Source organism: Periplaneta americana, chromosome 13, assembly GCF_040183065.1.
Source record: "Periplaneta americana isolate PAMFEO1 chromosome 13, P.americana_PAMFEO1_priV1, whole genome shotgun sequence".
Taxonomy (NCBI): domain Eukaryota; kingdom Metazoa; phylum Arthropoda; class Insecta; order Blattodea; family Blattidae; genus Periplaneta; species Periplaneta americana.
The window spans coordinates 126,913,465-126,967,061 of NC_091129.1; the positions used below are offsets into that span (position 1 = coordinate 126,913,465).

A 53,597-nucleotide genomic window follows, 5' to 3' on the forward strand; every position below is an offset into this window, starting at 1 on the left:
TGTTTGCATTGGAAGTCGAACTTCCTCATGGCGTATCGTTGATTCTGGAATCCCACAGGGATCTGTTCTATTACCACTACTATTCACTATTTACGTAAATGACATCCCCTCGACTCTACAGCACTGTAAGCATCACCTCTATGCAGACGATTTACAAATCTATATCCATACAACTCCTGACTCACTCAATGACGCAATATAAAATCTTAACTAGGACCTTGAATCTATATCTGCATGGGCCAGAAAGTTTGGTTTGACTCTCAATGCAAGAAAATCACAAGCAATCCTAGTGGGACATCAACGTCTATTATGCAATATTACTCTTGCTCTTCCAATCAAGTTAAACGACACAATAATCCTTTTTTCTTCCTGTGTTAAAAACCTTGGAGTTTACTTTGATGCGCATTTAAACTGGAATAACCAAGTAACCCATATTACCAAAAAAGTGTTTTCCATACTACATTCCTTAAACAGCATTCGAAAATTCCTTCCGCTATCACTCAAGAAAATACTAGTGGGAACACTAGTAATGCCCCACTTCGATTATTGTGATTTTCTACTGACTGACCTCAATGTCAACCAGTCGCAAAAATTACGTGTTCATAATTCTTGTGTTCACTTCGTCTGCGATGTCCGTCGCGCTGACCACATTACCCCATCCTTCCAAATTCTAAACTGGCTACGGCCTAACGAACGTAGAAATTTTCATTCTCTTGTTCTCCTTTTCCAAGTCCTTCACACTTCTACACCTACCTACCTTGCCTCCCGTTTCAGTTACCTGTCATCATATCATAATCTCTTCACATGCACGCAAAATAGCCGCATACTAGCCATACCAACACATAAGACATCATCGTATTCATCATCATACACAATCTCGCTCTTGCGCTTGTGGAATACCCTACCCAGTGACATCAGAGACTGTCGGAATTTAGTAGCGTTCAAAAGCAAGCTTATTGAGCATTTTCTTACTGCGTAGAGTAGGTTTAATTTGTACTTAATAAAAGAAATGCTTCTCTCTTCTTAACTTTTACAATAAACTGTCTAGCTTTTATTAATCAGTTAATCTTTTAGTGCTTTGATTTTTATTGTATTTGTAAATTTAATATTAATTGTAATTATAATTGTAATTGTATTCTTAATATTGTAGTTGTAATCCCCTGGTAGAGGGGAAGAGAAGGCCTGATGGCCTTATCTCTACCAGGTTAAATATATAATAAATAAAAATGAAATATATTCCGTTTCAAAAATGGTAGCAAAGTTTCCCAGAGAAAAAGACAAGCTCATTCTGGATCTTAGTCCAAATAATCCAGATCAATTTCCTGAGCCATCCTTTGATCTGTCTGTAAACCATATCAGGGCAACAAATTCAGATAAAACGGAAACTGATTTGTATGACCAATTTATTGTCTTTTTGTCAGTGATACAAAATAAAATTTTGGTTCTTGAAATCATGTACACATTACTAGAAATTTATTTACTGCACCATATTGACATAAATTTTGAATTTTTACCAGCTTGTAATGAAAAAAATATTAATTATTTATCATTGTTAAGAAATGACAGTGCAGGAAGTGGCTAGACAAGCAAAGCGACGTGAAGGTCATAAAAAGTCATCAAGTTCGGGTATTTTCTTTTTCCAAGCTTCTTTATCCTCATTTTTCGTCTTTTTCTTCTGCAGTGTTCATCTTCTTTGGATCATTACGAGCGTCCAATTCCTGCAACATCAATTGAACACATTACTAAGTGTTTAATTATATAAATCCTAAATGTTTGTTTACACTATTGGATAGAAAAAAATTGTCTACTCAAAACAAAATTACCTTGAAATTTTTATGAAAATGAATACTCGTGTACTTGTTCGTATAACTGTGATCAGATCATTGGGTTTATTTCATAAAATTGAGTGTTTGGAAGGCATCTACCAATCTAAATTTTTTTCTCCCACTAATGACGAGGACTTGATTGTTCGTCATTCACCCATATGAAACCAGTTGTGTAGACCAATTTATCAATAGAATCATTGCCCAGGGTGGCCTACATTACACACAGGATGAGATGTGATGGAGATTTGTTGAGATGCCGTAGGTGAACTGCAGCTCCCAAAGAAAACCCCTGTGTTATCTGGACCAAGGGGTTGTCCAACACAAGTTATAAATTGGGGGTACACTCGGGATCGAACCTAGGTCCACAGGATTATAAATCACGCTCTAGCCACTAGACTACTGTGGGGTCTTCAGTGTAGATTTGTTGGTGTGAAATAATTACTATAGATTAAAGAAACATTGGTACCTTTACCTTCCTTATCGTTTTCATACTTTTCATTAACTATACAGTGGTGGTGGTTTATTTAATGGTGCTTTCAACTGCAGGTGTTAGCATTGAAATTCAGTGTGGTGAGAAAAGGTCGACAAATTTTGCCTTTAGCTCTCAGCTTCCTAGCTTTACTTTCCTCCAAAATTAATAGTTCTTGGTTGGGTTTGAACCAGGGAGCCTCGGATCCAGTTGCAAACATGATAACCACTAGACCACTGAGAAGGACTTTGCAATATATCTCTCTAGCCTTAACCATTAGCGCCATTACTTATAAACACTTCTGATATTTACTCTTCTAGTGGTCCAAATTCTTTGGAAGGATTTTCTCACGGAAAAATGTTACACTTTTCTCAGTACAGTCCACACCTGTGGAGTAACGGTCAGCGCGTCTGGCTGCGAAACCAGGTGGCCCAGGTTCGAATCCCGGTCGGGGCAAGTTACCTGGTTGAGGTTTTTTCTGGGGTTTTCCCTCAACCCAATACGAGCAAATGCTGGGTAACTTTCGGTGCTGGACCCCGGACTCATTTCACCGGCATTATCACCTTCATTTCATTCAGACGCTAAATAACCTAGATGTTGATACAGCGTCGTAAAATAACCCAATAAAATAAAATAAAAATTCTCAGTACAAGTGTAATATATATATATATATATATATATATACAGTTTATAACAGTGTTGTTCATACAGTTCTGTTCTCCAAATAAAATGCTAATTTATCTTATGAAAATAAATACTTTCATTTCTTTTCATATGAGAGAACTATTACACATGGACTTTGGAATGTATTAAAGTCAAAAAATAAAATATAAACTTCTGAATACATTAAACAAAAAAAAATAAATAAAAACATGTCCAATTTCTATGTAGGCCTAACAGTCTTTTAGACCAGCCAGAGGCTGTTTACCAAAGTTATCTATTCTGTTTTCGGTTTTCATTTGTTTTACTCATGCTAATACAAACACAACACCCATGCCCGAGGCGGGACTCGAACCCACAACCCTTCGGACCAAGCGATAGGGACATGCCGTGCCCCTACCACTTGAGCCATCCGGGCCGGCATTGTTTGTTACTTTTGAAAAACAGTATCTTGTAGCATAACCTTTCGACTTTATTACTGCTTGGCATCTCCTTATTGATTTTACCAAGTTTTTGCACTGTTCTGGTTTGATTTTAGCCCATTTTTATCTCACTACACGTTTGAAATCCTGTCTGGTTGTACACTTCTGCTTTGTCACAAAGGTTCAACGCGGACTATCGATTAAGGGACAGATTCCTCTAAAAAGACTAAAATACCGCCAAATTCTTTAAGTTTCAAGAGCTTAGCTTCCTTTTCAAAATGTCTCTCAAATATTCGTTGGGCTTTAAGTCTGGTCATTGAGGAGGTGTTCGCAGTTGCTGAGGTATGTTCCATATGAGCTAATCCTTATTAATTTCAGCAGTATGTTTACTGTCATTCTCTTGTTAGAGCATATACAGAGGTGACATTCTCATTTTTTGTTCACTCTGCGTAATATTTGACCTTAAATTGTTATTGTACACACACTTATCCATAATCACATTTATGGACTCAATATTACCCAAACCATTTGCAGACATACATCCCCTCACTGTAGTAATGTGTTGTTCTCTGTGTTGGGCTTTCGCCATATCCTATGAATGCCATCAGAACCATAAAAATTTATCTTCGTCTCATCTGACCAAATTACCCTGTTTGAAAATTCCCCATCCTTATCAACATGTTCTTTAGCGAAGTACAATCTTCGAGCTCGATTTGTCTTACTAATGTACGGCCTCTTTTGTGGTCTTCTTACAGTAACCATTTGTCCACAACACACGCAGGAAAGTTTGATTACTGATCTTCGTGTTTTAAGACTCTTGAATCATGATTCGAATTTGTGGAACACTTATTCTTGGAATATTGACAATTTGATTCACTATGAATCTTTCATTACGTGCATTTAGCAATTTTTTATTTGTTTTTCTTGCCAAGTTATTCCAAGTTTCCTGATTTCGAAATTTTTCAAGAATGCGTTGTACTGTAGAATGTGTTTTATGCACTACTTTAACTATTTTTCTATAGGAATAGCCTTTCAGAGCCAGACAACATTAACTTTCTTTAAATCGGAGCTGAACTCTTTATGACGCTCCATTGTACACAATTCTGAATGACAGACTAACAGCAAGTGACCTCCACTGAAAGGCAACCCTGTGCGCACTGCTTGCGTGCTTGTTTACTATGCATCTGAAACTAACTACCCTCTCTCCATGGTATAAGTATACAAACAACAGTGTTACATGAATTTGAAGGAATATGTGGTATTAAATTTTTATGTAAGTAACAGATATATGTAAATTAAGTTTATTTATGTCACTATGTTCGTGTTTAATCCATAAAACATAATGAATTTAGTTTTATTGATATATTTTGAATTTCAAGGTCATTTCAAAGGTTAGTTTAATATATGAGGTGTCTGAACAACACTGTTATACACTGCATATATATATATATATATATATATATATATATATAATATGTATATAGTTTAGTCATTCATTTTATTGATTCATACCGATAACTGTGTAAAATAACATTGTATCAAACATTTTTGTTTTTGAGTAGTAACTTAATCCTATCTATTCATAAAATTTTTTCAGTGTGGTATTTCTTTTAATTTGAAAAATTTCAGAGAACTGCTACAGTACTATGTATAATGAAGCATATTAAAGTAGCTTTGTGAACATTACTTTACTTATTACTAGAGTCCTGCATTTGGTTACTTTGAGTACAAGTTAGATGTATATCGATCATACTACGTAGCTTGGACTGGAGAGCTCTGACTCGTCTCCCAGCTCTGTTTCATGTGTTTACATCCACTTATTCGTATAGGCAGTGAACAATGAGAATACTATTCACGTACCAAATATACTGTCACGTGGATTTAATAACAATTAAAATATTAATTTAAAGCCATCTTACGGGCAACAGAAGATTATTGTCACAGTAAGTAAAATGCATCTAGATTCTAAATAGATCTACTTTTTTGTTTCACAATATATTTTTCACCCAAAATGTAAAAGCGAATGCTCATTATTTTTCTCCTTCTTACAGAGTTATTTAATGGTTATTTAAATGACACTTTATAAATTTATATTTTATCAATGTGGAAATGAGTTCAGAAGTAAATGTGATAATTTATTGAAAGAATTGAATTGGAATATTCACAATTAAAAATGAGTTAATATTGAAATATATAAAATATATTTCGGCCCTGATGTTTCAACTTTTGTACATTTAGAAATATTTATAGGTTGTTTTTGTTTTCACATATTACTGTCTATAATTCCAGATTACAGAAATTTTATCAATAGGCCTATACATGTTTTATATAGCCTATGTATGTACTCATCTATAAATAAATAAATGGTGGAAATTACAGTAATACAATAAATCACAGTAAAAATATTATTTACACTGACTACTTGCTTTATGAGTCCCTACACATTGCGAGTGACTGTAAACATATGAAGTATTTCAAAAGAAAAAATTATAATTCTTTCTGATAAAATACGTTTTCTTCTTTCCTAATGAAGTGTTTGCTGCCAAATTATTCTATTGGAGCACTCAAGCACTCTTTTCCAACCATCTATTTTTGTTTTGTTTTGACATGTTCGCTGAACAGCAGATCTAAAGTGTGTATGCTGATCTATACTCCATACACACCTACACTGTTGCTTGAAGACTTTAGGTAACCAAACACAGGACTCTACTTATTGCCTACACTTAATTATTATTTATTTTTAAAGTATAGTATGTGGTCTTACATTGAGGTTAAGACGGACGTTACTGATAATATTAATAAACATTACCCTGCATATCAATGGATTTTAGGGTATTGGGTGGGAACAGAGGGTAGGGCAATTTGAAAGGAAAAACGGAAAAAAGCACTCAGTTGTTTAGTAAATACATTTATGTGGGAGAAGGTATAATTTCAATTGTTTATGACAATGTCTGTAAATTATAATATGAAAATTATTAGGCCTATAGTTTTTTGTCATCAGTTGCTACAAATGATTGAATTGAAGAAAGAAACAAATAAAGACACTATCAACTTGATTTGGATTTAATATTTCAATTGTAGCTTTGTTAGAGAGAAATGCATTATTTTTTTCACCTTTGGCTTTGGAGCTGCAACTTGTAGACAATAATTCTCCATCACATTCTCCTCCATTCTTGGTCTTTTTAGTAGATACTGGTATGTGATATCTTTAATAATTCATTTAATTTTCTTCGCCATCATTGTTTGATATTATACACTGATAAATACACATGAAATATTAAGCTAGGTACCCATTTCAGATTATGGAAATTATTGTGACAGTGCTATTTACTTATTTTGCTTGTATTTTGGGGTGGGTTACTTTCTTTATCAGGTTTTGAAGATTTGTTTGTAATTTTGTCGGTTTTTGGTGCACACCATTCAGCAAAAATATCCTCAATTAATTTAGGAGAATGTGTTTCACTTGCCTTGTCTGCATTTCTTGTTGGAGAAGAATCTTGTGTAGCTTTAGATTTTTGTTGAGATGAAAGAGCTTGATTCGACTTTTCTTGACATACTTTTTTATTTATTTTTTCTGCCGAAATTTGAGTTTCATTTGGTGAAATTTTTACAGTGTCTTTAGAAATTTTCTGAGAATCACTTGCTTCTTTATGGACTTGTGGAGGTACAATTTTTTCACAGGCATATTCCATTTTTGCAGAAATCGATGTTTCAGTGGAAGGTGCTTTAGGTTTTTCACCAGGAGGTAGTTGTGTTTTAAGTGTTTGTTTTTGAGTTTGAATATCTGTTTTTTCTTTATATTCCTTTGGTGGACACAAATTTTTATCTACTGATTTTGAAACAGTTGGCTTTTTACTACTATCCTCTGTTTTAGGTGGACAAACGAGATTCTTCCATCGTTCTGTTAGGCTTTGAGGAGGTTTGCAGTTCTCTATATGTGATGTTGGAACAATTTTAATTTCCGATTTAACATCCAGTTTCTTCGATGATTCTTTTATTTTTCTTGTTTCAGATGTCAGACTTTCAGATTTTTCTGGTTTACTTTCACATAATGATTCTTTTACTTTGCTTGTTTCAGATGTTAGACATTCAGATTTTTTTGAAGTTACAGTACATGGTTTATCTTGAGGTAGGTCTTTTGGTTCTGTAGGTTTATCTTTTATTATCAGTCTTCTTTTTGGGGGACATGAAATTTCCTCGGCTTCTTGCTCTTTAGTGGTCAAATTTACAGGCTTCATATCGCTTGATGTTAATGTTGATGGTTTAGTTATGGGTCTCTTTTTAGGAGGACATGGTGATAGATCACTTCTTTCGTTTTCAAGTATTAATGTTGTATGTTCTTTTCTGTAAGACTGGTCATTTTTCATAGCATTTGAAGGTGATTTATCTACTGGTTTTTCAGATATGCTTGCAGAATCACTTTTAGATATAGGTGTAGAAGCTTCTCCCTTTGCATTTGATGTAGGTGATTTTTCATTTTTGCTTCCTGTTTTTTCAGTCTTTTCTTTTGTGTCACCTATTGCCTTACTTACAGTGAAACATTGACATTTATCTGCTTCACTAATGTCTTTAGTTGACTCTTCTTTAATACTGGCTGGTTTTGAAGTTTCTAACGGTATATGTGCCTTTCCTGGGGTAGGCCTATATAGGCATTTCACCAACAGGGCAATTATTCCTTGAGTTTCAAATTCTTTAGGTTTTTTCATTTCATCACTAATGGGTTTTGATTTTGAAAAGTGAGATTCTTCAGTTTTTGCCTTTGCATAATTTCTAGAAATTTCTTGGCATGTCTGTGGTGTAGGAGCTGCATTTTTTATTTTATCAGATGCATCGTTCTTGCCACAGTTGTTGCTCTGAGATGTAAATAGTTTCCTCAAGAGTAATTTAAAATTTGAGTTGCTAGTTTTATTTTCATCTTCACTTTTCTTGTTATTCTTGGAAGGTAGTGGCATTTTGACATCAGAAAACTGTCGTTTCTGGATGTCAGTCAGCTGACTTAGGATTTTGATCTTTAATGATGAATCTGATAGCCCATCTTTCTTGGAAGAAATATGTTTTAGTGGTCCATTTCTATAAGAATATAGCATATAGTCATCTTTACCAAGATTTCGTTGTGGAGTTATTTCGTTAATTCTTTCAGCTGTTGTTAAAATGACAGAACACTGACATCCATACTGGAAGTAAGGGCACTTCGACTGACAGCAGTGACAAATTAGAAAAGTATCTCCTGCTTTGATTGATTTACCCTCTCTGAAAATTTCATGACTAGGAGGGAAAATTCTACAAGAGCATAAAACAAAGCCTACTTTACTTAAAAATGAGCTTAGTTCAGTTGGTACCATAGTAGGATCCTTTCCCATCATTTTTCTCATACTTACCTTGGTAGAAGATGCTGAATAATGTTTCTTCTGGTCTCTTTCTTGATTCTGTAATGTATGAGTTGGAAATTTAAGAGCTGATATTATGTGTTCTTCTGATTTCAGTGAAATTTTGTTTAATTGGAGATTTTCTGTTTCAGTTGTGTACCACATTTTGCAAATAGCTTTTGCAAAGTCATTTTTAGTGATTGACAGCTCTTCTTTTTTGTGTGACATCTGTTCGTTTTTATGATTTTGATTCAACTGCTTCAGATCGTTTTTGTTTATATCATTTATGTGTTCTGATTTTTGTGCCCTTTTCTCTGTATGTTCATTTCTTGTTCCGGAACAGTTTCCATGTTTTGCATATGAAAAATTGTCATAATCTTTATCTAAAACTTGTTTTGGTTGTAACGCTAACGCAGATTTATAAGTTTCTTCAGTTGTTTCATTGGACTGCATTTTCTCATTTGCGAAAGATTCTTTTTCGTCAAATTTTGGTCTATTAACCAAACAGTTTTCTCTAGGGATTTGGACATTATGGTTATCAGATGTAAGTAAATTTAAAGATGTGAAATCAATACTAGGTTCTTCCTTGGGTCTCGAAATAGTTATGTCTATCGCATTAATGTCTTTATTGTTATAAGTATTGCTATATTTTGTATTCTCATCGTTATTAACGCCATGCTTTTCATGTTTTTCTGCAGTTCCTGATGGACATTCTTTCGGTGTAACTCTGATAGTTTGTCTTGTTAGATCTGCTTTTGTTTGTAATAAGTTGTCCCTCTTCATTTCTGTAAGGTCAGGCTCTTTCTGAGGAATAAACTTGTTTTCTTTCGAAGAATTAAATGTTGTGGATTTAAGTGATGCATAATTAGGTCCAGTGACTGGCTTTGTTTTTTCTATGTCTTCAGATATGTTTGTTTTTCTTACTGGTTTGCTCCTTTTATATGATTGTGATTCTTTCTGCACAGTTCCACTTACTTTTGTGCTTATTGTTAGCGGACAAGTTTCCATATTTTCAATGTCAATACATTTTGTCAGTTTCTTGTTCTCCGGACTTAGTTTGCTTGTGAGTGTATTTTCACTCATAGACAAATGAATTGTACCGGTACTTAATGTATCTTGAGTATAAGAAGAAGATGGTACAATTTGAGTGCTAAGTGAGAAATGTGGAACATACTTAGGATGTATTGGATCTGATTTTATTAATGGAAATAGTTTAGAAACTACCTTATAGGTAGGAGACCAAGCATCTAACCAATTTGATGTTGCAGTTTTATTTACAGTTTCAGTAAATTTCTTAATATAGTCTATATAGGTTGTAGCGCTTGGTTGTTTCGGAGTTACGTCAGTAGAACAGTTTACCAGATTACCATTCATTGCCTGTTTTTCATTAAAATTAGAAGTTTCATGCTTGGAGTATGAAATATTGGTATTAGAAGACAAACTTGTTTCAGCTATGTTTTCTCTTTTCTTGGTTGAGGACTTCGGTACTGAAGACATTACATTACATGTATCTTTAGGGTGTTTGTTCTGATATACGGATATGTTGCATGAATGAGGTATCATATTTTTACCAAATTCGAGCACAGGTGAGTTTGTTATATTCTTTTTATCTTTCATAATAACTTCAGTTTTCAGATGTTCACGCTTTCTTTCGAAATTTGAATCTTTACAGCTGTACTGAGGAGTATTTAGTCTTATTTTTATTTCACCTTTAGCAGGACATTTTGTTTTGATATTAGTAACTTTTAATGCATGTTTAAGTGAAGATGCTTTTAAAATACAGGAGTCTGGGTCATAACTCTCATGGGTAACTTGTACACTTTCGAATCCTTCGTAATTCTGGAGACATTTACTTTTGATATTACAACCCAAATCTTTGTTGACTTGGGATGTCGATTTAGATCGTTTCACCGTGTGCCAAGAACTTGAAGGTGACTTGCACTTCAATGGACAATCATCATCTTTTTTGGCTTCACCCATTTTTTTTAAGTCATCTGGCTTGCTGCATTTTAGGATACATGTTTTGGATTCAGATGGAATTAAAGGAGATCCATAGGATTTTGCTGTTTTTGATGAAGATGATTGTTGAGACTGTTTATGTGATTCATCAATGCAATCCTTTGTTTTGTTGTTGTCACATTCCTCTAGTTTCTGAATTTTGGGTGATTTGGCAGCCAGATTTAGACAGATTCTCTTCATTTTTATTGTTTGTGACTCTTTGTTATATTTAGTTTCATTTGCTTCAGTTTCTAATGTTTTCGATTCATTTTCGCTTTTCTCAGCTTTTGAAGCAACAGGCGCTTCCACTTGTGCTTTGGGCTGAGGTCTGGCTTCATATTTATCTGTTTTCATTTCTCCAGCATGTGATCCACAAATCTCTTTCAGAGACGACTTTATATTAATCTTTGGTTCTAAGCAATCAGTGATAGGATTAGATGTTGCTTTGTCCTTTGCTTTTGTCTCTGAATTGCTTATGAAGTGTGAGACGATCTCCTCTTGTGACAAGCATTTCTTGAGTGATGGTTTCCTTTTCAACATTCTGCATATTATTTCTGGTAATATGCAAGGTTTTTTCTCCATTGTTTTTGATTCACTTGGTTTTGCGTCTACTTCTAATTTAACTTGATTTGATTTTATTTCTTGTTCCAATTTTTCTTGATCACTTTGTTTTACTTGTGCTTCTACTTTATTTTCATGCATATTTGAAACTACTTTAAGCGTTTTTGAGGTTTCAGGTGGTGTTTCGACTTCCTTCTCCTTCGTAGTACCAAAGTATATCTCACATGCTGAACGTGTATCTTTCGTAACTTCAGTTCTGCACTTTCCTGCAGCTTGTGGAAGTTGACATTCACTAAATTTAGGATGTGGTAGGAGTTCTTTTTGGCATTCAGAGAATGATGGTTGAGGAGCAGAAATTTTCTGACATTTGACGTCTACTTTTGCTTTAGGTCTTGTGCAAGAAGTGCATGCTGGAATTCTGCAGCCTGACATTTGTAGTTTTTGACATTTGTTCTTATTTAAAGCTTCGGGACAAGTTACATCTTTGGACATGACCTCTTCTGTCCCTTTTACAATATCTAAGTCCGCGGTCACTTTTGGTTGTTTCGTTTTGTCTATGGCACCTTCTGCTTTAGATTCCAATACATCAGTTTTATTAGTTGTGGGACAAAGGATCGGAGGACAAGGTTGGAACGTAATTTTTTTTTGTTCTGAGGTCTGACTTAGTTTTTTTTTAGCTCCTGGTTCAGGACAGCCTTCCCTTGCCTTCAGAAATGAGAACCATGATTTTATTACGGTCAGTAAATCCTCGACTGCACATTCTCTACAGCCTGATGTCTGACTGACAGATTTTGTTGGAGTATCACATGACCCATTGGACATATTTTCTACATTTTGTACAATTTTATTTAAATTGTCATGTTTGATATCTTTACTCTCAAAACATTTTTGTTTTATTATGTCTGATTTATCTTCCATATGAGCCGTAGATGCTGCAATTATATCATCTATTTTTTTACAGGAGACATAGTCTAAAGGTTTTGTGACTGACGTTGACTTCTTTTTAATTGGTCCTGCTGAAGTAACTTTGTCTGAACTTGAAAAATCTAGAGAACCACTACCTGAACTTGTTGGTAAACCAGAAGGCCCAGCAGAATGACCGTTTTTCTGAAAAGTATCTGAGCCTGACCCATTATTTGGCTTTGATAGCAGACTCTGCGTTTCAGTTGATTTTGAAGTAGAATATTTCATTGCAACAGCACGAGATGATGGAAAATTAAATTGTTTAGCATTAGAATGTGATGAAGCTGGAAGTATGACAGCTGGATTGGAGATTTTGGATGCTGACTTTTTCTTAGTTGGTGGACAAGCTGGTGTGGTGTCATCTTCATCCACTCCGCATTTCTTTTTCTTCTTTTCTTTTTCTTTTACTTGTCCTATACATGGTTCAATTCTTGGCTGAAATTGTTCATTACAGGTGACGCTCTTTCTTGCTGTTGGTTTTGGACATTCTGTGAAAGTTGGCGTAAGTGTGGTATTTCTACACTTTCCTGGTGGTCGTTCTTGTTTCCTTTCTTCTATTTTGTAGTACGACTCCTCTTGACATACAGGCGTTTTTTTTATAGGTGGTTTCATACACTCGATAAAATGCTTTTCTATCCTTGGAGGAGGTGGAGGAGGGGGTGGAGGTGGGGGTGGCGGAACATCACACAAACTACCAGATTTTTTTTGCACGGGTTTTAAGCATTCAATAAAAGGAGGGGAGCCTTCCTTCTCACGCTTATCTGTCTTTATTACTGGTGGTGGAACCACCCGTTTTACTTTCTTTTGCTCTTTCTCACACTGAAATGTCTTTTTTTTGGGCGGTTCTGGGCATTCTATAAAATGTTTATTAGATCCTACTCTATTTCCAACACATCTGGATTTAACAAATTTTGAACCTACCTCATCTTTAGCTTTGCAGGGCAATTCACCGTCATCTGGACATGGAATGGAATCATGTTTTGATTTTCCTGATTTAGGTTTGCTCTTCTGATCTTCTGAATATAGTCTTACGCATGAATTATTATTGATTTGATAATTCGCTATTTTACTGGGAACCTGTACTTTATGTGATGTCTCTGTTTTTAAATCAGAGAATGATCGCACTGGTGGAAGATTTCCTTGAACTTTTGTGTCTTTTAAGCGATTTGTTGAAGAACACTTCATGAGTGGTTTGGAAAATAGACTTTTTCCATATTTAGGTTCATTATCACACTCTGCATCACCTTCTACGCATTGATTTTTACCCGCTTTGTAAGCACCTGGAATTTCTTCCTTCTTTTCTTTCTTTTTCTCCACTTTTGACTTCTTCTCATTGTCAGCATGTTTTTCCGGTTCGCGAACAGGACATATCAGTTCCTTATCTTTTATTGGTGGGTTACAACCATCATATGATTTCACAACTTGTTTAGAAGGAGGACACACACGATCATGGCTCACATGACATTCAGTATAACGTGGATCTGGGGGTGGTTGTTTCACACATTCAGAGTATGAAGGTTTAGGAGCCATTATCTTTGTGCATTCCTTAATTGTTTTAGGTTTTATTTTACAGTCGACACTAGATGGAACTCTGCATCCTGGAGCAGGCAATTTATCACAAATCTTTTCCGACTTTGTAATTTTTTTTACACCAGAGTCAATCTTCTTACACGTATGGTCTGTTGTGGGAGGTTGGGACTTCGAATCTTTCTTTTTACTACATTCTATAAAACCCTTTTCTCGAAATGAAGGAGGTTCAATGTTATGATATGAATATGAACGTTTCGGATTTTGAATTCCATGATTTGAAAGTCCACTTTCTTTACCAGTATGATAGGACGATTTAAAGTTGAAATAAGAGTGAGATCGTCTTATTGGTTGGTTCTGGTGAGATAAGATGTTTTTTGCAGGACACTTTATAGGCGAATTCGAATATGCATTGTTTGCAAATTTTGTTGATGTTTGATTTTTTCCAAACACTTCTTTTTTAACTTTCTTTTGATTTTGTTGTTTATGTTGCCTCGTTTCAGGTGGTTCTTCACTTTTCTGAGTAGGACACTCTAATTGTTCCTTCTTGGGTGGTGGGTTACATCCATCATATGACTTTACCACATTTTTTTCAGATGGACAAACGGGATCTTTGTCTAGATTACATTCAGTGAAACGTGGATCTGGTGGTGCTTCTTTTAAGCATTCAGAGAAAGATGGTTTGGGTGCCAGTTTCTTTTTGCATGCTTGTATTACTCTAGGCTTTGCTTTGCAGTCGACACTTTGTGGAACTTTGCATCCTGGAGCAGGTAATTTATCACAAGTTTTTTCTGGTTTTGTTATTTTGGTCACACCAGAATCTATTTTCTGACATTTGCGATCTGTTGTTGGAGGTTGTGATTTTGAACCTCCTTTCTTATCACACTTCATGGGTCCTCTGTTTGAAAATGCCGGTGATTCTATAACACTGTAGGAATAAGAACGCTTTATATATTTGATTTCGTGGTTTGAAAGTTCATTTCTTATATTAGGAAATGATTCACACTTATAGATGGACTGGTTTTGTTGCGAAGAACACTTCATTAATGGTTTGGAAAATCCACTTTTTCCATATTTAGGTTCATTATTACACTCTTCGTCCCCTTCTACGCATTGATTTTTACCAGGTTTATAAGCACCTGGTATTTCTTCTTTCCTTTCTTTCTTTTTCTCCACTTTTGGTTTCTTCTCATCATGTTCTTCTAGTTCGGGAACAGGACATATCAGTTCCTTAACTTTTGCTGGTGGATTGCAGCCATCATATGACTTCACAACATTTTTGGAAGGTGGGCACACACGGTCTTTGCTCATGTGACATTCAGTATACTGTTTGTCTGGGGGTGGTTCTTTAACGCATTCAGAGTAAGAAGGTTTAGGAGCTCGTTTCCTTATGCATTCTTTAATTGTTCTAGGTTGTACTTTACAGTCGGTACTTGGTGGAACTTTGCATCCTGGAGCAGGTAGTTTATCACAAGTCCTCTCTGTTTTTGTTGCTCTTTTCACACCAGAATCAATCTTCTTACATGTACGGTCTGTTGTAGGCGGTATAGACTTCGAATCCCCTTTTTTATCACATTTCACAGGACCCGTATTTTGAAGTGATGGAGGCTCGAGGATTTGACTGGAGAATGATCTCTTTGGAGTTTGAATAGGAAAAGTAGCTTTCATGAGAGATGTTGCTGATACACACGTTTTGGGATGTGATGCATAAACAGTTTGCATATCTGAAATAGACTGTTGCCATGGTGAGCACGCATCTTTTTCTGCAGTGTTTCCATAGAAATCTGATTCTGCCATGTGCCATTCCCTACATGATTTCTCATATGAAAAGGGGATGTACTTATTTATAGAATCTAGAGTGTATGTTGTGTTTTTGGACTTCTTTACACTTACTCCATGTGACTGATTTAGTGATGAAGAGATAATACCATTTTCAGTACTTATTATATTACCGGTCGGATGGTGTGATTGGTGATAAGACTCTTGGACAATGTTTTTACACGTTGTATCTTCTCTTATACGCCCAACTCCGTTCTTTCTTGTTTGTGTAAAATATACATATTCCTCGTTGTTGGAATTTTCTGGACATTCAGCTGTTTGATGTTGCGTTACCACCTCTTTCAAATATGTATTCGGATTAGATGATGAAATACAATTTTTTTCTTTCTTTGAATGTTTCTGCTTGGATGAATGTTGCTTCTTGCACGTGTTTTCTTTCTTGTGAGACGACTTTTCCTTCTTACAAGATCCAAAGGGAGGTGGGGTTGGAGTGGATCTTGGACATATGGGTTCATCTGAAAAAGAGTCTTCTTTCTTTAGATTTATTTCTGCTTTATATTCTGAGTTAAGGTTCTTCATTCTAGATGTTTTTAATGTGCTGTTTTCCTCTTTCAGACCTGTTTTCATATTATTATATTCTCCTTTTTGAAACTTATAGTGTGATGAATTTGCTTCATCTATCCATATATTAGAGGAGGTAAGGGAGTTTATTGTCTCTTTTGGTAGAAAAATGTTTTGCTGCATTGCAAATAAATTACTATCTAAATAAGGAATTCTGGCATTTGAAAATGGTTCGCTTTTAAAATCAGAACTTTCTTTTCGTTTAGAAGAATATTCTTTCTTGATTGGTACTGTTGTACTTCTATATCCATGTCTCGGAATACGTGTACATGATTTTAAAGATGTTATAGTGCCCTCTGAGTACTCGCCTTTTTCAGGATAACTTTCCGTCTCTTGTATCCTTTTTACTTCTGAAGCAGTCACCGAAGACTCTTTGTGTCTCATCAGTGGTTGCGTTATCTTTTTTGAGTTCTGCTGACTTTCAATGTCTGTACCTGTATATTTTTTCTGACACTTATTGAAACAGAATTCCTTAGATACTTCATCTTTCACAACTGGGAAAGATTGTTTACGTGATTTATTGAGGGAATTTTGAATTTGCTTTCTTACTAGATGTAGATCTTTAGGGAGATCTGTTTCCCATTCTCTAAGCTCCTTACGAGATTGAATAAGTGGTTTAGGAGTATCAGAAGGTGTAATTTGTTTTCTATAAACCATTTTTACTTTACCATTACGTAATCCCCTTTGAAATCTTGTAAGAGAATTCTTGATATAATGATGTGCCTTCCCTTTAGATGTAAACGTATCATAAGACATTCTAAAAGGCTTTGGACTAATTGAGCTAATTTTTATTCGCTTTGTATAATTTTGGTACTTATTATTACAGTTTGTTTTAGCTGCGATTTTAAAATTACTTTGCGACCTATTTTTCAGCGACTCATCTAAAAGTTTGTTCTGTTTTAAGTCAATCAGAGATAGGCTACCTGATGTTCTCGGTACAAAATTCTCTGTTCGTTTACTTATGTTTGGTAATGACCGTACTGGTGATGGTTTAGTTATTGTTAATTTTGAAGTTTGATTTTTATTCTTTTTTGTGACTTCTTTATTTTGAGTAACATGTATTGCTGGACTGATCAGTTTACTCTTTGTTTTTTCATTTTTTGGAACATCTTCTGTAGCAGAAAGTAGGTCCTGAGGTTTGGCTGCTTTCAGAGTGAACTTCCTGGCCGTCATTAATACTTGGCCCCCATTTATTAAATCTGGATGAATGGCTTCTGGTACTGGCTCAGATACTTGGGGTGGTAGATATGTTGTGCGTGAAATTCCTGAAGTTTTCAAAGCTTTAAGGGACTGATGTCTGTGCGACAAAATATTTTTTCTTTTTATACCAGTTATTTCAAAATTCTTGCTTAACATTTTTCCTCTTTTGAGTACATTATTTGAATTATAAAAGGAATTATACTGGCCTTTTTTCTCAGATACAGTAAATCTTTTACTTACAAGATTTGATGTTGTCTTTGCAGGTTGAAAATTAACTTTATCAGGGACACCACGAAACTCATTCTTACTATGTGTATTTGCAGGGGTTAATGTAGCTGTCTGTTGGACGATCTTTGTTGTGTCTGTTATTGCTGGCGGTTTAGTATCTATGGATTGTGTATTATTTTCTTGAAGAACTGGAGAATTGTCAGTTGATTTCTTTGTTGGAATCGTATCTTTGATCTGGTGATATGTTCTGGAACCTGACTTTAGTGGTTGCGAATTCTGAACATGGGGACTCATCTGTGTGATTTTTCGCCGTTTGGATGTAGCAATGGGTTTAACATCCGGAAAATATTTAACACCAGATGAAAATGGTGCCTGCTTTCTTGGTTGTAGTTTATCACATGACACTGAAAGAGTAGGTTTTGGTATATCTGTAACTTTGAATTCATCATATGGCAGTCTCATTTTAAATTGTTTAATGAAATTCTGTGGATCAAAGTATCGTTGAGATTGCTGTGAACGCTGTTCCTGCATCTTTTGACATATCACTGCACGAGGTGGTGTAGGTTGAGGTGGTGGCTGGGGTTGAGGCTCAGGCGGAGAAGTGCATACTACTGGAATTCCCGATTCTTCATTAATAATTGTTGCCTCAGATTGCAACGTGTCGGTTTCTTGACCTTCCTTGAGTGCCTGTTCCTCTTCCTGTTTCTTTAACTGAGCTTGATAAAGGCGACATGAGGATAATGGTGGCTTCTCTTTTGGAAGCTTTTTCTTTAAGTAGGAGAGCCAAGAGTCTTCCTCAGGTTCTTTCAAGTGACATATATCTTTTGTCTTTTTTTCGGGTGATGTCTGCCAGAGAAATAAAGAAAGCCACGATCGGGTTGGCTTTATTTCTTGAGGACATGATGTACCCGACTCCTTGACCGCCCAATCCGGATTATGTTGACAATTAGATGTCGATTTCCGGTCCTCACTGTAGCTTCGCAAATGTACTGCTCCACGTCCCTGTTAGGTTAACAATGTTACATAGTATCGGGTGACAGAATTTTACTGTAAGCATTTACACACACATACACACATCTGCACGCACGCTGATTTACATGCTGCAGTGAAAATTTATATTAGAGATCGACTGTCTTGTAATGTTTGTTTTTCAGCCATTCCAGTTGTCACGGGTGTTACATTTTTACTATTTTCAAACTCTGTATTTTGAAAATGAAATGAGTTTTGTCAACTTGTACTGGGTGTTCAGTTCAAATTGTGTCATGGCTCACTGTATGCCGTCATGTGGCTAGCCGATGAGCCTAGAGAATCCAATCTTCCTACACTTCCGCAGAGGCGTATCACCTATGAGCGAGAGAAGTTGCCTAGCAAGTACGGCGTTCATTCTGAAGAGTATGTACCGATACATACGGTAACGCCAGTAGTGGCAGGAATGTGAACTGTTTGGAAACACGTACTATCGGGATATGGGGAGAGGGTTAAGACGATTACTTACGTATTTGTTGATATTAATTTCGACGGTCAACATGGACATGGAGCATTTGATTTGTGTTGTGGAATGTTGCCGTACGCAACAGATGATAACAAATACCCTCCATACGACTTGCCCGCGCAAAACACAGTTCGAAAGAGGTTATGAGGTTATGGTAGCACACAGACCGTACAGACCGCCATCTGTTGCTGCGACGTTCAAGTTATACCGTACACGTTCTCAAGTTCAGATTGAACGCCTTGAATATTAGGCAACTTCTCTGACATATAAGGTGAAACTCGCTTCAAATTGGTGACTCAACAACAGTGACGTCATGACACACTTTGAAATGAACACCCAGTATTATTAGAATCAATTTAGAAGACCAGTCATTTTACAGAAAAAAATTGTTTGAATAAAACGTATTATTACTGCAGAAAATAAAGAAAAGGTTTCGTCATGGATGCTACAAGTTTTATGAACTCCATACCTTATTAACAAAAAGTGTAAAACATATCTCTGCCTCAAGCAAAAAAAGAGATTCATTCTCATAGTTTCCATGTGAAAGCTATGCAAATCTCATGGCATCTAATTAGTTCAAAAAAAAACATATCAGTAAATATATTATAGCTGTTTCTTCCATGTCATGGATGTTATACACATTTTGTCATGGATCTTACAGATGAGTTAATGTCCTTCATTTTTCTAGTTTCAAAACAACTGTGACATTTCTAAGTCAAAATATTCACTTGAACTGTAAGATTGCTGATTGTTATTAACCCAAACTACTAGAAATAAATGACAGAAAGAATGTATAGTACAGAGTAAAAAAGTTCCTTGATCCTGGAGCCCTAGAATTAACAGCGCAGGCTCTCAAAATATTTCTTCAACAACAGCTCATTGAAGAACATACATTAACAGCTGATCTCTGATCTCTCTATGAGTAAGTGCTGGAAACTTTAGGAAAACAAAGAGTACCTATTACCTAGCCAAGACCACTTAAATTCAGTGCCCATAAAACTTGTAAAATATTTTCCTTTTGAAAATAAAACATTAGAATATTTAAATTTAGAGCCTTATCTATGTCCTACACTAATAAGAAGCAAGTATTTCTGAAAAAGACTTTTTCATTGAATTCCCAGTTTGCTTGGAATGGCTGTTTTGTGTCTGTGATGGACTCTCGTCATCCTTGTGCTCTTGAAGAGTAGGCTGATTAATCGAACTTCTCACACGATATATAAAAAATATAATTAATTGATGAACTAGTGGACTTACTCGTGTTAAATATGTAATATTCGTCTGGCTTACAGCTGTTTCAGTGCATCACGCACCATCATCAGAGCCTACTAGATCGCGGCGTCATCTCGAACTTCTCTGCCTGTTAGGAGGGTGTGTTTTATTGTTGGAATGTGTTGGATTGTGGAGTCGAATAGTGTGTGTGTACTGAAATTGATCTGTGTGTTGAGGATTTGATCAGGGTGTTGATCCTCAACACACAGATCAATTTCAGTACACACACACACTATTCGACTCCACAATCAACACATTCCAACAATAAAACACACCCTCCTAACAGGCAGAGAAGTTCGAGATGACGCCGTGATCTAGTAGGCTCTGATGATGGTGCGTGATGCACTGAAACAGCTGTAAGCTGGACGAATATTACATATTTAACACGAGTAAGTCCACTAGTTCATCAATTAATTATATTCAAGTGTTAAAAGTGGCGTATGCAAGATTAAAAAAATGGATAAAAAATATGTTGAACTGCTTAGGTTGATTATTTTTTAGCAAGTAGAGATCATTTCTCAAGAATACCTATTGAACAGTAAATTTTTCAGCATAATTTCAACTATCTACTGCATTCTTCAGGTGAAGAAAACAGAATCTGTAAAACCTGTGAGACTGTGAGGATGTCTAAGACATGACTGATTAAATCAGAGAAAAAAAAAAAAACCTGTACGTAGCAACTTTGCAAAGGTTTTTGAAGACTTCTACAAGGTCGTTAAAACTTTGTGAAAATAATTGAATTGAGTTAATAATATTATAATATATCGAATGTTAAAGAAGATGCACACAATGGGCCCACTAGGGCTAATGTGTTCATAGCTAAACTAACCCATCACAACATACATCCATTTACACACAACGCATCACCAACTACAGCAATAGAAACAGACATGGAAATTTTACACATTAAACCCAAAAACTAAATATACTAGAACAGTAGAAACATATAGACACGCAAAAACACATACATGCACAACACATCCTAAACATTCAACTAAATTTCAGAATGCAATACTTTTCCACATAACTAGTTCCTTAAGTAAAACACCATGTTAATGTATTAAGTTTCATAAATTAACACAATGAAGTACAAACATTGCTAATTTAACAAGTTTTAACTATCATTAGTAGCCACTGCATATGGTAGCAGGTTTGTGCTACCACCAAAATTTTCCTTGTGAAATGTCATAATTTTTGTTTGTGAGTGCTATTATTTTAAAATCTACATTTTATTATGGTAGATCTACTTTTATATTTAAATAAGTTTTAATCTGACTAAAATCTGAGAACTTCATCGTTTGTAGTTGAATCGTGGCTTTGTTATCTCGTGCAGATTATGTGGGCGGCAGCACATGGAAGTCTTTGGCTACCTGAAGAAAGACGAGACTTGGATTTGTGCGAGGGTTGAGAGGCAGGACGGGAGGGAGGCGTGGTTTAACTGCCGTAAGCTTAGTGCTGTGTATACACAAAAGTATTCATTGCGGAGTTTAACTCGTCTATGCATCTGACTGAGCTACAATATTAAAATTACCAAATCAAACAAATTATCATTCGGTCGCCATTTAATTCAGAATTCAATGCTCACACACAAAAAACTTGATCTGCTTCTGGAATTTATGAGGACCATACTTACTGGAGAACATACGTCTGAGAAATGTTGCCACAATTCACCAGGCACCAGGTTACATCAATATGCTGAAGAATGACAGTTTTGTTTTCAGGTTCTCTTTCTTCCATCAATTGTTATCTCATGTTAATATTCTGTATAATCAGCTACAAAAGCGAGATATTGATCTAGCTACAGTTAAAACCCAATTGGAGTCCTTCAAGCGAGGAACATTTAATGTTAGAAGCAGAGTAGATGAACTGTGCCAGATTCCAGTCGAATGTATGGTTGTGGTGCACAAAGCAGACATTGCAAAGGATTTTTCTCGGGGTACTCCCGTTTCCTTCAATCATTCACCAACACACTCCACGCCTCCCAAATTTCAACTATCATCTGCAATAGTAAAAAGAGCCTGGAGTGAAGTCTTGGGGATAGTACGCGTTTCCGATGCTGATATAAGAAACTTGGTCTTCGGGTCCCTGGGGTTTATCAAGCTACTCGTGTGTGGATGGGACTTAGTTCTATCAGGGATTGAAGCAGGATGGTCCAGGCAGAAAGGACTTGGGGCTCCGAGCCTCTGGGGCTTATCGGGCTTCTCATCCGCGAAATGGAACCTGGCTATATCAGGAGATAAGACAGGATGGCCCATCTGTTAGTGTCATACTCATGAATGCCACCCAGACATCCTGTCAGACTTGGACAATTATCGCATAATATATAGGGTGCACAATGAACTAAAGTGTGCCTAAGTATATGAATCCATCCCGAGTTCAGCCACCGTTAAGCCAAAACAAGTCAAGATGTGTTTAACTTCCAAAAGATATGCAGAATGTTTCTCAGAAGAAGAAAGGTCTTCTCCATTGTGCGAACCTACTTGCTGCCTGTTGCGTAGTTTAGAATGACACTATATAAACATAATTTTAATTGCAGATATTGCATTTTAAACAAATAATACCAGTCTTCGGTTGTTGAGGTTAGCTGTTCGAGCCCAGCCGAGGGCGGCGAATTTTTAAGTGTAATAAAATTCTTTAGCATGAATTCCTTTGGAAGGAAAGTGAAACACACAAAACAATCCTATCATGGATTGAGAGAGCTCCAAAATTTACCGATCATTTCGATTCTGCTAATCACGGTTCTCTCCTATTATTATGTTAGGCCTATACATTTCACTCTACAAGTGTCCCCACCTCAGACTTGGAATTTCTCACGCTGTAAAGGCTAGCAGAGATCAGAAATGTCTCTTAATTAAAGTACCATTCTAGGTTAATTTCATAGCGAAGAGTTTCGTTATTTAGCAGAACAATTTTTTAAAATTTATGATCATTAGTATCATCATGTTGGAGATGTTAGCAATTAATCAATCAATCAATCAATCAATCAATCAATCAATCAACGAGTGGGGTAGGTACCTACCAACATTATCCGCATTACAAGCAAATAGTTTCAGATTTGTGATAAACAAAGTGCTTGTAAAGCACACTTCCTTCGAGTAATATTTTATTGTACTTCGCCTGGCATTGCAATTTCATAAATAATTAAATAATCATTATAAAGGTAAATGCAAATAAGACGAAGACCATGGTCATAGTAAGAAAAATACAGGGGATAAACTTGCGAATTCTAAATGAGGCAGTATATAAAGTGGACAGCTTCAAATACTTGAGATGTACTATAAGCAGTAACATGAGCTACCGCCAAGAAGTCAAAAAGAGGATAGCAAGGAAGCTTTTAATAGAAAAAGGACCATCTTCTGCGGACCTCTGGAAAAATAAATAAGGAAGAGACTAGTAAAGTGCTTTGTGTGTAGTGTGGCATTGTATGGAGCAGAAACATGGACATTACAACGAAGTGAAGAGAAACGAATAGAAGTATTTGAAATGTGAATATGGAAGAGAATGGAACGTGTGAAGTGGACAGATAGAATAAGAAATGAAGCTGTGTTGAAAAGAGCGGGTGAAGAAAAAGTGATGCTGAAACTGATCAGGAAGAGGAAAAGGAATTGGTTGGGTCACTGGCTGAGAAGAAACTGCCTACTGAAGGATGCACTGGAAGGAATGATGAACGAGAGAAGAGTTCGGGGCAGAAGAAGATATCAGATAATAGACGACATTAAGATATATGGATCATATGAGGAGAAAAAGACGAAGACAGAAAATAGGAAAGATTGGAGAAAGCTGGATTTGCAGTGAAAGACCTGCCCTTGGCCAGAACATTGAATGAATGAATCACTATATCGACAACTCACGGTCTCTGAATAGTCTTTGTAATTTAAAAGCGATGTTGAGTAAAGAGTAGCCCTACTCATTCAAAGAAATGTAAAATAAAGAATTACAGTTAGGCTATACAAATAATTTACTGTAAAAATCAATCTCATAGCATTCGCTTGAAGGAAAATGGGACTGCCGAAACAGTTGTGTCAAAGCAATGTATCTGAAGCATGATATTATTAATTTGTTGAAGGGGCTGTCATGCACTGTAACACGGAGCGAAAGATATTTATGCGTGAATTACAGTTGTTGCGTGCCTCAACCTTAGACAAGGAATCAGTTGTGATGACGAGACACGTATACTCAGTGCAGATCATTCGCACAATCGACGAAGTTCAAACGAAGATATTTGCAGTAGCATTTAAAACACTGCGATAATCTTCAGTTTATTTTTAACTACTATAGCCTATCCAAAATAAGAATCACCCTTGTTGCAAACACTGACCGAAGTATTCAGGCGAAAGGGAGGAAGAGTTCTTTACTTTTCATTTTTTGTTGGGTATATGAATTATGTTTCACAATTTATACTTACCGATATAGGGTAATTCCATAATTATGTCAACCAAATTGCCATTTTCTCAAAGTGGTTCTAGACAATTCTTGAATGCTATACCAGAGACTTTAATGTCTATATTTTATGCAATCAAAGATAATTGGCCGTATTTTTGCATAAATCATATGCTGGCAGCACTGTGAACTGAAGATGTTTGGAAGTGAAGACATATGACAAGGATGATACACGTCATGTAAAATTCCTTCGGCATGAGAGGAAGTCCAAGAAATTCTTTTCGCCTGCTATTGGTGATGAGGCTGATATTGGCAAAGACCAGGTTATAAAAATTCTACCAGAGCCACAATTTGATAATAGGCTTAAACTAAATTTTCAACATATCTAGTTTGATAATGATGTTCTTTAATTTGAAAATGCATGTAATTTTGTAAATCATATTTGGAATATGTAGTGTCTGTCACAGTTTGTATGTCGTGTCTGTCACGAGAATAGAGCTTAATATATACTTCATAAATGTTTCAAATGAAAAACAATCTGTAGCATATTAAGGAAGGATATTCTACCTTTCTATGATTATAGTACTAACAAAAGAAGTTGCTAATATTGGAAGATATAGTACATTGTTCGACTTCCCTTTAATTTGTGTTCCTTTTTCTGTCGTATCTGTCACAACATTACTTGTACTTAGATATCTGTAATAAATAGAGATTGATACTTGCTTCTTACATGAAAGTGTAGCTGTGTACATGCACTTTGTATCTGATAGGCCTATAGTTTAAAAGTCTGCTAATGTTATGTTGAAGTAGAAATAAATCTTTATATTTTTGTATAGAGTCATTTGTCGTGTCTGTCACAAATGGAATTACCCTATAGCAAATACCTGGCGTAACCTTATTCTTTCTTTTTTAAAACTAATAGCCAACACGACAATGCTTCATATAATGTCAAATTGTCCATAAAAGTGGTCTGTATTATTGACAAACGAAAGTTTGTGATGACAACGCATAACAAAGAATATATTATGTTTGTCGAATAAATTGACACTTTTGAAAATGTATAAATAACTGAGATATTTTGTTAAATATATGTCGTAAATTTTTTATTTGAATTTAATACTGAATATCGCGAACAGAGGCGTGTAAATGCGAAAAATTCATTTGAAATAAATAAGCTGCAACATAAAACAGGTTGGAGTATAGTTAGTTGAACATGTGCTCAGAGTAATACACAAGTTACCGGTATATGTTTATGTTAAGAGAGTGTTGAATGGAAATAAGGAAATTCTTAGATGTGTCAGTATTTATGAAATGTGATAATTTAATTCACGAAATATATTTTTAATGCAACATAATAATAATAATAATAATAATAATAATAATAATAATAATAATAATAATAATAATAATGATAATAAAGTAACATAGTCCTCAGTCCACACCTGTGGAGTAACGGTCAGCGCGTCTGGCCGCGAAACCAGGTGGCCCGGTCGGGGCAAGTTACCTGGTTGAGGTTTTTTCCGGGGTTTTCCCTCAACCCAATACGAGCAAATGCTGGGTAACTTTCGGTGCTGGACCCCGGACTCATTTCACCGGCATTATCACCTTCATTTCATTCAGACGCTAAATAACCTAGATGTTGATACAGCGTCGTAAAATAACCCAAAACCCCCCATATTCCTCATCATAGAGCTTTCGGGTGTTTCAACCCAATGGTGAAATGAAGTTTCCAATGTTTTAAACCGCTATTGGTAGCATTTATTTCATCTTTCAATAAAATTAAAAGGTTTGGCAAATCCTACATTGATTAATTATAGCTGCGAAACATACAGTAAAAAGGAAAACGTAGTGTGATTTTTAAGCACTGAAAGGTGGTTTATAAGAGCTTCTGATAGGCTATAAAATGCTAGACAAGAAATGGAATACTGAAATAAGGAATGATCTGAATGTTCAAAGTATCTGAGACGTAATCAGAAGTTACAAATCAAATAAAATCACTTAAGTTTAAAAAAGGATAACACACGACTACAATAAATAGCAATGATTATAAATCTCAAGGACGAAGAGCTATCAGATACCCTGGGGAGGTGGAATTATCGATTTTCATTGAAGTTGGAACGGACTTTAATTGGTTTTAATTCATGAAAAGGAAAAATATGATGATGCTGATAATCACGACGAAAAAAATGGCAATGATTTAAATTGTTCACATGACATCATCCGGTACAATTAATTACCGCTTTCGGTACTAAGCCCAGGTCAGAACTGCTTTGATGTGAAGTACCCTTTGAATTAAGTTACTAAACTTGACTGATGTGACGCACATAGTACCCAATCGTACAATATCGGAGGCTTCCTATTTCACCATAAAGCTACGCAACAAGCCTTGAGAGTTTGATGACGTTGACGATGATGATGACGATGATGATGATGATGATGAAGATACAATTCCGAGATGAGAGGTTTTTGATTATTTATTGTCTGACCGCAACGTCCACACAAGGACAAAGAGGGTTATAGGCTATGTAGGAAGCTCAGTTGGTAGAGCAGCTGGCTACGGACTGGAAGATCCGGGGTTCGATCCCAGGTGGTGACGGGATTTTTTCTCGTTGCCTAACTTTCAGAACGGCCCCGAGGTTCACTCAGCTTCCTATAAAATTGAGTACCGGGTCTTTCCCGGGGGTAAAAGGTGGTCAGAGCGTGGTGCCGACCACACCACCTCATTCTAGTGCCGAGGTCATGGAAAGCATGGGGCTCTACCTCCATGCCCCCCAAGTGCCTTCATGGCATGTTATGGGGATACCTTTACCTTTAGGAAGTACAAGGGGCAAATAAGTAAAAATTATGAATATTGCTGCGAGAATTGTGACCAGTAGCCTATAGATATAGTATAGTCAGTGGCGTACGCAGAATTTTGTCAAGGGGAGGGGTTATTATTAAAATTGTTTAAAATTTACATTATCGATATTTTAAATTTTGTGTATTATTATTATTATTATTATTATTATTATTATTATTATTATTATTATTATTATTATTATTATTATTATTATTATTATTATTATTATGCTACGGTGCATTTATTAAAATTATGCTGTGTTCTAATAGAACACATTCATCAATGATATAACTTACAAAAACTTTTGAACGTAATTTTTCCACAGCCATCCAATTTTTATCAAGTTTTAACTTGTTTAATTTTGTATAATTAAAAGTACTTGTGTCACTTTTACACTTACACAATAATCATATCTCGAATCACGCAAGTAAAGTAGGCATTAGACACACACACACAAACACACACAATAATATATATATATATATATATATATATATATTTATTTATTTATTTATTTATTTATTAGGCTATAGTCAACATTTATTTGTATATGATAGGCAAGACACTTGACTTTGCATAACAGAAAAATCCATGGAAAAAGTCAAATATATTGAAATAAATTTAATTAAATACAATAATGGAACATGGAACTCACCAAGGCTGAAAAATGAAACTGACATGGTAAATATATTGTAGAAGAGGTAAGAGGACTATGCCTTATGTCGATGTAGATTTTGTTACTCTGACAGTGAAAAATTAGAGAAGGGAAAACGATTATGGATAAAAAAAATACTCAAATCTAAATATGTAATTTTTAAGTTCAAGGGCGGGGGGGTTCAAACCCAGTACCTCCCTTTGCGTACGCCCCTGTATAGTGTGAACATCAAAACAATTACATATCGTTCGAAATATGAAAATATTTTTTGATAACTATATTGTAAATATATGCTACACGTATAGGCCTACTTACATGGAGAAAGTAAAAGAATATGAAAACTGCAGCAATAAGTAACGTTGCAATGGAACTATCTCGTAACGAGATAGGATTTCGCTTTCAGATAGTTTCGAATATTATTTCCTTTGGCTGATATGTAGGCTATACCGGTATACATATTTATATATGTTTGCGATAAGCTTTCAACAGAGGGAAAGAGGAACGTCTTCCTTTATTTCTTTATTTCGGTCCATGAAAAGACATGCTATCCATGATGCTATCTCATTATTTGAACTCTATGAGAATAGAAATTGTTTACAATAATAGTCAAGGAAATTGCTCAGTTAAAAATCAATTATGAACTAATAACAATGTTTACTAATATAAATTACGTTTATTCACGGTTTGTACTTTTTAAATACTACTTACGACAAGATCAAAGGCTTGAAATAAATAAGTAAATAGCCTAACTGTTATTTTAATTAAAAGTTCGCAGCTTTTCAATTGTCTTCAGTCCAGCTAAACATAGTTTCAACATTCAAAATACAATAAAGAACCATGATTACATGTCGTATCTTAATATAGCAAGACAGATATATTACTGAATGCTTTCATTATAAACTAAAAATAGTTTATATATTAATTTTACATACCTGATTCCTGGAAATTTGACCCAAAATTTTGACTCCAGACCGAAACGTCGCCATGCTTGAAGTTGCATAGCAGTCTTAACAATACATTTTCCTCTGATATCATTTGTGTGTGTATTCAGAAACAAGCAATTTAATCAACGAAAGCGTTTTCCACTGATTACAGTCGTTTCATGTAATGTATTAACAATGTGATTTAGAAAATATTATAATCTTATTATTTTTTAAATAATGTTTCCGCAATGTTTCTTCAAAATATGTTTTTTGATGCTGAGATAAGTTACTTTATTTATAATTGTTTAAACTTTAAATGAAATTCCATAAATTATAAAGTATAGTATCTTGTTATGCCTAATGTATAGAACGGTAAATTCTCCATATTTGTGTTGTGAAAGCATTATGAGAACAGAGAAAAGGGATGGTTACAGAAAGTGTAATATCGATTTAAAAATTCACTACTACAAAAGCATTTTAAATAACATCGATTATTTAATATCTCATCCAAGCAACGAAAATTTGTTTCCTAATAAAATTGTATGAAATATAATTTATTGTTTAAAATTTGAAATTAAATACTATATGAGGCCTACACTTTTCTGGCCTAGAGTATGATAGCAAGAGCCGGGTATTTATGGAGATCGTGAAAATCACGACATAATAGATTTTTACTAATCTTTACGAATTAAGTGATTCTGATTAATAATATGCGGATAAAACAATCGCGACAAATCGCGAAATAGAGTTCTAATAACTGAATTTAATGTAAACACATTCGCGAATTATTACTATTGTGTCATTTTATAGCGAATTTCATCTTCTGAGTTTTTTTTTTATTTTTTTTTTTCACTTGAATTTCTTATATATCTAAGTAGGCTACATTACATGGTATTGTCCACACCTGTGGAGTAACGGTTAGCGCGTCTAGTCGTGAAACCAGGTGGCCCGGGTTTGATTCCCGATCGGGGCAAATTAACTTGTTGAGGTTTTTCCGGGGTTTTCCCTGAACCCAATATGAGAAAATGCTGGGTAATTTTCGGTGTTGGACCCCGGACTTATTTCACCGGCATTATTACCTTCATCTCATTCAGACGCTAAATAACCTAAGATGATAAAGCGTCGTAAAATAACCTACTAAAATAAAAAAAAAATACATGGTATTCTAGGTGTTCTGATTACATTAGCGAACTCAAAAGACGAAGAATTCAACATTTCATTAATAATTTGAAAGTGTTAATTTGAGGGCTGCAATTTTTTTTTTCGTTTTTAATGAATACCGCACCTTTACCAGAATCCAACGAACCTTTAATGTGAATTATTTGGAAAGTAATATTTATACTGAGTTAATACTCCAATTCTAAAATATTGTATTTTCCAAAATTTTCATTAATCTCCGCCAAGGGTATAAATCAATCTCCAACAATCTCCGCCGACACTAATATTAAAAAACAAAAATGATAAAATTAATCTCCATAAATACTTGCCCCTGATGATAGTCTACATTTGTTAAAATAATTTTTTAAACAAATGTAGGGTATCTCATACTCTAGGCCAGAAAAGTATAAGCCTACCTATAGACAGTATTTGTTAAAAAAAGTTCTGTAATTTAGTATTTATACATATATACTCGTACAAATTAAGGATGCTTACAAGAACTAAAACTTGTATCTGTAAGAACATTTGAATTTTTGTTCACAGAAAATAATAATTTTCCATTTCTAGTGCTGAAAATTTCGTGTCTTAGGCAAGCATAGTGTCAGAGTAAAGTAGGTATTAGTCCCCCTTGCGGGGAGGTGCACTTGCTGGAGATTGCCCTTGCACGTAAGTCGCTTGGGTGGATCTATTTTACTATCCGGAATGGAATAGTGTGCAAGCCCTAAAGCCCCCCGCGCTACAGATTCCCCTGCGAGCCGCCCCCGAACTCTTCTACAGAATCCCTTTAACTTTTCACGCAGGCAACACCGCGGTCACCACGAGATATCATGAGTTCCAGGGGAGAACCCACGGTACGTAGCACTACCACCAACAACTAAAAACCACAGACCACGGAGTCCAAATTCGCTGGCGGTCTGCAGCCAAGTCCGAAATATGGATAGAAACGGAGATGATGAGGGAAGTGTAAGTGAAATGAGCCCAAGATCCAATGCCTAAAGTTACCCTGTAATTCTTCTTCAATTGGTTGAGGGAAAACCTTAGAAAGAATCTCAACTAGATAGCTTGCTCCAATTATGATATGAACCCGAGCCCGCTCGCTTAACGGTCAGACATGCTAGCCGTCACTCCACATTGACATTGAAAAATACGTAATCGAGAAAACTGCAATTAAAGATTCACATTCTCACACTGTTTAGATTGGCATGTGGTAATATTTCCCATTAGCTTGAGTCTATAAGTCTGATCTTCTTTCTCTTCTGCCTCATGCCTTTTTCTTCATCTATTCTGTTTTTTTATTTACTTGTCCTTGTTGAACACTGATAATTCTGCCTTAGCGATTCTGTTTCCATCCATTTTTTGTTACAAAATGGTAGACAAAGAGCTGATGTCACTTAAAGGAGGAAATTACATTTTGTTGCAACAGTGTACAGATGCCTCAAACTAGGAAGCTGCCTGGAGAGGGGAAGTAGTAGAGCTAACGGAGGGGGCCCACCTAGGCTCCGATACCCAGGTATAGTCATATTATCTGAAAAGTTGACCGCTTGACAATGTATTCAAGATGTACCCTCCCTATGCAGCCTTCTCAACTGTTATTAGAACTGAGCTGTACCGTTCTAGTCCACAGTGCACAGCAGTAGGCGGACAGTGGTAGGGGAGAAGTGCTCTATGAGCCTGCGCGAACGAGACAGCTTGCTAGTTTGAGACATCTGTATTAGATTAGATTAGATTAGATTAGATTAGATTAGATTAGATTAGATCTTCATTAGCCGATAGAATTACAAGCATTCATGGCGTCGTCAGTACACAAGAAAAATGACATAACATACAATATAATACAAAAATAGACTTAATTATAAATAAATTTAACAGTTTAAATATTACGTGACATGCAAAAAAAAAATATATATATATGACAAGATTGATCTTCAGTCTCCACTGTTCTATCTAGTATCTTCTCTTTTTGCTTTCCCTGTCTTTTCTTCAACTCTGAGTTACCTGAAACATAAATGGTCAAGGGCAGTATCAAGAAACGTTAAATACTAAAATTTTAAATTTAGATATTCATTTGTGCAAAATGGCATATGTGTTAATAAAATGTTCTTTACCTCTTTTTTGAATTTTCTTATGTTAAGTTCTTTGATTTTCTGTGGAAGTTTATTATATAAATTGCTGCCTCTATGTGATATGCTGTTAAGACTTCTGGTAAGCCTGTGGTAATTCAGATGTATGTTTTGGGATGTTCTGGTGTTATACTCATGATAGGTTGAATTTGTTTTAAAGGAATCTATGTTTTGACGAATAAAGCACACTGTTTCTAAAATATATATGCAGGGTACAGCTAAGATTTTTAGTTCTCTGAAAATTTTTATACTTTCAGTCCGAATAGGAACTTTTTTATGTTTATGTTATCCCATTTATAGAGCAGTTACAAGCCTAAAATATGTACATAGTGTACAGGAAAAAAAAAAAAAAAGAAATTCAGAATTATTTAAAATACCGGTAACAAACTATAATTTTTTTACCTCTCACTGAAACATCCCCCCTTCACGTTTTCTGAACAACGTTGTTATAGTGACATCGATAGTTAGCATCACGACTTGACTTGGCTTTACGAAGTGGAGTCCCAAGCCCTTATAACCTATATCACCATCGGAAACATGTACGGCCTCCACGACTTCACCCCAAGCTGTTTTTAAGTATTGCAGATGATAGATGAAATTAGAGGTAAGTGGGGAAATATTGGTGGAATGAATAATGTAAACGGGGGGACCTCGAGAAGACCCTTCTATCATAGATTCTTTCTGTACCACAAATTCCATAACGGCAACGCCGAAGATTGAACCCAAGCAGCCTGGATGGAAGTCAGTATACTAGCACGGAGCCATAGACGCTGCTATTGTCACGACTTCATACCCTGGAAGTAACATATCGGCGTTGCTGTGATGTTGAGCAGTTCAGGAAAACCTTTCCCGCTTTTGATTGAACGAAGTCCTTAGCCAGCTATTTTTATGACGTAACTCTGCTCCGTCGTCATAAAAATTATATAAATAATAACGTAATAAAGAACTAAATACTTAAGAAAATATTGTCATTTTCAGGACACAGATTTCCCTATGAGTTACTAAGCAGACGCTAATTTACGAATAAATCACATTTGTTATACCGTACCTAATTAATTATAATTATTTTTCATTTGGTTACTAAATATTATGAAATAGTTACCAATATTAACTGCGAATTAAGAATAATAAAAATAAAATTTAACTGCAATGACGAATATTAAATAGACATTAATCTTATATTGCCGTAAACGTTTTTTCAAACTGTATTGTAAGACTAAGGTCTAACGTAAATACACTAAGTTTATATTAGCAAGTAATATACTTCTTCGTTTTCTCGCAGAAACCTAAATAAAATGTGAAATTCTGTCTTCGAAGCAAACATCTATGCTCCATGTCTGTGTAACAAATTATCATAAAAAAATCTCTCCAAGTTTTGTTGAGTGGCGGTTTTGTTGGTTGTTTGGCTAACTTTGTAAGTGAAACGGGGATCTCGTAACAGCTAAAAGGTTTTCTTCTAAAACAAGGGGAAACTTTCGCAACTAATTGTAGTAATTCTCTTTCTTCTTGGGGTCAAACAACTAAATGAACATTCGTCAACTGTACGAAATATTTAGAAAAAAACATACATGGTTTAATTTGGTTTTGCACTTTTTCTCAGATGTTATTTAACACAGGCATTTAGTGAAAAAGTTCTTAAATACTTTATATGAGTTTTGAAGATTTATATCTGTAGGCAGTGTATGATGATATAAGCGAATAAAAGCAGAAATGTGATGTTAGAGATAGGAATTACTCTGAGGAACTGCTCCGAACATCGTCTTTCGCCACAAATTTCACTGGAACTCGTCAGGATATGAATTTGAGTTTCCGAAACTTAAAAACCAATGCACTTTTAATTTTTCTGCACTTTATCAGATGTATTAAATGTACTGTACATGAAAAGTAGGAGGAAGAAAAATAAAGTATGTAAGATTTGCTGATGATATGTCGTTGTTAGCAGAAGAGGAAACGATACTAAAGGATATGCTACTGGAGCCAAATGACAGCTGTGAGCAGTATGGAATGAAGATAAATGCAAATAAGATGAAGACCATGGTCATAGGAAGAAAATAAACTTACGAATTATAAATGAGACAGCAGAGCAAGTGACCAGCTTCAAATACTTGGGGTGTACTGTAAGCAGTAACATGAGCTGCAGCCAAGAAGTCAAAAGGAGGATAGCAATGGCAAAGGAAACTTTTAATAGAAAAAGGAGCATCTTCTGCGGATCTCTGGAGAAAGGACTAAGAAAGAGACTAGTGAAGTGCTTTGTGTGGAGTGTAGCATTGTATGGGGCAGAAACATGGACATTACGACGAAGTGAAGAGAAGCGAATGGAAGCATTTGAAATGTGGATATGGAGGAGGCTGGAGCGTATGAAGTGGACAGACAAAGTAAGAAACGAAGCTGTGTTGGAAAGAGTGGGTGAAGAAAGAATGATACTGAAACTGATCAGAAAGACGAAAAGGAATTGGCTGGGTCACTGGTTGAGAAGAAACTGCCTACTGAAAGAACGGGAGAAGAGTCGGGGCAGAAGAAGATCTCAGATGAGAGAAGGAGAGAAGTCCTACTTTCTTGAGACCGGAGCGAGCTCTGGCAGCTTACTTTATGAAGAAGAAAAAGAAGATGATTATGATGATGATGACAAAATATGAAAACAAATAGTGAAAAATGAACGCTGTAATTCTAATCGCTCTAGCCCGCACTCTTCTTTTGCCTGTAAAACAAAGTTCCTTCCTGTCTCATCGACTCAAAAACTGAAAACCTGAATAGCCAGTCTTAAGGCAGACCCTGTTTCTCGAATCTTTACACTAAAACAAACTTTGAACCTCAATTCACAGACGTGGTAACTATTTCTACCTTTCTTTGTTCATTAATGTATCATATTTCCTTATTTTTAATTTATCTTCTTATCTGTCTTTTATGTATTTTTTTCCTTATTTTCTGTATTTCTTTCATCAGTTATTTTTAATTGTTACTTCAATTGTTGCTTAAGAAGGCTGTGAAAGACAAATAGGTAAAATGTTGCTCAGTATTCTAAAAAAATAATTAATCGTAGAGCATTACCGTATTTTCGTTCATAGTTCATACCCAGTTGGTTGAAATGACAGAACTAGTGTGAAAGCAGTATGCCAACTATTACTACTTTTTCATGGAATATTCAAATCGATTTGAATATGCTTACCGTATTGAAACCTTAATGAAAACGGAGATTCAGAACGATCTGGGTTTCAAGGTCGATAAGATCTACACCTAAGACGACCTAAGAAGTGGGATCGAATCGCATTCAGTAGCCTACGGAATGAGCTGCATGGGAACGCGTATTGTATTCAAAACCATTTCAATACGCTAAGCGCGTGAACGATTGTAATTTTTTTGATCTGTAATCTGTTTTACCAGAGCGAGCGCAATTTTATAATACATACTATTTTGTATTTCCCTAAAAACTATTATTATCATTTTGCATTAGCCTAATGGCCAGAATATTAAGTTTTCTTGTGCCTCATTTTAGAAAACATAGCGTGATATAGCCAAGGCCTACAGGATGACAAGTTACCCAACATAACTACTTCCCAAACTTCAATTGCCGTATTCAAATCGTTTTCAATACGTTTCGAAAATTGCATGAAAACAGAGATCGCGGAGATCGTATTCAGTAGAGGAAGCGTATTCACCATGAAAACGTAGTATATATAAAGAGGAATTTCATAAATATCCAGCATCAAAGCGTGTAATATCAGGACACTTGGTGAGCGAATTCAAGAGAACTGACTCAATTTGTGTCAACGCAAAGGAAGAACTGGGAGGAGAAAAACGGCTACAGAAAACGTGCGAAATATTTGTAGTGTTTGAAGAAATTGTAGGCCTATTATCTTAAGAAAAGCCAGCGACGGTTAGCGAAGGAATTAAATCTAAAGAGACTCCAGTTCAGCGATTGATTACCCACCCCTGATGTACGTATATCTGTGGAATATCCTGAAGCAGTGTGTATAGGCTACAGAGATCCGATAGACTACTCACAAAATATAATTCAGCTGAAATGAAACATCAGATATCTCGAATAATTTCATGGAAAAATTGTTCCGGGGCCGGGTATCGATCCCGGGTCCCTTCGTTTAGCGCTCGAACGCTCTACCGACTGAGCTACTCCAGGAACCATACAAGAAACTGTCACCATTTTTCATTTTATATCCACACAACTCACATGAGCTGACAAGACGCCAGAACTCAATTGTGAGTGCACACAAATACTGTGTGACTTTAAATTGTGGCTTTCTGTTACGGTGACGGTGTCTTGTATGGTTCCTGGGGTAGTTCAGTCGGTAGAGCGTTCGCGCGCTAAGCGAAGGGTCCCGGGATCGATACCCGGCCCCGGAACAATTTTTCCTTGAAATTATTCAAACCTGCTTTACAGGGAGCTACTGCCTGAAAGCCAGATTTGTATCAGATATCTCCTTCACTTTATAAGAAAATAGACAATCAAAAACATGTTCAGTAAGCTTACGAAACATGTGTAAGGAATAATGAATAGTTTTACAACATGTACACATTACTAGTTAATTATGTTTCTCAATTAAATTTCATGGCCTTTAGTTTCAGTATAATTTATTTTAGAACAAACTGTACACATCTGCCACAGTCTTACTTCCGGTGATCGAACGTAAGTCCCTTTGACGTGAAGCCGTGAGCCGACACATGTAGGCCTAATTAATACTTCAATATTTTCTGTCAAGAATTTGTACTGTTGCTACTTTTTAAAAAATACGTATGTCTGTTCCTGATTTGGATGTTGCTGGTTTACAGTTTAGTTCGGTGTGTGATCCGATTCGTATAGTAACATTATTGATCGGAATCACCGGAGTCGAAGAGAGAGGATCAGCTAACGCACCATTCTTCAGGCACGGTTCTCATGAATTCCAATTTTGTGCGTTAAACATACATATCAATGGCAGAAATATTCACTATTACCCGCCCAAGGCATCTGTTTACCCGGTAATGAGGCCAGCAGTTGCAGAGAATAAACAGAGAGTTACGTACAGTCACAGTATGATAACAACTGACATCCATATAATCTACACTGTTGTTAAGGATTGACTTTCCTTTCAGTATCATAATGGAGATTATGCATTAACTATATTTTATATTCTTAAATAAGTTCTATGATCCTTAATTAAGAGGGAAGCTGATACGGGTTGATCAAAATATCTCTTTATTACAGAAAATAAAATATTTTGATTTCGCGTTATAGCACAAGATCTCTATATTGTATAGGTTAGGATGGTTATCTTTGCTCTCTTTCGGATTTAATATTGTTAGTTGCACCGCGATTAATAATTTGTCCATTGCAGGATTAGACAGTAAGAACTAGAGCTAGGATTTTGATGACCTATAAATCTTGAAAAAAATGTCCTAAAAACAATGCATTTATGACCTAAAAAATCTATCAAAAATGCCCTAAAATTGATCTTACATAATTGGCTTAGTAGGAAAAGAGGTTTCGTACTACATAATATTTATACTAGTAATTAAATTAATTCTAGTAGCAACATTTAAGTTCATATAATTTTACATACATTTTTCTAAGTGGTATACTTTAATTAATTATTTTACCTAATGTAGTTTCTATGTACTCCACCACAAGGCCATTCTTATCAGAAATTAGCAGATATAAAGGAGTCTATATTAAAGAGGTGGTTGGAGTGTACTACGTTAAAATGGCAATATTTGTGTAGAAAAACGGTTAAAATATTATACAAAATAATGGGTATTAGCCACCGGCGTAGCTTTGTCGGTTAAGGCGCTTGCCTGCCGATCCGGAGTTGCGCTCGGTCGCGGGTTCGATTCCCGCTTGGGCTGATGATCTGGTTGGGTTTTCTCCGAGGTTTTTCTCAACAGTAAGACAAATGTCAGGTAATCTATAGCGAATTCTCAGCCTCATGTCGCCAAATATATCGCTATCACCAAGTCCATAGATGCTAAATAACCTCGTAGTTGATATAGCGTCGTTAAATAACCAAGTAAAAAAATAATTGGTATTAATGGACAAAATATGTAGACAAAAGGTCAAAGGGAATAAACATTACGAGGCGCATCCAGAAAGTAAGTTTCCCTATTTAAAAAAAAAAGAACACACACTTTCAGGAAAACATTTATTGGCAACAGGTACAGCAATGTTTCAGCTATTTTTCAACATAGCCACCATCAGAATTGAGACACTTGTCGTATCGTGGGATCAACTTTTGTATCCCTCTGTCGTAGAACTCTGCCGCCTGTGAATGGAACCAGCGTGTGACAGACGTCTTCAGCTCTTCGTCGTTGCCAAAATGCTCACCGGAGGACAGGAATTTCTTGAGGTGCGAGAAAACGTGAAAATCGTTGGGAGTAAGATCAGGACTGTAGGGTGGATGATCAAACAACTCCCAACCAAATTCCGTCAAAACAGCTGCTGTGCGCCGAGCCGTATGTGGACGAGCATTGTCATGGAGGAGCACAACACCTGCAGTAAGCATTCCACGCCTCTTGTTTTGAATGGCACGTCGCAATTTTTGCAGTGTTTCACAGTAACGGTCAGCGTTCACTGTTTCACCTCTTGGAAGGAAGTTAATGAGCAGAATGCCCTTCCTGTCCCAGAACACCGTGCACATCACTTTCCGTACCGACAGCGTCTGTTTGAATTTCGTTCTGACCGGAGATCCACTATGCCGCCAATGCATTGACTGCTGCTTGGTTTCCGGGGTGAAGTGCGAAATCCAAGTCTCATCGCCCGTGACGATCCTGTCGAGGAACTCGTCGCCGTCATCGTGATACCGTTGCAGAAATGTCAGTGCTGCTCCTAAATGTTGCATTTTGTGTTCGGGTGTCAAGTTTTTCAGCACCCACCTGGCACACACTCTTTTGAACAGCAGGTGCTTAGTGACAATCTCATGCAACAAGGATCGCGATGTCTAAGGAAAATGGCTGCTCAGCTCCGTAATCGTGAAGCGACAGTTCTCCATGATGCACCGCCGCACCAGCTCAACACGATCATCATTGATGAGGGACGGTCGCCCACTGCGCTCTTCATCATGGACACTTTGACGACCTTCGGAAAACTGCCTACACCAGCGACGCACCATCTGCTTATTCATGATGTTCGGCCCATAGACCTGACAGAGCTGCCGATGGATTTCAATTGGCGCAATGCGGCTGCGGGAAAAGGAATAAGAGCTTCCATTTCGGACCACTGCTGCCACGCTACTGGCACCAGGCGGGACCTGTCCGGCTGGCATATGATTGATATCTGTTACGCATGCGCAATTGACACGGCTAATTACGTTTACTTTCAAGGGGAAAAAATCGGGAAACTTACTTTCTGGATGCGCCTCGTATTTTATATTAATAATGGAGATTTATGGCCAAATTTAAATGAAAATGCCTCACAAATGTCCGAAAAAAACAAAAGATGCTCTTATGAGTTGAAACAGGCAAAAAATGCAAAAAAAAAAATGCCCTAACAAATATGTCTTAAAACACTCAGTTTATCACATAACATATAAATACTAAAGTAGCAATGTTTCTGGCTTACTAGAAAAAAGATGCAATTTCATCAAAATCCTAGCCTTAGTAAGAACACTTGCGTGGTATGACACACCGAGCAAGTACTCCGGGGTCACCTCTATTAGGAGGCCTTAGCCCTGCATGGGAACTAATGGTTGATTCATTTATCCATATATTAAACCCTAGATCATCCTAGATCTGATAAACTACACTCTTGCCTTAGACATATTATATTAGCTTTAATATCCTGCACTTATAATAACTCCTGAGATGTTATATAAATTCTGTATTGTTTTAAATATGTTGCGAATATCTCGTTATAGTTCATTTTCTTGAAATAGCCTATTATTTAGAGAATAAGTTCTGTTAATATGAAGACATTAAAAAGATCAACGTATCGTAACTCGAAGTACACTGCTCCGTCTGTTTAGTAGAATGCGCTTGAATCTAAAGAAAGTAGCAGAACAGTCCAACGTGGTCTGTTGTGACGAGAATCCAAGCCCCCGCATACCGGTAAGGCATCATGTCACAAACACGTTCACTTCTGAGTATTTCTGAGAAAGTAAAATATTATTCAATACCTTGAAAACGGCGCAAATATTAAGGATATTGCTGGAAAGTTTGAGGTAATATTTATTTACTTATGTATTTATTTATTCATTCATTTATTCATTTATCCATTTATCCATTTATTCATTTATTTATTCATTCATTCATTTATTTTATTTATTTATTTACTTATTTACTTACTTATTTATTTATTTATTTACTTATTTACTTACTTATTTATTTATTTATTTATTTACTTGTCTATCTATCTATCTATCTATCTATCTATCTATCTATCTATCTATCTATCTATCTATCTATCTATCTATCTATCTATCTATCTATCTATCTGTCTGTCTGTCTGTCTGTCTGTCTGTCTGTCTGTCTGTCTGTCTGTCTGTCTGTCTGTCTGTCTGTCTGTCTGTCTGTCTGTCTGTCTGTCTGTCTATCTATCTATCTATCTATCTATCTATCTATCTATCTATCTATCTATCTATCTATTCTATCTAATCTATGTAATCTATCTATCTAATCTATCTATCTATCTATCTATCTATCTATCTATCTATCTATCTATCTATCTATCTATCTATCTATCTATCTATCTATCTATCTATCTATCTATCTATCTATCTATCTATCTATCTATCTATCTATCTATCTATCTATCTATCTATCTATCTATCTATCTATCTATCTATCTATCTATCTATCTATCTATCTATCTATCTATCTATCTATCTATCTATCTATCTATCTATCTATCTATCTATCTATCTATCTATCTATCTATCTATCTATCTATCTATCTATCTATCTATCTATCTATCTATCTATCTATCTATCTATCTATCTATCTATCTATCTATCTATCTATCTATCTATCTATCTATCTATCTATCTATCTATCTATCTATCTATCTATCTATCTATCTATCTATCTATCTATCTATCTATCTATCTATCTATCTATCTATCTATCTATCTATCTGTCTGTCTGTCTGTCTGTCTGTCTGTCTGTCTGTCTGTCGGTCCGTCCGTCCGTCCGTCTGTCCGTCTGTCCATCTGTTTGTTTGTTTGTTTATTTGTTTGTTTATTTATTTATTTTTATATATATGTTTTGTACTAGGAAATAAAATTACTTTGTATCATCTTTGGATCAGATTCACTTTTTATAATGAATTAACAACTCTTAAATTCCCATTCCCGCATGAACAACATTTTACTGTCCATAATAATTATTTCTTGACTTCCTTGCTGTAGTCTACCTAAAAATATGCTTGCCGATTGCAGGGGACTTACTCTGCGTGTTGTATCTAAATTGGTAAACATTGACTTTCTCCTATATCGACGGAGCAGTGTAACCTTTAATAATTTTAACTAAATTTAATTTATTATAGATGAGGTCCTAACTACTACATAGATCATAGGAATATTACTTAATCAGTTTAATTGACTCTGTTATACAGTTGTTTCTTGTTACACGTGCGAATTTCTATACAAAGCATTTGTTTAGCCGGCGGCAGTGTACGTAATGGCTATGGCGCGCATATTTAACCTTCCTTAGACACCAACATCGTGAGCTCGAATCCCTTCTAGGGTATGGATGCTTGCCCTTGATGAAGGTGATGTTCTTTTTTATGTGGAATCCTGGTGTCGTGCTGATTCCACGTAACGAGAGTTCCGTTATGTGTCCATTCAATGCCAAGATTAAAAAGCCTGAAATAAGAATGAAGATTAAATTCCCCCAAAAACGAGCGCGGACTTATGGTCTAAGCGTAAAAGCTTAACAGGTGTATGAAAACATCGATACATAACTTAGACTAAATTTCCACTTAAAGGCCTACTCGTATTTCACTGAAAAGTACGGGAGGCAAGGGAGGTAGAAGTCCCTTGCTTTTTTTAAACTTTAGTGTGAGAAGGGAGTAATACGGTTAGCATCACGTTCCTATCCGCCTTTTATCCTTGCGAATAACTCAATATTAAGATTAATATAAGCCACCGACATAGCTCAGAGGTAGCGAGTGACATTCGTGATCCTGGGCTGAGTTCGGGCATGGATTCGAATCCCACTTTGGGCTGATTATCTGCTTGGGTTTTACCGAAGTCTTCTCCAACTGTAAAACGAGTGTCAGGTAATATCATGACGAATCCTCTGTCTCATCTCGCCCCAGATACCATTTCGCATTCACAAAAATCTAGCGACATTAAATACCTCGCAGTAGATGCGGCTCATTAAATAAGTGATTAAAATTAATGAAAGACTGCGTGCGTGGACGCCGGAGTCATTCTGAAGTTATGGAGAGATTAAAAATCTCATCTCCAATCGACGATTGTTTTACTTCTGGTTGAGTATTAGAGAAGGCCGTATGGTCTTAACTCTGTCAGGTTAAATAAATCATTATTATTATCATTGTTATTGTTATTATTATTATTATTATTATTAGTATTATTATTATTATTAATACAGTAGTTTTTAATAAACAATTTCTGTCTTCATTTAAAGATTTTGGATCGAAATGTTTTACAAATACCTTTTGATAATACTTATTAAAATTACAGCATATTTAAAATTCACTGGGAAGAGATAGGCTAGGTTTGCTTTAAAATTTGTATTGATGTATTACCAATCCTGAAAAGACGGGAAGAAATAACGGAGGAGAAAATCTCATCTTACTCAGGTTGATCACAAGTCTATAACCACGCGGCGGAGGAAGACGCATGTATCCCCGTTTTATTTCATCACATTCTGTCTCTTTATCCGTCCACTTTATCCATCTTCCTTCCCTTTCTCTTCCTCCTCCGCGTCTACAGAGGAAAAACCTTCTCTCCCGCATGTCTTGATTCGGTTTTCTCTATTCAATGTGATTACTTAACGAGAAATTCAATTACTTATTCATTCTAGAAATCAGTTTAACTAATCGTTTAATTTGGACTAGGGGAGGTATAATTCAGTTACATAATGAATTGTCGTGTCTTGAGTAAACAACGTCTACTACGAATACAAAACAGAGTCAACATAGAACGGCGCTGCGAAAGCGTGTAATATCGACCAACGAAAAAGCTCCGTACATTTATGTAGACCAATGGAATACTTCCTTGCTCTTTCTATAGCAACCCTCTATCCATAAAAAAGGAACGTGGAGGTAATAGTTTAATGTGACGAGAACGGCAATTGGATTATAGAGTGACGTCACGATACCAAAGCCAGCTTTTTCATTAACGATTGGTCAGATTAGAAACTGTGTTTGTCTCAAGTTCATGCAACCAGAAAATGTGATTGGTTAATTTAATTTGGGCCAATGCGGAAGAGAGAAAGCGAGATAGACTGGAAAAGAACGTGAAAGAGACGATGAGAATACAGATAGAATCGTGAATGAAAGAGTGGGTTTAGAGAAGCAACGTTTCGAAGATCTTTCATAGTTTTAAGCGGACTATATGCAAAGCAGGAATTTAATTTGGAAGGAATCGCAGACTTTTCCTCCACTCCCTGTGATTCAGGATCATGTTACAGACTGTTAAAGTTACAGATGAACTACTGTAGTCTATGTGGTGTTGCAAAGAGTTTAGAACACGCCTAGATAAAGTGACGTCTCACATATTCATTTTGTTATTGCTTAAAATGACTCGAATCTTGTGATTGTTGATAGTTAAGGGCACCGTTATGGATTCGTATGTTAGATGTCCGGAATTTTAAACTTGAGGCTAATTAGGCTATCCATCAAAAGATTTTTATTACTTTAAGCTTTAAAGGGAGGCAGAGGTGAAATTTTCGAACAAAACTGAAGAAAAAATGAAAATTTGTTTTTTTCCATTTTCATTATCTTTATTTTGATATTCCGATGTCTGTTTTTGATTTTGTGCCCTTAAAAGTATGAAATTAAAACCAAGATAACTGTATTACTATATTATTCCCATAATAAACTAATACTTATCATTATTTATATACCTTCTCTGAACATATAAATAAAAAGAAATATTGAAAATTTCTTACAAAATATGGTGCATGGAGCATTTTATATCAAACGATATAAAGTTTTATAAAATTATTATTTACAGAACTATTGTACTTAGAAAGTTTACACTTGGTATGTCCATTACTAATAACATACTTAGTATCCATGATCAATTTCAAACAAATCGGATAAATTTTGTGGATTTTGAAATATTCACCTCTGCCTCCCCTTAAGCAGTTTCAACAGAGGAGTATAAGATCCTTACAATATCGTAATTACTGTGTAGTCTGTGTCGTACATAAAATATCATAGGCTATAATATTTAGAGTTGGTCATTAAAATTAAGTCCTATATTTCTGCTGTTGTTTAGTCAACTGCCCGAAGACAGGTCTTCACCCCACACGTGTCACCAACAAGGTATCACTCATGAGGCAACTAGGCCAGGAAATAATGGGATAGGGTGGCTAGTTTCTTTCTCTCTCCATTACATACATCGCTACATATTACACTAATCAGACTTCAGATGTATACAAATATTGTTCTTCCTCTGACACATAGGCTTACCGTCAAATGAGATGTAGCCTACTGGCCGATAATCAAAACATTCCTAGCACCAGTATTTTCAGTTATACAGGACTTTCACTTCAAATCTTCCCAGTCTAAATAACTAATTATTTAAATTTAATTTAATTTAAACAAAAAATACGTCAATTTATATATTGAGGAGGAAGTCTGAAACCAGGCTTAATTGCATTTTAGATTTCACCCTCACCCCCCAGAAATTTCAATTGGCACCCCTATATTTTTATACTTAAATATGAAAGAGTATTCAATTGTTTGTACACCTCATTAATTTGTTTTCGCATAACGATTATGGATAAAAATATTCAAATGTAAATATGTAATTTTTAAGAATTCAAGGGGGGGGAGTTCAAACTCGGTAACCCTCCTTTGTGTACGCCCCTGATTCAAACACAGTAGAAATAATGGTGTCAAGTTTAAACGAACAGACTTATTAACTCCCATAGCACATCATTTTGACATCGGCGGATATCGATTCACATTGAAGAATTGTTCTAATCAACCTTTTCAATATGTTTTCAAGCTATGGGACAAACGCTCTTGGATGCTTTATATATACATTATATATCGCTTTCGAAAGTTGAGTAAAAATTATATATAGATCAAAATTACTTGAGTCACATCTTTATTAGCAGATAAAGGCCTGTGTATAGGCTATCTTGAAGAACTTTTCCGATCAAGCTTGGACAATTCACAGAGAATTAAAAAAAAAGGGAAATGAGTATCTACAGTATTTTTATAATCTAGGAACGAAAATCGAGTTAGAATATCCCGCGTGCCTATTATTACGCGCTGCTGTAATAATATGGTTTTACTTCGCTGCATGGAGCTACGCAGACATGCACCATTACGCAATTTGTCTGAGAGCGCCAGAAGTACTAGCATTAAATATTAAAGCGGGCTATTTGCGACTTAATGTTCCGTTTAGATAACAGCACTATGTGTCTCCTGCCTATAATATTTCTGTGAAAACTTGTGCACATTCAAGAACCCCAGCAGAGCATTCGCGAGTCCCCCATAAAAACTGCCATGGAGCTAGTTTTTCACTATAGCCTAACATCACTTCGGTTGTGTTTCTTACAACAATTTTAGTAAACTACTGTATTGAAGTCAAAGGTTATACTCGGCATTTTAAATAATTTTCAGACTTCAGAACATAAAGAAGATTCAAATGCCACCGAGTCCAAGTGGAGTCTCTGGCGAACGAGTACAATAGGCCTAGTCATAGAGAACAAAAGTTAAATTTTATGAGATTTTAACATCACATTACATAAAAAAAGACAAGAAAACTAGAATGTTTACAATTCGATAAGAAATTGAAGTAGGCCCTATTCAGAATTATATAGTAAATATATTTTCGTATAGGCCTAATGATGAAATAAATATGTAAGCTTATGAGGAGAATTGCTGTGCACATACCTAGATATGATGGGATGTTAAAAGTTTTGAGTTATCAGCCAAAATGCTAGAGGAAATTATGTATGCATGTATGTTATGTTATGTTTTATTTAACGACGCTCGCAACTGCAGAGGTTATATCAGCGTCGCCGGATGTGCCGGAATTTTGTCCCGCAGGAGTTCTTTTACATGCCAGTAAATCTACTGACATGAGCCTGTCGCATTTAAGTACGCTTAAATGCCATCGACCTGGCCCGCGATCGAGCCCGCAACTTTGGGCATAGGAGGCCAGCGCTATACCAACTCGCCAACCAGGTCGACTGTATGCATGCATGTATGTATGTAGACTCCTATGTATGTATATATGTATGTATGTATGTATGTATGTATGTATGTATGTATGTATGTATGTATGTATGTATGTATGTATGTATGTATGTATGTATGTATGTTTGTATGTATGTATGTATGTATGTATGTATGTATGTATGTATGTATGTATGTATGTATGTATGTATGTATGTATGTATGTATGTATGTATGTATGTATGTATGTATTTTTTGTATATCAGCATGCTCCATTACATTGGAGTAATACTACATGCTTTACATAAAATATTACAATAATTAGTTACATAATTTATGACATGAGAACAAGATATTTACAATTTTGATTGAGATCTTGAAATTCTTATAGATACAAGTGTTGCATAATTTGTACTTCTTCTATTTTAGGTTACCATCATTGTTAGTATTATTTCTAATTTCAATTTTGCCAATTTCTATGGATTTTATAAATTTTCTGAAGCTTTTGAGGTTTGTTGTTGTGAACTGATCAAAAGGTGGAGGCCAGGTTTGACCTATGCATATTATATTAATTCGTAGAATTCTTCTTTCTTTTGTCAGTGTGGCACATCTTAGTATTAAACGGTTAACTATCTGTTCTTCTTTTAGTCTGCAAGGGCATGTTTGTGTGGGGATAATCTTGAATCTGTGAAGGTACGATGTATGTATGTATGTATGTATGTATGTATGTATGTATGTATGTATGTATGTATGTATGTATGTATGTATGTATGTATGTATGTATGTATGTATGTATGTATGTTCGAGAGGAAATTAATTTTCCTTAGTATCAGGGAAATTCTCCCCTCCCATTTTATTCCTCGAATTCATCACTATGCAATACAGGCGTGGCCATTAGCGTAGCTCAGTCGGCAGGCGTGGTTGCCTGCTGAATCGAAGCTGTACTCGGGCATGGGTTCGATTCAAATTCAATTAACTAGTTGGATTTTTCCGAGGTTTTCTCCAACAGTAAGGTGAATGTGAGGCAATCTAAGGCGAATCCTTGGCCTCATCTCACCAAATACTATCTTGCTATCACCAATTCCATTGATGCTAAACGACCTAGTAGTTGATAACCAATTAAAAATAAAATGCAGGTGTTTGTAAAGAGACAGAGGCTTGGAGCCCAAAGCGATTGCATATTAGCATGTATTAGATTCTCAGGAAAATCGAGTTCGTAATAGACAAAATATCTATAGTAGCCTATAGGCTTCCTCCGAATACTTCAGTTTCCTGTTACTTTTATTCTGCCATTACTCCATTGCAATCGTCTCTGTACCCTTCCTAATTTGAAAAGATCGTTTTATTTAACGATGGACGCTGGAAATCTTAATTGAAAGGAACCTACAGTAAAATGCGTTTTCTCCCCGACTGTCTCGTTTCCGGAAGAGCGTTGGAGACGAGATTGTAGTAATTATTATCCCACTAGGCTGTATTTGTCTTCATTGCTCCTGCGAACGTGCTGGCCAGTTTTATTGCACGTGTGTGTGAGGAGGCCATGCTTGTTGTTCCACTGAATTATACAGTACAGCAGTAAACCGTAGTTAATTAATTCGCAGTAGCTTATTAGTTACGGCGACACGATCAATACAAAAGCGTGCCGGACACGGCGCAGTGATGCCCACCACCTCTACAAGCAACAATGTGCTCGGTGCCCTCAAACGAGACTGAAGAAGTCCTCTCTTTAGGACTGCTATAAATGCCGCGGATGATTCGTGATATGGCCAAATTTTATCTTTGAATTTCCGTGTACGGAGAAAGAATTGTTGAATTTCCACAGTCTTATACAATACTAGCCGTACCCGTGCGCTCCGCTGCACCCGTTAGAAATAAATATAAAGTAATTACATAATTAAAATAGGACATTTGATCCAGGGAACATTCGTGTTTGATAGAAGGATAAATCGTTTAATATGTTACTTAATTTAAATTGCATCCAAATAATTAAAATGCGATCATTTTGGTCCAGAGACACTCATTTGGTGCAATGACAATTCCTTTAACATGTTTCTTAATTTTTATTACATGCAACCATAGCTTAATGAAGATTGACATCATTTAGATTTAATGTGTATAGTCTATTTTATTTTACTTGTTATAGGTTTCCATTGAATTATGGTAATAAATTAATTTTAACCCTTGTTTTCTACGTATTCAGTAAATGGCGCTTGGCCACTATGGTTGTGAACCCTTCAAATAACTTAAATTATATTATATAATATTACATAGGCCTATTATATTAATATTACATATTATATTATATTATATTATATTATATTATATTATATTATATTATATTATATTGTATTATATTATATTGTATTATATCAGAAGTTACTGTAATAACATTATAGCATTATGTCCATCTAGAGAAACTACACTTTCCAATGGTGAAATAATAATTAATTATACAAATCGGTTAATTTAGCTTCCGATATTACTTCTTACAAACACAGAAACATTCTCTGTAGGCTATCTTTCATAGCTTTCGATTGTTGCTGTCCAAGGCCCCTTATAGACGAAGTCATTTGTTTTTTAATTCATTACACGGCTTTAGATGGCAGTTATTTTAATTTTAAAACTCATTTATCTCATTAAATATTAGTCCTAGCAAAATGTTTCAAGGAATAAAACTTATCGCAAATTATTTTTAAAGAAATTTTTGTTATGTAACATTTTTCACAAAAATCAATAATAAGCGAGATATTTCGATTTATTTAATTCAGGCCCCCTTATAACCCCCCTTTTAAATAATGTATTTTGAATGCCATATAGCCTAAAATCTAAGTTACAACGAACTTAATTTATATTCCAATTTTCATCGAAATCGGTTCAGCCATTATCGCGTGAAAAGGTAACAAACATACAGACAGACAGACAGACATACAAACAAAAATTTCAAAAAAGCGATTTTCGGTTTCAGGATGGTTAATTATATATGATAGGACCAATTATTTTTGGAAAATCGAAAATTACCAGAAAAATTTCGGCTACAGATTTATTACTAGTAGAGATTACACATAAGAAAAAAAACAACCTAGTTTATTTTTACAGTAGTTCATACTGATGTGTTGTTTAATACTAAACTGTGCGGTAACATCTGCAGCTTCAGCATTAGCACCGGCTACAATTTTAACGGACCCAGGTTCCAATGAAGACCGGATTTAGTTATAGTGCCGCCCATAGGCAGTGCTAAAATTTGCCATCCCCAACTCCCACAAACAATTTATAAGCAGCTATTATACAGATCATGTTTAGTATAAATTAGTTTTAAATGAAATGTTACAATTCAGAAAACAATAAATTACTGGAATCAAAATACATGCATCTTACTTGTGAATTATAAAGATTTCCTTCGCACTTTCTTCACAGAGAAAGCGTTGATGGCGTTGCAGCAATATTTTACTACTTAATTAACTTATTATTCCCAGAACATGAATTTTACCAGCACTCGAAAAGTATTGGAATAAATTTGAAAAAGGAACAAAAAAAAGTTTCTTTCCCAGGCAGGATTCGAACCACGAAAGTCTTAGTTACCAGTCTATCGTGCTCTGGAGTGAACAAGGCTCTGAAATCAGCTACAAGGGTCGGTCCGGTTTTTTTGCCACTACTGTACATATATCAGGCAATACATCTCACTTGACGATATGTGTCAGAGAAAGAACAATTTTATTGTTTGTATGCATCTGAAATCTGACTAGTGTAATATGTAGCTAGTCGGCGATGTATGCAATTGTGGGGGAAAGGAATTGGCCACCCTACCCCATTATCTCCTGCCCTAGTTGCCTCATAAGTGGTGTCTTCTTGGTATCACTTGTGGGGTTCAGACCTGTCTTCGGACAGTTGACTAAACAACAACAACAACAACATTCATTGTAGTACATTTCACACAATATTTGGAAATAATTATTCAAGAGTTCATTGTTGTTTGTATTAATATTTTTTGTTAACTTTATTTAAATGCGCTTTAACATCTGTGGTCATATCGCGTGTGGAAAATCTTTGGGTATAGGCCTATCAGTAGGCCATTGTCGTAATGGAAATTCATTGAAGATTTCAAATGTGTCAGTCCCATCACAGTTTTCGTGATTCGAATCACTGGATTTATGCATGACATAGGAAATTATAGAAGGCCTTGATCCAAGCTGTGTCGCGTTCTCGCTGTCTGTAGTCTACTTGCGCGATACCCAGTTTGTGATTAGCCTATAGCCTAGATAGGCTATGTTAATTTGAAGATTTAAAGATGAAAAAAAAAAGTGTTTTGTGTAGAGTGTGGCATTGTATGGGGCAGAAATATGGAAATTACGACTAAATGAAGAAAAACGACTAGAAGCATTTGAAATGTGGATATGGAAAAGAATGGAGCGTGTGAAATGAGCAGACAGACTAAGAAATGAAGCTATGTTGGAAAGAGTGGATGAAAAAGAATAATACTGAAACTGATCAGAAAGAGCAAAAGGAATTTGTTGGGTCTGACTGAGAAGAAACTGCCTACTGAAAGATGCACTGGAAGGAGGGTGAACGGGAGAAAAGTTTGGGGCAGAAGAAGATATCAGATTATAGCCTATTCATTCATTCATTCATTCATTCATTTATTTTATTCCATAGATCTTACATGAGCAATGAAGCTTTAAGATGTGGAACAAGTCAACATTTTACAATATTACAATTACAATTTTTACAAATTTTTATAGTTTTACAATTTAGTAATTTTCTACAATTTTTACAATTTTGTGCAATACGGATCCTATGCGGAGGAAAAGAGGAAGGCGGAAAATAGGGACGATTAGAGAATGCTGAGTTTGCAGTGAAAGATCTACGCTTGGGCAGAAAACTGTGAATGAATGAATGTAACATATTATGGCTATCGTTTGCAGCGTGAAGCTTTTGACAGATGTTTCAAATTTCAGTTTTCAGTTCACTTTTAGCAGTTGTGGAAAGCAAAACTTCAGACTCGCTTAATTAATTACTTATTAGTGTGTAGTATTTAAAATAGGTATAATAATAGTGTTAGGCCTACATAGTGTATAAAATAGTGGTAATATTGTAGATGCATAGGGAAATTATTAATATATTCTGAGTAGAGACGACCTGGGTAGCGTAGTCGGTATAGCGCTGGCCTTCTGTGCTCGAGGTTGCGGGTTCGTTCCTGGCCCAGGTCGATGGCATTTAAGTGTGTTTAAATGCGACAGCCTCATGTCACTAGATTTGCTGACATGTAAAAGAATTTCTGCGGGACAAAATTCCGGCACATCGGCGACGATGATATAACCTCTGCAGCAGCGAGCTTCGTTAAATAAACAACTTTTTTTGTTAGTAGGGTAGATGCTCTTTTGAAATCTCCGTTCTTTTCATTAAGTTAAGAGAAAAATTATAAGTAAAAAGAGCTGCCGCAGAGATTTTAACGTTCACCAGAATTGCAAGAATCAGAATAGAACATTTGTGTTACCTGGATTCCTTTATGAATGAGTTAACTTTTAAAATACTAACTTATTTTAATAGCATGGATTAGAATCAAGAATACTTAACTGACTGATATTGACAATAAAAAAGCAATGACAAGATCTAATATGCATGTAGGCCTATATACCTACTACAGCAGAAGCAACAATAGCAACATTAATAATAATAATAATAATAATAATAATAATAATAATAATAATAATAATAATAATAACGTTATAATAAGAATACGGGTAAGCTACTATAATAATATTAATGTTGTAATAATAATAATAATAATAATAATAATAATAATATAATTAATAATAATAATAATATCATTATAATAACAATACGGGTAGGCTACTTATAACAATATTAATGTTGTAATAACAATAGTAATGATAATAATAATAATAATAATGATAATAATAATAATAATAATAATAATAATAATAATAACATCATTATAATAACAATACGGGTAGGCTACTTATAACAATATTAATGTTGTAATAAAAATAGTAATGATAATAATAATAATAATAATAATAATAATGATAATAATAATAGTAATAATAATAATAATAATAATATGTTATAATAGCAATACGGATAGGCTACTTATAATAATATTAATGTTGTAATAATAATAATAATAATAATAATAATAATAATAATAATAATAATAAATAATTCCGACAGTAGTTTCCCCTGGTACTTGAGCTACGAGTCGTTATTATATTACATTTTCTTGGTGACAAAAATTTTGCTATTTGAATAAATAGCTCAAAATTAATTTATAGTTACAAGAAAGAACGAAATTATGAAGTCTGGAAATGTCAGTTAACTTCATCAATACCAGTCCAGAAGAATGCTATTTGATTTAACCTATTAGATGAAGATGAAAAAAGAGAGAGAAATAAGAAGAAAGCGCAAGAAAGAGAGGAAATAAAGAAAATTGAGAGGGATTAAGACGGAGAGAAAATACTAGTGAAAGACTAGGAAAATTAATAACACGAAAAAAAGAAACAGTAACAGAGAATGAACAAAACGAAAGAGAAAAAAAAAGAAAAATGGAAAGTAATAGAAAAGGAAAGGATAAGAGAATGAAATGAAAGAAGAAATAAAGAACTGCTAAAGAGAACACTGCTAATGACATTCTCGTTGGTGTAAATCTATATTCAGCGGACAAATTGCTCATGCTGTTTATTCCGAAAATGCTAATAGCATCTTCGTTCACTAGCACAAACAGTGCTCTGAAGCAGGGCATCGTTAAACAAAAAATCAAATTATCACGGAAACATTTGAATAAATCAGGAAGTATAATGTGATTGTTGACTTGTGACGA

General features: G+C 35.3%; 1 protein-coding gene across 1 annotated transcript; it reads right to left on the minus strand.

Moving 5' to 3' along the window:
- Positions 1–1,391: 1,391 nt before the first annotated feature.
- LOC138712408 (uncharacterized) lies at positions 1,392–29,246 on the minus strand. The gene is made up of 3 exons (XM_069844179.1): positions 29,188–29,246; positions 8,756–18,622; positions 1,392–1,718 (listed from the first exon to the last, which is right to left on the minus strand). Exons 1-3 carry the CDS (start codon positions 29,239–29,241, stop codon positions 1,656–1,658), a joined length of 9,984 nt encoding a protein of 3,327 aa, XP_069700280.1. The 5' UTR covers positions 29,242–29,246; the 3' UTR covers positions 1,392–1,655.
- Positions 29,247–53,597: the final 24,351 nt, after the last annotated feature.

Excerpts from the sequence above, each read along its gene's own strand:
- LOC138712408 (XM_069844179.1), bottom strand. The coding sequence starts at position 29,241 with ATGGCGACGTTTCGGTCTGGAGTCAAAATTTTGGGTCAAATTTCCAGG. Across the intron at positions 18,623-29,187 it reads GTCAAATTTCCAGGAATCAG|GGACGTGGAGCAGTACATTT; the intron begins GTATGTAAAATT and ends TTAACCTAACAG. Across the intron at positions 1,719-8,755 it reads ATTCAGCATCTTCTACCAAG|GAATTGGACGCTCGTAATGA; the intron begins GTAAGTATGAGA and ends TTGATGTTGCAG.